A 72089-nucleotide genomic window follows, 5' to 3' on the forward strand; every position below is an offset into this window, starting at 1 on the left:
GGCGACAGAGGAAACCGCCGGAACAGGGAAACAACAGGAACAAGTGAGCACAAGGAGCAGAGGAATACGGAGAGCAAACACAGGAGAGGAGCCAGAGACGCGAAGCTTACTGTCGGACAGAGAACTACGTTCCGGCACTGGATCGTCGGCTGCGTTGGTCTTTATGCTGTCGAACCTCATTAGATCCAGGTGTGCTGATTTCAGATTGCCCACAGCCGTGTAGGCGCGTGGCCGCGGTCTGAGCGGGACGCGCAGGGGCATGTCCGGCTGGAGGGAATGACGGTATGCGCATGCGCCGTAAGAAGTAGGAATACATTATAATACAACAGCAATCGAAAGAGTATAATGTACCGAATATACAGTACAGCAAATATCTTCCAACAAAATAAAGCACACCTGGGCTTCCGAACAGTGCAGGTAGCGTATGAATAAAACAGCTATTACTAAGCGCTGCTTTAGATAAAATCAATGATTGTATATTCACTCGTCAGACCATGCCGGTGTCGTCGCGATCAGATCAAGCCTTATTATTAGTCTCTTCCTTTCATTCCCCACAGTTGGACTATTGTAAAGCACCTCTCATCAGGATTCCCTTGAAAAAGCCTACAGAGGCTCCATCACATCACATACTCTGCAGCAAAGATCCTGATGAGAGTGCACACACATTACTTCCATCCCTCACTCACTCCATTGGCTTCCCGTTTCAACCAGGTTTGAGTACAAGCTTTCCCTCTTCACTCACTAAAGGATTAATGGACATGCTCCATACCTCTAAGAACTTCTCAACGCTTAAAGGGCCCCTGTGAAGCTAACAAAATTGGCTCTTATTTCACAGTTATAGACCTAAAAATTATGTTGATAGTAAAATCCCCCTAAAGAGAAGAAGGTCGAAAAAAGTTGTTTATGCTCTATCAATGAAAATAGTTTATTTATTTATATTTGTTAATAACGGTCATAACTAATTAACAGCAATAAACCAGAAACGACTGTATATGGTTTTTCTTTTTCTTTGCCATAAAACTGCTTGTTTTTATCCATTTTTCAAAATATTTTTCGGTAACACTTTAGTATGGGGAACATATTCTAAGTAACAAAGACATAATTGAGAGTTATTTGGACACTAGGGGAACATATTCTAAGTAACAAAGACTTAATTTAGAGTTATTTGGTTAGGGTTAGAGGGTTAGGGTTAGGGTTGGGGTTAGGGTTGTACAATAAGGCCATGCAGAATAAGGCATTAAAGGCCTACTGAAACCCACTACTACCGACCACGCAGTCTGATAGTTTATATATCAATGATGAAATCTTAACATTATAACACATGCCAATACGGCCGGGTTAACTTATAAAGTGACATTTTAAATTTGCCGCTAAACTTCCGGTTCGAAACGCCTCTGAGGATGACGTATGCGCGTGACGTAGCCCGGCGAACACGGGTATGCCTTCCACATTGAAGCCAATACGAAAAAGCTCTGTTTTCATTTCATAATTCCACAGTATTCTGGACATCTGTGTTCGTGAATCTGTTGCAATCATGTTCATTGCATTATGGAGAAGGAAGCTGAGCAAGCAAAGAAGAAAGTTGTCGGTGCGAAATGGACGTATTTTTCAAACGTAGTCAGCAACAACAGTACACAGCCGGCGCTTCTTTGTTTACATTCCCGAAAGATGCAGTCAAGATGGAAGAACTCGGATAACAGAGACTCTAACCAGGAGGACTTTTGACTTCGATACACAGACGCCTGTAGAGAACTGGGACAACACAGACTCTTACCAGGATTACTTTGATTTGGATGACAAAGACGCAGACGTGCTACTGTGAGTATGCAGCTTTGGCTTCTAAACATTTGATCGCTTGACCGAATGTGCGCAACTTTTTTTTGCGTATGTACGTAACTTTTTTAAAATATATAAGCTTTATGAACCTTGGGTTAGGTGAACGGTCTTTTGGGCTGAGTGATTGTGTGTGTTGATCAGGTGTTTGAATTGTATTGGCGTGTTCTATGGAGCTAGGAGCTAGCATAGGAGCTAGGAGCTAGCATAACAAACACGCAGGTGTTTTTATGCAGGATTAATTTGTGGCATATTAAATATAAGCCTGGTTGTGTTGTGGCTAATAGAGTATATATATGTCTTGTGTTTATTTACTGTTGTAGTCATTCCCAGCTGAATATCAGGTACCGTGAGTATGCAGCCTTGGCTGCTAAACATTTGATAGCTTGACCGTATGTGCGCGTCACGTACGTAACTTTTTAAAAATATATAAGCTTTATGAACCTTGGGTTAGGTGAACGGTCTTTTGGGCTGAGTGATTGTGTGTGTTGATCAGGTGTTTGAATTGTATTGGCGTGTTCTATGGAGCTAGGAGCTAGCAGAGGAGCTAGGAGCTAGCGTAACAAACACGCAGGTGTTTTTATGCAGGATTAATTTGTGGCATATTAAATATAAGCCTGGTTGTGTTGTGGCTAATAGAGTATATATATGTCTTGTGTTTATTTACTGTTGTAGTCATTCCCAGCTGAATATCAGGTCACCCCCGGCTCTCACAGCATCTTCCCTATCTGAATAGCTTCAACTCCCCACTAGTCCTTCACTTGCACTTTACTCATCCACAAATCTTTCATCCTCGCTCAAATTAATGGGGAAATTGTCGCTTTCTCGGTCCGAATCTCTCTCACTTCATGCGGCCATCATTGTAAACAGTAGGGAACTTTGCGTATATGTTCAACTGACTACGTCACGCTACTTCCGGTAGGGGCAAGCCTTTGTTTTATCAGATACCAAAAGTTGCAATCTTTATCGTCGTTGTTCTATACTAAATCCTTTCAGCAAAAATATGGCAATATCGCGAAATGATCAAGTATGACACATAGAATAGATCTGCTATCCCCGTTTAAATTAAAAAAAATCATTTCAGTAGGCCTTTAATAAGTACTTAATAATGACTAATTAAGAGCCAATATGTTACTAATTTGCATGTTAATAGGCAACTAATTAATGGTGAATATGTTCCCCATACTAAAGTGTTACCTATTTTTCTACTCTGTGGCCTTGAGATCTACTGATAAAAAGGACCATAGAAATAAACTGTATTTTTTGTATTATTATTATTACAAGGTATTGTTGTTTTCTTTTTATTTCTTCAAACAAATCATGTATATATATATATATATATATATATATATATATATATATATATATATATATATATATATATATATATATATATATATATATATATATATATATATATATATATACATATATATCCATCCATCCATCCCTCCATTTATCCATCCATGGATGGACATACACATGTATGAATGGAGATAAATATTTGCTTTCTTAGAAGCACGCGGTTGTCACTGTAACTCGTGCAGACTACTGGTAACCACATCTCCAGTATGCACGCCATTCCTCACTGCTTTTATGTCTTAAAACAAACTCCCACTCAACAGTTCTCACGGAGGGGAAAGAGGCTGGTTTCACAACTTGACCATGGAGGAGACGGAAGAGGAACACACTAAATATTTCTCAAACAGCACACACATCACATTGTTATTTCCTCTGCAATCATGACAACCTCGGGGGGAACTTTTGGCTTCTTCAGTCAGTAATAAGAGCTAAAATCCACCTCTACTGTATTTTGTGTCACTGCAGTTTAACCCAATTCCTTGTTTGTGTTTTGCAGCCGTGCTACTTGCTATCCTCTGGCTTCCAAAACATTCAGCAGACCCAGTTCATCTGAGAGCTCCAAGGATCATAAATGCAGAGTACGGAGGATCTGTGGCTGTGTCGTGTCAGTACGACCCACAGTACAGAGGCTACACAAAGTACTGGTGCAGGGGGCCAGTATATGAGCTGTGTAAGATTGTTGTTAAAACGCCAAAGAAACGCCACAGTGACAGATGCTCCATCGTTGATGACCGGGAGGCAGGATTCTTCAATGTTACTATGTCGTCCATTAGACGAAGTGATGGGGACATGTACTGGTGCGTTGTTGCCCGGCCTGGAAGGAACATTTTCACTGGCGTCAAGCTTGTCGTCTCCAACAAAGGTACACTCATTTTTTAAGAACAATAGAATAAAATACCCCCACGTTTTTACTATGGATAGGGATGCTCCGATCAGGGTGTTGTGCTGCCAATTCCGATAACGATCATCCATGAGTGAGATCAGCCGATACCAATACTGATACCAATCACGTTAATTAACTTTTTTTAATGTATTTCTATTGAGTGTTATTGGAAGTTTAACAAAAACAACAAAATATTTAAACTAATTAATTGTCCTTTTTTATTACATACAATTGTTTGATCAAACAAAGTCAATAGTACACAATAACTAAACAAAAGCAAAAACTACTATTTAATAGTAGTTATACTACTCATTTAAATCTGTTTTTCCCCTCAAAATACCTCAACCTACAAGCTCAATTGGTTCTGTGACAGAGCCCTTAATTCAAATCACTTGTATCTCAAATCTACGCAGCCCCTAAAGGGACATGGATGTTTTGCGAGATCTCGCTATACTTTTTTCGTAGAATTTGTTTTTTAACACTTTAATGAGTAGGACCCTTTTGGATCCCTAATAATTTTAGTGTGATTTGTTTTTAAGTGTCAATGCTCAAAAAATAATAATGAATTATCATTATTATATAATCAATGGTGTTATGAGTTATTGACCTTTTTAAGACTCCAATTATTATATAATCTCAAATCTTCCACATAAAAATGTTATTGGGTGAAAATATTGCAGATATAGGGTGAGAAGCTCTGCCATCCGGGGGGAGCTCAAAGTAAAGCCGCTGCTCTCCCACATCGAGAGGAGCCAGATGAGGTGGTTCGGGCATCTGGTCAGGATGCCGCCCGAACACCTCCCTAGGGAGGTGTTTAGGGCACGTCCGACCAGTAGGAGGCCACGGGGAAGACCCAGGACACGTTGGGAAGACTATGTCTCCCGGCTGGCCTGGGAACGCCTCGGGATCCCCCGGGAAGAGCTGGACGAAGTAGCTGGGGAGAGGGAAGTCTGGGCTTCTCTGCTTAGGCTGCTGCCCCCGCAACCTGACCTCGGTTAAGCGGAAGAAGATGAATGGAAAATATTGCATATTTTGTGTTTTTTCCATTAAAAAAACGTTGTTTTCTTTGACAAAAAGAGCATACAACTTAAATCTTTGAAAAAGTTATATTGTGAGATAGACATAATGTTGATCTAGAGATGTAAAACTTGAATAATAATAAAAATAATAATACATATATAAATATATATATACACACATATATATATATATATATATATATATATATATATATATATATATATATATATATATATATATATATATATATATATATATATATATATATATAATATATATATACATTAGGTCAGATTTCCCTGATTTTAAAATGCCCTGACGAGCATAGAAACCTTGCAAAACAGGCTTGTAGGGATGATATAGCCGCTGTGTTTTTTCTGACCTAACGTATATTCTGCTCTTCCCCGGTATTGACTACTGTATAACGGACAAACTACAGAAACCTTGACTATATATATATATTTATATATATATATATATATATATATATATATATATATATATATATATATATATATATATGACGAGCATAGAAACCTTGCAAAACAGGCTTGTAGGGATGATATAGCCGCTGTGTTTTTTCTGACCTAACCTATATTCTGCTCTTCCCCGGTATTGACTACTGTATAACGGACAAACTACAGAAACCTTGACTATATATATATATTTATATATTTATTTTTTTTATTTTTATTTTTATATATATATATATATATACATATATGTGTGTGTGTATCTATATATATATATATATATATATATATATATATATATATATATATATATATATATATATATATATATATATATATATATATATGTATTTTCAAACAAATCGTGTATATGTATATATATACATACATATATAACACTAAGAAATGCAGTTTATTTTGCCGTAATGGAGGTGATTATTATTAACTCAGAGGAGCAGCTCCACAGACATTTCCATGAATTCTACTATTTGTTTTTTGTACAACTCGGAGGCCTTTTGGAACAAATGAAAAGCAGCGTATCACTTTTCACTGACTTCCTTTATCTCAGGTGATACATTCAATGAAGCAAATGCAAGATAATTTGTGTCTTCAAAATCCCTAGTCATGTCGTCACTTTGACTAATTTAATTGTTTTTATTGTTTGTGTCATTGTTTTGGATATTGTAATGTTTTATTGTCCGTCTGTGTTGTTGTTATGTGTGAATTAGTGAAGTGAATTATATTTATATAGCGCTTTTTCTCTAGTGACTCAATGCGCTTTACATAGTGAAACCCAATATCTAAATTACATTTAAACCAGTGTGGGTGGCACTGGGAGCAGGTGGGTAAAGTGTCTTGCCCAAGGACACAACAGCAGTGACTAGGCTGGCGGAAGCGGGGATCGAACCTGGAACCCTCAAGTTATAAATGATAAATGGGTTGTACTTGTATAGCGCTTTTCTACCTTCAAGGTACTCAAAGCGCTTTGACAGTATTTCCACATTCACCCATTCACACACACGTTCACACACTGATGGCGGGAGCTGCCATGCAAGGCGCTAACCAGCAGCCATCAGGGGCAAAGGGTGAAGTGTCTTGCCCAAGGACACAACAGACGTAACTAGGATGGTAGAAGGCGGGGATTGAACCCCAGTAGCCAGCAACCCTCCTGATTGCTGGCACGGCCACTCTACCAACCGAGCTATACCGCCCCATGTGTTGGGACTACAGATGCAAATTAGCAAATATGCTATAATCTGGCTCATTTACAATCTGTATATCAGATTGTTCATCAATGTGCATTGTCCTGAATAAACAACTCTCTCTCAAATAGTAATATGACAACATATTGTTTTTCCCTCTGCACAGTGATGGCACCAACCTGCACAACGCCAAAAAATGATTCAGAGCAAAACAACGTATGGTGAGGAAATTGTATTTACAAGAAGCCAGTTTATTTATTAAGGGTGTAAAAAAAATCTTTCTTATTTGTAACAATTCTTAAACGGTTAAAAAAAACTAACAAAAAAAGATTTTTAACAAAAAAATCTGGATACTTTTCTTGTTGCCTTTTGTGTATTTGACTTTATTAAATGTTTGGGAAGCATTTTACTAAGCAAAGCCCATTTTCTTTTAAGTAAAATAGAATTTTTTTTCTATTTTATGGAGGAATGTACTCAATCATAGAACTGGCAACCAGTTTTATTTAAAAAGTATTGATTTTGAATCGAGAATCGATTCTGAATCGAATCGTTACCTCCAGAATCAAATCGAATAGTGTGGTGCCCAAAGATTCACAGGCCTACAATTTATATAACTGTTAAAATAGTTAATGGGACTTGTATGTAAATGTAAATCAAAGGTAATAACTATTTGTTTTAATTTTCACAATATGTTATTGTTTATTAATGGTGACGTTTTTCTCTTTACTTCAGCATAATTTTAGTACAATATACAGCCACACTGTTCAACATATTTTACTAAACTAATAGTCCTGAAATTTAGAATAATTATCTGTGCAAGTGTGGGTTTTGAAAAAATATGCTAGGAATATTTCCAATTTGAACAGGGCTCTCCAACAGGTAGCTTTTGTTCCTTACCAGATTTTAAGTAGGTCATTGAAGGGTCAAAGACGTTTTGCAAAAACTATTTTATTTTTTATAGCTATTCAATTCACACATTATGCCTTTATTTAAAGATGAATTAACAGTAAAATATGGCTGCACTGTTTGAGTGGAGATCTAATATACATGTCCATGTGCACGTGTACCTGTTGTTGTGTACAATGAGTCCATATGCTTCAGTTCAAAATAAATATTATCTGTTTTACTCCTAACCCAGGTGGTGGAAGCCTCTTCGATGGATCATCTTTTCTATAATGGTGTTTAGTTTAATATCAACTCATATAGCTGTGTGGAGGATAAAGAGAGCACACAGTATATGTCACAACAGTGTTCCTCAACAAAATTCCAGTATTCATGGGTGAAAGACCATTAAAGAACAAGTGTGGATTATTAACAAATATTTCATTACCAAAATCCTTCAGTAGTCCACCAATGTGGGGATGAAATCCTCCATGCTGTGAAAAATACTTCGAACTTTGGTTTTAAGTCCTGTGCAAAATATTGTATGTGCAATGTAATGCATGTCAACACCTATTTGTAAAAGTGAACATTGTCCCTGTGTTGACTGAAAAGCTATTTCTTAAAGGTGGACGACACGCAGAAATACTGACATAATACATTTTCACTGAGCATGCATTGTGTATATGAGACAAACAATAAAATGAACACATTAAAGGCCTACTGAAACCCAATACTACCGACCACGCAGTCTGATAGTTTATATATCAATGATGAAATCTTAACATTGCAACACATGCCAATACGGCCGGGTTAACTTATAAAGTGCAATTTTAAATTTCCCGCTAAACTTCCGGTTGAAAACGTCTATGTATGATGACGTATGCGCGTGACGTCAATCGTTGAAACGGAAGTATTCGGACCCATTGGATCCAATACAAAAAGCTCTGTTTTCATCTCAAAATACCACAGTATTCTGGATATCTGTGTTGGTGAATCTTTTGCAATTTGTTTAATAAACAATGAAGACTGCAAAGAAGAAAGTTGTAGGTGAGATCAGTGTATTAGCGGAAGGCTGCAGCAACACAACCAGGAGGACTTTGAGTTGGATAGCAGAGGCGCTAGCCGCCGACCTCACCTTGACTTCCTCCGTCTCCGGGCCGCCGACCGCATCTATGATTGTCGCTCCGTCAATCGCTGGAACGCAGGTGAGCACGGGTGTTGATGAGCAGATGAGGGCTGGTGTAGGTGGATAGCTAATGTTTTTAGCATAGCTCTGTGAGGTCCCGTTGCTAAGTTAGCTTCAATGGCGTCGTTAGCAACAGCATTGTTAAGCTTCACCAGCCTGGAAGGCATTAACCGTGTATTTACAGGTCCATGGTTTAATAGTATTGTTGATTTTCTGTCTATCCTTACAGTCAGGAGTTTATTTTTTTTGTTTCTATCTGCATTTAAGCCCGATGTGCTATAACGTTAGCTCCGTAGCTAAAGAGCTTCGCCGATGTATTGTCGTGGAGATAAAAGTCACTGTGAATGTCCATTTTGCGTTCTCGACTCTCATTTTCAAGAGGATATAGTATCCGAGGTGGTTTAAAATACAAATCCGTGATCCACAATAGAAAAAGGAGAAAGTGTGGAATCCAATGAACCCTTGTACCTAAGTTACGGTCAGTGCGAAAAAAGATACGTCCTGCACTGCACTCTAGTCCTTCACTCTCACGTTCCTCATCCACAAATCTTTCATCCTCGCTCAAAATAATGGGGTAATCGTCGCTTTCTCGGTCCGAATCGCTCTCGCTGCATTGTAAACAATGGGGAAATGTGAGGAGCCTTTCAACCTTTGACGTCACGCTACTTCCGGTACAGGCAATGCTTTTTTTATCAGCGACCAAAAGTTGCGAACTTTATCGTCGATGTTCTCTACTAAATCCTTTCAGCAAAAATATGGCAATATCGCGAAATGATCAAGTATGACACATGGAATGGATCGGCTATCCCCGTTTACATAAAAAAAATCAATTTCAGTAGGCCTTTAATACATTTATGATAATGATAATCCATCCATCCACCCAAACAACCGTTCACACTCATATTCACACCTATAAATAATTTAGCGTCTCCACTTACCTGACATGCATGTTTTTGGGAAGAGGGAGGGACCCAGAGAAAACCAATGCACACATGGGGAGAACATGCAAACTCCACACAGATGCCCAGGCAAAGATTCAAACCCTCAATCACCTGACTGTGAGGCCAGTATGCTTCCCTCTTGCTAACAACAACCAGAACTTGTTTATTATGGCAAGTATAAAAATGATTTATATTATTATTAGATATTGCATCTATTATTGCAGGGGTGTCCAATGTGCGGCCCTCAGCTAATTGTTTACCGGCCCGCCACACATTCTGGAAATGCTATTGCAAAAATTAAATAAAACAATTAAAAAAAATGGAATGAGGTGAAATCTAACTCGGAAAAGTTGCAATGTTGACACAAAGCTGCCATGCAGGCTGTTTTTATTTTGTGTATCTTTATTTTTATTTTTTTGCCATTGCTCCAAAAAAAAAAAAATCTATGTTAGAATGAATTATTGACCTATTCAAGGCTCCAATTATTTCAAATATTTAACTTTTAAATGTTTTATGTGGAAAATATTGCATATATTGTGTGGTTGCCATACAAAAACTTCAACGTTTTCTTTGACAAAAGAGCATAAAACAAACTAAATAATAGTTCAAACGTAAAATCGACAGATATATCTGAAGGTGATCTCGTAACTTAAGTGTTGAAAGTAAAAAAAAAAACGTAATGAAAATGTATCACTTTATGAGTGGGGGACCTTTTGGATCCCAAATACGTTTAATGGGATTTGATTTATCTTTTCACTGTGATTACTCAAAAATATAAATGAATTAAAATCAATGGTGTTCTGCATTATTGATATTTTATGGCTCCAATTACTTCACATCAAACATTGCTTTCTGAATGTTTTGGGCAGTGGGGGGAAATACTGCATATTTCAGTTTTATTACAAAAAATAAAGTTGTCTTTGACAAAAAAGGCATAAAACCTTTTTTTTTTTTTTTTTTAACTTTATATCTGTTATGTACGTGAGGGTTGGAAGGAGACGACACCACGAAGAGCTTAAGGTTACCAGGTTTATTGTAACCTTTGATGATTGTGTGGGATGTGTATGCTACTCTAAGTGTTGGTTGCAGGATTAAGTGTAGAATTAACCATGTAAATAATTCAAGAGGATGTTGTACATGCGTGATGGATGAAAAGTTTGTCTGACCAAGAGGGTAGGCACAAGGGAGATCCGGGGACAGGCAGGTGGTCGAAGGCAGGCGGAAAGCAACAATGTCCAAGTCCAAAACGAGTGATCGAGGATTGAGAGAGGCAACTGCAAGGAGAACAAGGGACATAAGTCAACAAGACAAAAAGGGGCAAAAGACAAAAGCAAGGCGAGGACAACGAGAGGGAAGCCAGAGACGTAATGCTTACTACAAGAGTTAACGACGTTCCGGCGTAGGTCCCAAGGAGTGATTGGTTCTTATGCTGTCCTCCTGATTACTGCCAGGTGTGCTGATGACTAACCGCCTGCAGCTGCGGCGAAGAGAGGGCGTGATGCAATCGGTGGGGGCGTGTCCTGACATGCTGCCAGACAGGGAGTGTGATCTTGCTGAGGGAAAATCATGGGTTCGAATCCGCGCTGCAACAATATCAACCTGAAGTTGATATACTGTAGAGATTTACTGTAAGCGTTAAATAAATAACTAAAATAATAATTTGACTTGTTTTTAACAGTTTAATGACTTACACCCTTTATGGTCCCCAGGAACATAAAGGACCATAAAAAAAATTTAAAAATCCATATATTTTGTTATGGTTTGAAAATGAAAAATATCAAAATGGCCCCCACAAGCTTTAATTTTTTCGTGTGCCATCCTCAGTGGAAAAAGTTTGGACACCCCTGTATTATTGTTCTATTGATAATGATGATTATAATTTTAAAAAATTATTATCGTCATTTATTTCAGACCCAGGGGGATCCATATCACAGAAGAAAAACATAATACAACAATAAAAACAAATAAAAGAAATACAAGCAGAACAAAATCAAATAAAAGAAATACAAATTGTAAAAAAATAAAAATAAAATAAACATTCTACAATATTCAATGTCCAGCATACAGGCTTGCTCGCCAATGGTTCCACAGACTGGATGAAAATCTGACAGAACTGTGAGTCGGGTTGGTGAGACAATTAATGACATTGTTGTCTGACTCAGCTGCCCTACACATGAATCTGTACATGAGATTACGAAAAGTGGCTGAGCAGGTGGGGACCCCAATACTGACAAACATTTGGCTTGTTCAGTTGCCTTGTAGTTAGAGTGTCCGCCCTGAGATCGATAGGTCGTGATTTTCAAACCCCGGCCAAGTCATACCAAAGACTATAAAAATGGGACCCATTACCTCCCATCAAGGGTTGGAATTGGGGGTTAAATCACCAAAATGATTCCTGAGCGCGGCCACCGCTGCTGCTCACTGCTCCCCTCACCTCCCAGGGGGTGGAACAAGGGGATGGGTCAAATGCAGAGAGTAATTTCACCACACCTAGTGTGTGTGACAATCAGTGGTACTTTAACTTTAACTTTGCACTGCAGCGCCTTGAAGCTCTAAGAAACAGTCTCATGTTGTCATTGTAAGCCCCTATGAGCTTCTTAACACTGGCTTGTTTAAACCGGTGGGCAGTATACAGTGCTGCGCAATATGCTTTAAAAAGTGATCTTCACAAAAACTGAGCAATTACTGAACTTTTGACAGAGCATTTTTGCTTGAGCATACAACTTCCGTCGCTGTCCGTAAAGATCTTTGCTCATCAGACAGGTCATTGTTAATAATATGTCCCAGGTATTTCATATCACTGCGCACACTAAATGCAGAACCAGATGGAGAGAAGTCAGGAAAGACTCTCTACTTCTAACTATCATGTTCTTGCTCTTTTTTAGCATTGTATATGATGTTAAAATCAGTACCATTCATACTGTGTGCATATTTTCAGAAGCTGTTGAAGACCAGCACTATATGGGCTAAAAATGACCAAATCATCTGCCTACATTGATGACTAAGTCACCAATCCTACAACCAGTACCAGGTGCATTTAACATTAAAGACAAATCATTCATATAAACATTAAAAAGCAACGGTGACAAAATTCTGCCTTGGCACACACCATTGCTCACATGGAAAGACTCTGATAACATATTCCGCCATCTTACTCCCATTGTCTGATGAGAATACCAATACCCAAAACACAGCCACACCACTTTTAGACAATTTAGAAAATAACTTTTCATGATTAACTCTATCGAGTGCTTTAGAACAGGGTTGTCGAACTAATTTTAGATCGGGGGCCACATGGAGAAAAATCTACTCCCAAGTGGGCCGGACTGCTAAAATCACGGCACGATAAGTTAAAAATAAAGACAACTTTAGATTATTTTCTTTGTTTAAAAATAGAACAAGCACATTCTGAAATTGTACAAATCATTATTTTTTTATTTTTTTTTACACTTACATGTTGCGGTTAATAGCATTCTATCTTTATTTGTCGTTATTTATATGTTTTGAATAAATTATTTGATAAGATAATGTTCATCAGTCAACTGATTGGTGTTAACTTCCAATACATCATGACAAAAAAATGGTATCAAAATCAAATTACAGGATGTTATTCATGTAGTTTGATCATTTTCTTCGACTGATGTGCTGACATCATGTGGTTTATTTTGTACATATGCAGCATCATCTACAAAGATACAAAGAATTGCTATTGCGACATCCTGTGGACACATTTAGAACAGCAGTTTCTTTCATTCAAAACTTTCAGGTTAATTTTTATACTTAGCAAACTCATCCCGCGCGCCGGATAAAACCTGTTCGTCGTCCTGATCCAGCTCTCGGGCCGTACGTTTGACACCCCTGCTTTAGAAGCATCAATAAAGCATATCAACATTGTGGAATAATGTCTGTTATATTTATCTAAAATCTCCTTTTGTGCAAAAATACATAAGTCAGTGCCATACTTACATTTAAAACCAAATTGGTTGTCAGTGGTTAAAATGTAATTATCCAGTCTACTCAGCAGGACTGACTCTAACACTTTGGACAGGATACTTGCCAGGGCTACTGGCCTATAATTATCTGAGCTGTTTAGCTTTCTCACTTTATCTTTGATCACAGGTACTAGCACAACAGTTAGCATAGCATCGGGTAAAACTCCATGGACGAGAAAACCTGTATAGCACATAGCCAAAAGAGGGTACACTTTCTTCACTAAAGTTGGTCCTAGTGTGAGAATGTGAGTGTGAATATGAATGTTGTCTGTCTATCTGTGTTGGCCCTGCGATGAGGTGGCGACTTGTCCAGGGTGTACACCACCTTCCGCCCGAATGCAGCTGAGATAGGCTCTAGCACCCCCCCCCCCCCCCCTGCGACCCCGAAAGGGACAAGCGGTAGTAAATGGATGGATGGATGGATGGATGTTTAATATGTTCAGCTGCAATGTTATCCAGACCACAGGCATTATTATCTCTCAACTTCATTATTGCTTCATGTATTTCAGTCAACGTGACAGTTACGTCATCATTAAACTCCACTTTCTCCACTGCAAATACATTACTTTTTATGCAGCTTAACAACAGTTCACTATATTGTTTCTGCCACAACTAATAATAGTTATTATAATACTAATTATCATTACACTATTACAATGATGATGAGGATGATTATTATTATTACTAAATTTTTTAAAATGATATTATCTATTTACATGTTTTATTGAGGGGACATTTGATGCTCATAATTGTTTTTATTTTTATTTTTTATTGAACAACAAACATACATTTATAATTCACACAAAAGTCAAGGCACTTTCAACATCAAGGAAAGAAAACAAAAACAAATACAGATAGAGTAATAATACTAAAAAAGAGGACAAAAAAAAGGACGAAAGGACAAAAAGGGCTACCTAAATGACTTCAAATGTTTTAACAAGGATATAAATTTAAGGGCTTTTGTACTCTTAATAATTCTCCAAGATTTGATTGATAAATGTAACCCATTAAGCCAATTAGAAAATGTAGGCCTTAATTTCATTAATCGACATCTACGTAGAAAAATGTTTGCCTGCAGCATAATAATGTTGACAAACATTTCTATGTTACAGTCGTTTACAAAAATACCAAATCTTATCAGTACACTATTATAATGATGATGAGGATGATTATTATTATTACTAAACTTTTTAAAATGATATTATCTATTTACATTTTTCATTGAGGGGACATTTAAGGCTCATAGTTTTTTTGTTTGTCTTTTATTTTATTGAACAACAAACATAATTCACACAAAAGTCAAGGCACTTTCAACATCAAGGAAAGAAAACAAAAGCAAATACAGATAGAGTAATAATACAAAAAAATAATAAAAATAATACATAATAAAAAGGACAAAAAGGGCTACCTAAATCACTTTAAATGTTTTTAACAAGGATATAAATTTAAGGGGGCAGCACGGTGGTACAGGGGTTAGTGCATGTGCTTCACAATACGAAGGTCCCGAGTAGTCCTGAGTTCAATCCCGGGCTCAGGATCTTTCTGTGTGGAGTTTGCATGTTCTCCCTGTGACTGCGTGGGTTCCCTCCGGATACTCCGGCTTCCTCCCACCTCCAAAGACACGCACCTGGGGATAGGTTGATTGACAACACTAAATTGGCCCTAGTGTGTGAATGTGAGTGTGAATGTTGTCTGTCTATCTGTTGGCCCTGCGATGAGGTGGCGACTTGTCCAGGGTGTACCCCGCTTACCGCCCGAATGTAGCTGAGATAGACTCCAGCACCCCCCGCGACCCCAAAAAAGGGACAAGCTGTAGAAAATGGATGGATGGATAAATTTACGGGCTTTTGTACTCTTAATCATTCTCTAAGATATGATTGATAATTGTAACCCAATTAGAAAATGTAGGCTTTACTTTCATAAATTGACATTTATGTAGAAACATTTTTGCCTGGAGCATAATAATGTTGACAAACATTTCTATGTTACCAAATTTGATCTCTTCTATAGAGGATGGGGACATCTCCACACCCTTGTCTCTCAGCCAGTCTCTGATCTCCTCCCAAAACACATGTACACTCTCACATTCCACAAACAGATGATTGACATCCTCTACAGCTCCACATATATAACAGCCATCAACCCCCATGTTAAATTTAAGTTTCCAAAAATCATTTGAAGGGTATATTCTATTAATCATTTTAAATTGTAATTTGAGGCTCATAAAACTCAGTTGAGAATGCCAGGTTCTGAACCTCAGGAGATGACGTATTACTTCCGCCATCCGAGCCTACTCCGTAATCGCGTAGATAACAGGAAGTACATAAACCGTTTCTTCAAAGTAAGTAGCAGCAAAAAGACAGCGAGTTCGTTCATTTAATCACGACGTTAAAGTACACCACAAAAAAACATTCAACATTTACTAACACATAATTATGTGGTTTGAGTATGTTTTTCTTTTTTGTTTTATATGTATTTTCTACTTTACTTTTGATATCCGGTTAGTGTATTTCTTAGTTTAACAGGAAGTACTGGTGGGGACAAGTTACTGTGCCAACGCCCGGTTGCATCAAAGCCAGCGTAAGCTAGTAGACGTTCCGAGGGACATAGGTATGTTATACCAACATTTTAACAATATATATCCATTGTTATATTCGTGGTAACAACTAAACAAAAACAAAAATGATTCTGTTCTTATTAGTCGTAACGCAGCCACCGAAACGTCAAGTCAATGCTAGTTAGCTTTCTGCTGTGGCCGGCGTCTTGCTAAGCTAGCAAACCAAACAGCTTTGATAGCGTTGCCTTAGTATGTGTGTACTTTTCAATGTGGTTTAGGTCATTATTAACGTAATTGTCGCTTCTTTTGATCAGCAATATTCCAGATGTTACGGGTGTGACGTACTGTTGAAGGCTAGTGCATGTTCTACTCTGCCTCTTTCTGCAAGTCAGTTCAAAGCCGAGTGTGAATGTTGTCTGTCTGTGTTGGCCCCGCGATGAGCTGGCGACTTGTCCAGGGTGTACCCCGCCTTCCGCCCGAGTGCAGCTGGGATAGGCTCCAGCACACCACCCGCGACCCCGAGAGGGGACATGCGGTATAAAATGGGTGGATGGATGGACACAGCCGGTTAATAATAAACAAAACAACAGGGGCCTTGACTACAAACCAATGTTAAATGTTCCAAGATCTCTTAGTTATCAGGCGTAACCTAGCCTAACACTGAAGCGGTGCTTCAAAAAACGCACTAAAAGAACACCTCCAGGCAACTTCAACCCTTGACTAACACCCTCCCCCCTCCACATCCCACTTCCCCGTATTGTAAATAATCAAATGTAAATAATCAAATGTATATACTTGTTCATATGCTTTCTGAACTCACTATGTTCATAACCTACCAAGTCAGACCTACACTGTTTCAATGTCCATTTCTTACTGATGATGCAATTGTTGATGACTGAAGTGCTGATATCAACCTAAACTAACTTCCCCCCCCTCCACATCCTAACCCCCGGATTGTAGATAATGTAAATAATTCAATGTATATACTCTGATGATTAACTTGTGTGATGACTGTATTATGCTGATAGTATATTTGTACCATGAATTGATTTACGTGGACCCCGACTTAAACAAGTTGAAAAACGTATTCGGGTGTTACCATTTAGTGGTCAATTGTACGGAATATGTACTGAACTGTGCAATCTACTAATAAAAGTTTCAATCAATCAATCAATGCTACGACGCAGAATAACAAGCTGATATGTCAAGTTAGAATTGTCAATCTTGTGATGAGCGCGCCATATACAATGGGTCAGCAGGAGATAACCAATCACAAACCTGAACAAAGTACTGACAATTCTGCACTAATACTTACATTTACTGCATTATTGCAAAAAATACTTGATGAATGACTTAGACTTAGACAAACTTTATTGAGCCACAAGGGAAATTGTTCCACACAGTAGCTCAGTTTCAAAGGATGGAAAGGTTAAGGATGGAAAGGATAATGCAGGTATTAAGTAGACTAAAAATGTACCATAGTAGTAGGGCTTGCTGATATATCGAGTTTGTAAGATATATCGACATATTTTTAAACAAGATATAAATTAGGAAAATATCGTAATATCGATATACTTTATTTCACGTTAAAATGACCAAACGCCGCTTATTTGTTGTGTTCCTTGTTCTCCCCCGCTTCTCTCTTGATTGTAAATAATTCAATGTATATACTCTGATTAACTTGTGTGATGACTGTATTATGCTGATAGTATATAATTGTACCATGAATTGCTTAACGTGGACCCCGACTTAAACAAGTTGAAAAACGTATTCGGGTGTTACCATTTAGTGGTCAATTGTACGGGATATGTACTGTACTGTGCAATCTACTAATACACGTTTCAATCAATCAATCAAAACCCTGCTCCCCCTACATGGGCTACTAAACCCCTCCCCTTCCTCCTGCTTCCTTTACTATAATGAGTCATGATTGGTTAGGGACAGGCCAATCAGAGGCACGATAGGGCGGGTCATCGAACCAGGAAGGGAAATCACAAAGTGCCTGCCTGCAAATATATTTTTGTATCTGAGTTTGATACATTTTGTATTAGTTGCACAGCTATGTTATTTATTTTACATATAAATAATATGTTTCTATTTTATTTATGTTATGTAATTCTGTACTACTTAAACAGTTTATTTTGTGAGCTGTTAATACCCATCTTGACTAGCTGAGTTAATACAAGCGTCACTGAGTGTTTACAGTACAGTTGGCATTCACTTCAATTTCACTGAATATCGCTCAAAAATTCATATCTTTATATGTTTACTTTCACCAAAAAAAATATCGAGATATATATCGAATATCGACTTTAAGTAAAAATATATTGAGATATACTTTTTCATCCATATCGCCCAGCCCTACATAGTAGCAATATAAAATATAACATATATGTAATATTTTATGTAATATACTATATTTTTGTATAATATATATACAATATATAACACATCCCAATTACCATGTGCAATATTACAGTATATGTAACAGCTGCAGCAAAAAATAAAAATAAGGGCAGCATAAAATAGAGAGTGGATCCAGCAGAAAATATACATTAACAAAGAGAGGTAGCTAACATAGAAGCGGTCAGGTAATAGACACAATGACATAACATAGTTACTTTATTTTAATGGTGTAGTTGGCCATTTATATTTTATTCTTTCAGTTGCAAGCAGGTTGCTGTTTTGAAATTCTTGTTTGTTCCGATTGTCTTGGCAAATAAAAATGACATATAAAAATAATATTTGAAGCAGCCAGTGGTGTCATACTAGTGTGACGCGTTAAGTGTGTCACATCATTACATTAAAACACATTTAAATGGCATGGACATTATTGTACTTCAGGGGGAAAAAATAGGAGTTAAATGCAATAATGAGGCAACAAATGGAAGAAAATGAATTTCACTTTTATTCATAGGAAGAAACTGAACAGATCATGAATATGTAGAATAGAATAAAACACTTAAAATGTAAAAAAAATGGACACTGTAAATGCTTTTTATTGTGTATCCTTGTTAACATATTTCTTCAACAACAATCTACAACTTTCCTCATTAAAATAATTGAGATTAAAAGTAGGCATGAGCGATATGGCCTAAAATCTATGCATCCATCCCGGGGGATCCAGAGGCGTTCCCAGGCCAGCCGGGAGACATAGTCTTCCCAACGTGTCCTGGGTCTCCTCCGTGGCCTCTTACCGGTCGGATGTGCCTTAAACACCTCCCTAGGAAGGCATTCGGGTGGCATTCCAACCAGATGCCCGAACCACCTCAAAAAACACCTAAAATCTATAACGCAATAAATATAAATGATATTGTTGTGAATCTTTGGGCACCGCACGATTAGATTCAATCCTGAGGGCTAACAATTTGATTCAGAATCGACTCGCGATTCAAAATCTATACTTTTTAATAACATTGGGTGCCAGTTCTATGATTAACTACATTCCTCGATAAAAACTTGACATTAACGAGTGCCGTATTGCTGTGATAGTGATGCTAATTAGAAAAAGGATACGTTTAGTTTTTGCAGTTGATTTACTGGTACAAATATTTCGCTGTCATTTACAATTCATGTCTGCAGTTGTTTTAACAGTGTGAAAGTCATATTCTGTCTCATTGTTTAGCTAGAGTTTCCTATTTAACAATGTTTGGTTTCCAACGCTATTTAGAGATATCAAGACTCAGTATGTGTTGATCCTACGAGAGATTTATTAATCTAGTGCAGGGGTGTCAAAGTCAAATGGACGGAGGGCCAAATAAAAAATTTAGCTACAAGCCGAGGGCCGGACTGTTCGAATGTTCATTGAAAATTTTTTAAATGACGCATATAGTCTAGTGAACCTAATTGAACCTACTGAAAACCTAACAAATATATTCCAATATGATCAGATAAATAAAGCAATATTTTCTTATGGCTCTGTCAGTAATCTTTAATTTTCAACAGACACAAAAGACAAATTTCCTTTATATAAAAATCCCCATAACATGAACATTAAATGAAAGAAACCGGTATTCAAGGCACCATCAGTAGCCTATATTTTCTATTTTAGCAAAAGTGGGCTAAATTTACTTCAAAGAAAAAAACAATAATAGCAATTTTCTATCATCCACTCAACTGAAATATTTTTAAAATATAATTAAATTGAAATACAATAAAATAAAGTGCAAAAATCTATAAATCAAAAACAACACTTTGTTTAAGGAGAAGTAACATGCAGTGAAAACAAATATTAAACTTTAACTTTTAAACTTGAATTGAGTAAAAACTCTAAATATGTGATTGCACAGTAATGTTCACATTAAACCCCCCTCCTCCCTCCGTGGGAGGGAGGCGAGTTGGGTGCCCGAAACCCCCCGCTGGTTTCGGCCCGCCCCTTGGCGCGCGTGGCACGGCGGGCTCCGCGACCCGACGGCTGGCCCTCGTGGCTTGACGGCGGGCGCGTCCCGACGGGCCGCGCGTAGGGGTCAAACGCAGAAGTCTCAGGGCCTCGTGGTGAGGGGGTGGCCTGCGGGTTTCGGCCCGCTTGACCCCCCCGCTCCGCTTGGCGCGCGCGGCACATGACGGGTTCCGCCACCGACGCTCGGGCTGCAGCCCGACGGTGGTGCGGGCCCGGCGGTGACGCGCGGTTTGGGGAAACAAAGCAGAAGTCTCAGGGCCTCGGGGCCGGGTTTCGGCCCGCCCCCTTGGCGCGCGTGGCACGGCGGGCTCCGCGACTGACGGCCGGGCTGCAGCCCTTCGGCCGGCAGGCGCGTCCCGGCGGGCCGCTCGCCCCCTTTCGGAACCTTGGACCGGCATCCGCTTGGTGCGTGTAAAAGATCTGCGGTCTAAAAAAAAAATTAAAAAAAAAAAATAAAAATAAAAAAAAAAAAAGATCTGCGGTCTGCGGGCCGGTTCTAATAATAAATCAAGATCATCCCAAGGGCCGTAAAAAACCTTCTCGCGGGCCGGATATGGCCCGCGGGCCTTGACTCTGACATATGTGATCTAGTGTATTAATATTATGAAGGATATTTTCCTGATGTTAATGAATAGCACCAAAAATACGCTAAAGCGTGGTCATCCACGTCAAATAAAGCACTTGGCTTTCCTGCGTAATAACAACTAAACGTTTAGTTTCTGCATTGAAAATTGACAACTATAATTTGGTAGTTTGAATCAACAATCTCAATATTTTTTATTAGGACTTAACATTACGTTAATTTATTCCCACAAAAAGAGGTTATTATAGTTATATTTCGGCATTGCAACCATATCATAACTTATAAGAACACAAACTAATGCAATCTCTTGACCTTAGTTTGTTTAGTTCTGCTCTCATACACTACCTATAAGTAAATAATAAACTCGCTTGCATCACAGAAAGTTTCTCAAACAAAACAAATGTTCAAACAAAACTTTTACGAAATGATTGCTGCAGACACTAGGATGGTCCGACTGTACTCCACAATGAAAGTGACATGTTTGAGACCTTTTCCCTCAACGCGCTTTTGTAACTTCCCTGGCTTTATTTCCAAAATGAACCTTCTTTTTGGACTTAAAACAAGCTCTTCCCTATCGCTTAATTTGAATGTGTGGAACGGCAAAGCAAAGCAGCATTTTCAACTCAAACTTTTCACTTATTAACATTCCGCTTGATTTATCGCTATGCTCAAGCTTGTTTTCCCTCCATGTGCATTATATACACCACGACAAAGGTAAGCGGATATGTCATATGCAACCCAGCAACACTGAACTATACTTGGTATCGTTACTGTCGATATTTGTATCGATTCGCCCATCTTTGTTTACATTCAAGAGCTCTAGCATTTCTTCCTACGGTGTGTAGTGTAGCATGTTTTGCTCTTCCTTGTCCTCCAGGGATGATACTTGTAAAAAGTAAGTTTATTTGCCGCCTTGGAGGAGAAAATTACTGATATAGAAATGGGTTTGCACTGTGGAGGAAGGAGAGGTTAGCCGCTAGCGAGAATGCTACTTACGTAGAGGACGCCTTCATTCGCTTGTCAATGTCAGATTTGCGGGACATCACTGGAATGTGTCATCAACATTCATTATCATGATACAACGATAGTTTTAAAATCTTTATCATTGGCCATATTTATATAATTGTATAAATTCTCTATCACGCAACCCTAATCAAAAGGTTTTGCCAGATTGTGGTAAATCCTTTCCTTTAATTCTTTCAGTACTGCAATTATTTTTCTCCAAAGCCAAACCTGCTCCTGATCAGGTCAGAGCCGGCGCATGAGTTATCTTTGCGATGAATCTCGCTCAGATGTTATCCAGCTTTGTAGTACCGCATGTCTGGACTTTAGAGATGTCTGATATTATCGGCCGATAAGTGCTTTAAAATGTAATATCGGAAATTATCGGTATCATTTTTTATTAGAGGGGGAGGGGGGGGGGGGTTACCCACATATGCGGTCCTCTCCAAGGTTTCTCATAGTCATTCACATTGACGTCCCACTGGGGTGAGTTTTCCTTGCCCGTATGTGGGCTCTGTACCGAGGATGTCGTTGTGGCTTGTGCAGCCCTTTGAGACACTTGTGATTTAGGGCTATATAAATAAACATTGATTGATTGATTAAATCAACATAAAAAACACACCAACCCAAAAAACCTCCCTCCCCCATTCACACTCATTCACACAAAAGGGTTGTTTCTTTCTGTTATTAATATTCTGGTTCCTACAATATATATCAATATATATCAATACAGTCTGCAAGGGATACAGTCCGTAGGCACACATGATTGTGCACTGCTGGTCCACTAATAGTACTAACCTTTAACAGTTAATTTTACTCATTTTCATTAATTACTAGTTTCTATGTAATGTATGTGCAAATTCTAAGCTGCTGTTTTGAGGCATGTTAAAAAAAAATAATGCACTTCGTGACTTCAATAATAAATATGGCAGTGCCATGTTGGGACTTTTTTACCATAACTTGCATTGAAGTTGTTCTCTTATTTTGGTAAACCTTGTTACATTGTTTAATGCATCCAGCGGGGCATCACAACAAAATTCGGCATAATAATGTGTTAATTCCACGATTGTATATATCGGTATCGGTTGATATCGGAATCGGTAATTAAGAGTTGGACAATATCGGACATCTCTACTGGACTTAATCCTAAAACATATCATGGATAAGCAAAAAATCCTGAATTGTAGTACAGGCTCCTGGTATAGTAAGAAGGATTTCACATATTTATAATGTTGGCTATAGCCTTTTGTTGGTGTTATAATAATTATTTTGTAAAGCAAATATACTGTTTTTCATTTTTTAGCACTGCTACCAGCCCTATCACACGGAAGGAAGATGCAGACCATCAAATGTGTTGTGGTGGGAGATGGAGCAGTGGGAAAAACATGTCTACTGATTTCATACACCACCAACAAATTCCCATCTGAATATGTACCAACTGTAAGTATTTCAATGTGCGATGACGTAAAAAGAGAAACACTCTGTCATGCGTTATTTTCTCTCAGGTGTTTGACAACTATGCAGTAACTGTTATGATTGGTGGAGAACCGTACACCCTTGGTTTATTTGATACAGCAGGTACGTTTTCTTTCCTCCCATAATTCAATCTAGCATTCTAGAATGTAAATGGGTTTACTTCACCGTTGGTCTCCTCACAGGTCAGGAAGATTATGACCGGTTACGACCACTAAGCTATCCACAGACGGATGTCTTCCTAGTCTGCTTCTCAGTTGTTTCGCCATCATCATTTGAAAATGTCAAAGAAAAGGTAAGTGGCTTGCACACCTACCAAACAATTGTGTATGTGTTATATTGAAAGTTCATACAGCTATTTTTCCTCCTGTAGTGGGTTCCTGAAATCACTCACCACTGTCCCAAGACCCCGTTCCTTTTGGTAGGCACTCAGATCGACCTGCGTGACGACCCCTCCACTGTGGAGAAGTTAGCCAAGAACAAACAGAAGCCAATCACCCCGGAGACAGCGGAGAAGCTGGCCCGGGACCTTAAGGCGGTCAAATACGTGGAGTGCTCAGCCCTCACGCAGGTAAGACTTCTGCTGTAACAACGCTTAGAACGCTCTTGGGCAAAGCATGCCATTTCCTAACAAGGGTGCAAAAGCTTTTGCTAACAACTGCCTTCATAACTCAAATTTAACCGTGTTTGCCTGTCTTTCCTCCTTGTTTTCCTTCTTTCTTTAGCGGGGACTGAAGAACGTATTTGATGAGGCTATCCTAGCCGCTTTAGAGCCCCCCGAAACTCAAAGAAAGAGAAAATGCTGTCTGTTCTGATGTCTTCTTGACTCTTGCTTTGCCTCTCAATTGTCTGCTGCTTACTCATTGTAAAGAAATGTCTGTTATCAAGCTAACTACAGTACTCTTAAAGTTACAAAAGGAAGTATTCATGGACATTTCTGTTCATGTGCACTTTGGTTTCAACTCGGCCTAATCACAATGATCACACAGGCTGCCTGATACGACAAGAGTGCCAAACTTAAGTTGTACTTTCCTGCTCGCATGTCTGCCACAGGGCATGATGTTGTTTTTGTTTACCAATATTTTTCTGTTCATATCTCAGTAGTGCCCTATGAAGCATTTACCCTACAGTCTGTCAATCAGACAGTGAGAACACGTTCTTTTTCTACGTCAAATTTGTTTTGCAATCCCTGGCCTTTTCTTTGCGAACTTGATAAGGGGGGATTAATCGGGGAAGTCTTGTATTATGTTATTTGAATAAAGGAAAATCTGGATTTCCTCGTCGTCTCTCCACTCCGCTTCCTTTTTGCTGTTAGAAGGCCAGCAGATGTTGCATTGTCTTTGTGTCATAGCTTTATTTTGAATGTGAATGCTTTGTTTCCACAGAAAGGATTAAAGAATGTGTTTGATGAGGCAATACTGGCTGCCCTGGAGCCCCCTGAACCTAAGAAAAGGCGTAAATGCGTTCTGCTCTAAGTTTGGTCTCAGCCTTCTCAGCACCACTTGCTAGGTTAGCAGTACTCTTAAGGTTTGCTTCACGACCACATTTCACTCACAAGTCCAAATATCATGAAATATTTGCCATCTGCCTGAATTAGCCTAAATACATATTTAGAGTTTTGAAGATGTTTAACAATTGATGCTGTTTTGTGATGAGTTCATACTTATGATTTGTTCAGCTCCAAGACCGTTAGTCTGCAGAATGGCTCCTTCATCGAATGGAATTCTAACGGTTAGACAATGAGTTGAGGATTTATCTGAATCTATTAATATATAATACATTAAAGCCACACAGCTTATATCAGCCTAAGGAGTGAACTGAAGTGTATTTTCCAGACTTAGCCGTCTTGCGGACTTGTTGGCAGTTAATATTAACTTGTAGTGTGAACACTCCTCACAAAGTTATCAGATCTTATTAAAGGTATATTTGTCTTGAATTGTTTAACACAGATGACAATATTTCACTTGTAGGTGCAGTATTTCAGTGCAGACTGAGGCCAGTGTACACTTTAAGATGAAAGTACTCACTGGCCCACACAGCATCGTTACATCAGATAGCGACGCAGTGTGACACTCAATGATTCCATATCCTGTGAACATTTCTTAAATGCCAGAAAGTGTTGTCTTCTCCTATATTCATTCCTAGATGTGGGCTTGATTAATCTGTAAATATAGTGAGAAATTACTCATAACTTATTGACTAAATGTGCATTTCTGAAGCAGAAAGTTGAAAGTTCAGATGATGCTGAGAGAAAACAAAGAATTGATTCTGATTTCTTTTTGTTCAATTTGACATCAAGCTGTACTGTATTTTCCGTGTGATAAAACATCACAATAAACCAGTATTATGAATAGACCTGAAATGCAATGTGTTTTCTTCTTTAAAGGTTCAATGTTTACTGCAGCACATTCCTGTAACACATTCATTACATATATACTGTATAGAGTAGTGCAGAATGATAAACACAACCTGGAAAAAATTGATTTGGGAGAGTTGGTCATTTATGACTTTGCGTGATAACATTTTTAATTAAGTACAAAGTACATAATTGCTGGTAGCAAAATAACCATTGCACATTCTATAGGTTTCCCTTCAGTGGGTAAACACAGAACTCATTTAAAGCCGCAATGGCCAAATACAATCAAGCCAACATCTCAATGTAAAAAAGAGTGATTACATACCCTTTAATGACTTCAAAGGTCTCTAAAAATGTATTGAAGTTAAGTATTTGCATCGTTCCACTCAGTTAATGCCGTTTTATTGTTTTCAATTACATTACTGTAGTATAGTGCTAAGCCTACACTAAAGCTCTGTAACACATTGAAATCTCCTTTCTAAGAGAGCAAAATGAAGCACACCACGTTTGAAGCAGTTAGTTGTAGTAACACAATTTGACACAAGGAAAGTGGAAAAGTACCACAATTGGAGATTGCAAAATTGAGTGCAAGTGTGTCATGCAAGGACCTTGATATTTATAGTGTAACATGCCAAATCTACTAGACACGTACATAACCATAACTCAGTCCACATCAATTATGGCTGCTTGTGACAGTCAATACATATGTACATACATGTATAATTACCTTATGATTATTGATTCTTTATTACACATTTGCATATGCATTTGATTATATATTGCTTGCTTGGCAATCCCAAGTCAAGGTGAAAAGCAGATATTTAAATATGTACTGGTATTTTTGATAACCCCCCAAAAAAAGCTTGGAATACTGTGTTGCATGATCAGATAATAGGAAAGTATAGAAGACATGCAATTGCATGTAGTACATCATTCTCAAAAGTGATTTAAAAAAAAAAAATATATATATATATATATATATATACACACACACATATATATATATATATATACACATATGTACACTTATATATACACATATATATATTATATATAATATATATATATAAATTATAATATATATAAATATAATATATATATATATATACACACACACATACATATACACTTACAGGGTGATTCAAAATCATCACACATTTATTCAGTTCTGAATCATTGTAATAGACTGAATCAAGGGTCATTTGATACAGGAGTTATCCAAGTTTTAATGGGTTACAATTTCACCGTTGTGGTCACGTAATCCTTTGGGCGCGGTTCAATTGTAGGAAGACAACGTGTTCATTTACCCTCAAAATGGCGAATAACAGCAGCACTCAACACGGTGGATCGCAACATCCTGCGGCGCGTTTGGGAATAATTCTCATATCGTATTGATGTTGTCCGTGCTGCTGGTGGTGGCCATATTGAGCACTTGTAAAGCATGAAATAAATACTCCAAGTCTTTTTGAATCACCCTGTAAAATAAATTAAAAAATATATATATATATGACTGATGGTGTCACTTGATGACAGACAAAATAACGGCTGGTTTCCTGGTAATGTCTGTTGTCAAATGGATGTAATGTTTCCAAACAAGATCCTTCCAAGAGGACAATGACAATAGATTTTTTTGATTTTGTGATGTGTGATGAAAATAGTGCAATACTTCATTAGGCAAAGGGAGGAACCAGGAGATAGTGGACTCCCGTTGAGCTACGTGTCCACTGCAGGGCATATCTCGACGCAACTGTCTGTAAGGCGAATTCCATACCAGCCAGCCCAAAACTGCGTGTCCTTGCCTCCATGGATAAAGCGGATGTACCGAACTCCTGGACCATAGTCTTGAAAGACGTGTGTTATCTGGAAAAAATATCAAACCATTTGTAAATGATCAAACTGTCATTTAGTGGGACTATCTTTCCTCATACCTGATTCCATTTAGGATCGCTCCATTGCTCAAAATAAATCTCCTCAGGGGAAAAAGTCTGAATCGGCTTCTTTTTTTGATTCAGTAGCTCCACGTGAATCTTGAATAGACAGCCACAGTCCCAGCGTGGTGCATACCTAACACAACACAAGAATGTGTAGGATGCTTATTTAAGCTATGTGGTACCAAATTAAAGGCACTTTAATTTGAAACGCAAACAGCCATAATATTGAGGTTATTAAATGTGGATTGTGTAAATTTACCAATTTAGGAACTAGAAATGAACAATCAATAACCCACTTTTCCACCAAATGAACTTTTCAGGAAGCTTTAATACCGTGGGATCTACCACTGCATTTCTACTAAAAATGATCAAGGTTGAAAAAAAATATCCCAGAGCTTAAAAAAGTTCCCCCTGGCTACCAGGATTTTTTTCTCTGAGGCCTAAGAACTTTAAAGGGGTGGTCTCTGCTGAAGAGAGCTGATGTTGGAACACAATTGTACTGTTTCTACTCATCTGCCGTGTTTGTGCGAGTGTACAGCTGCAAACTCGACAACCACAAAAATCAGCTCAAATTAAACATTTGTCTTTTGTAAGACATTAAATAAAGAAACAGATATTTTCGGCAAATGTTGAGCCATCCTTGTTCTTTTACTCAAAAATACTTGAGGCGGCGGCAGCAGTTAATGCTTGCATCTTTCATGTGTATCCTTCTCACCAATCTGATATTTTGATGTCTGGCTGGAAGTGATCCATAAATGATGCATTATAACCTTCCGTCCCCAAATCAATCAGCTGGGACTTCCTGCACATGCTGAAGACATCACAAAATGTTTTGTAAAGTAGCACGTTATTGACACAGGGTATACTTTCACAACCACAAGTGCAAAGTACTTACTTATAAGATGTCACAAAGTTTTTCTCGACCGTTTCATTGGGATGCGGAACAAGGACATCCTCTACTTTCCATCTGTCGCCGCTGTTCTCCAATATCTGCCAACCACTCATTTTATCTGAAAAGAGAGAGGTTCAAACTGTGATCAAAGCGTCAAACACAGCAGAGAAACACTTCCCTTACTTTCTGCTCTTGGGTTCCTGAGAAGATTCCGCCTTTTCCTGCACAAGAAGTAAAATAGCCTCCAGTCTTTGGGTACTTTAGAAACGTCACGGAGGTGAAGGCCTTCTCTCTTGCATCTGACTCTCCATAGAGACTGGCTGTCAGCAATGTCCTTCCATTGACGACACACTAACCGACAACTTTGGACCACTTGGCCAGGGGGGAGATTAATGAAGATCTCCTCCAGGACTTCTAGGGGGATAGGGAACTGACAAAAACACAACAGTGACAAGATAACCCTAAATGCCATCAACATACACAAATCTTAAAACCTTCAACAACTTCACTCTGTTCCTTTAAAACTAGGGCTGTCAGAAATAACGAGTTCATTGTGATTAATCACAAAAAATGATCACATTAACCTTGTATTTTTTTTCATATATCTTAATCATTATTAATTATGTATATCTGCAGATTAGTCACGCCATCTATTTTGACCGCACGTGCTCCTTTACCTTAAAAGGAGTAGTTGTAAGATAAATGATCAGGTCATTGCAAAGATGAGTGTGGAGACTGACTGGTGCACTAGCTGGCAAACTAAGCCGCAGCAATTTTTTAATGGCCTATGAAACATTAAAAATACTATTACCAAGAAACACATAAAAAGTCTAATAAATGAGCAAATAGGTGTAAAGTAACCAGTAAAAGTTTAAATGTTGAAGCTAAAAACGAGGGATGCATGTTTTGTTTTCAAGCTAATACCAGTTGACTTATTCATATTTATTGTTGGCAACACTAAAATGGCCCTAGTGTGTGAATATGAGTGTGAATGTTGTCTATTTATCTGTGTTGGCCCTGCGATGAGGTGGTGACTTGTCCAGGGTGTACCCCGCCTACAGCCTGAATGCAGCTGAGATAGGCTCCAGCACCCCCCGCAACCCCGAAAGGGACACACGGTATAAAATGGATGGATGTTTATAAATGTAGATATAACTAGTTTGTGCCCACCTTTCTTTTTACTGACTTTATTTTTGCATCTCTGTAGGCTTTCAAAACACTGTAGCAATTGTTGGCTTGTCAGGTGGCTGATAAGGTTTGATGTGTTTAAGTTTTTTTACCCCATGTTTTCATGTTTAGTGCAAATAGCCCACACAATGTCTTCCTCTGAAACAGTGAAGAAGCTTCACACAATTGCATGACAGAGATCTGAGGCGACATTTACAACACGAGAAAAGGAGTGCTTGATTTGCTCCCTCTAACTCACCTACAGCACAGTACGGGTCATCTCGCCTCATTGGAGCTTTTTTTTACGTTTTCGGATTTATCGGTATGTTGTCATGATTCCTCATATCAGCACAATTATTACCTGTCCAATATCATGCACCCGTAATAATAACACAAAGCTGACATGCGGGGGCTGTTTTGTATTCTTTAAAAAATATATATATATTGCAGTGATTCTCAAACTGTGGTACACGGGCTCTATAGTACGCCAAACGCTTGTTTAAAGTACTGTTAGGTTCAAACACTGATGACATCTATTAAACAAGACAAAAGGCAAGGAATCAAACAGAGACAGAATTAAATTTGGACTCAATATTGAGGAGAGACATGGCCACTGTACTTTCTGCACAGTCCTGCACCACGCTCTGACGAAGAAGCTTTTCGTCCTCTCTTTTATTTAGATGTTCAATGTTTACGCAACAACACATTTCTCAACAGGATTGGGTAGTATGTAAACAGTCCTTGTTTTCGGTCACAATAGAAGACAAAAGAAGAAGATCCCTCGGGCTTGGGCTTGTCGTAGATTCAGCTTTGGCAGGTTTTTGGAGGACAATGGATGACCCCTCCCGTCTGATTCCATCGTACACAGCGGAATCTTCCAAGCGTTTGGCTTGGTGCCGCAGAGTCAGCTTCTTGTCTGTTCATTGGGAACTCAGAATGGAAAGCTTTTTGATAATTTAAATACAATTTTTCTGAAATTTCCCTCCTGTTTATCAAATAACTTCTCCATTATCTTCTTATCCCCAATAACTTCTTCTTGCAATTTTCAGTTAATGCTTAAATTTTCCTACGACAAAGTTATGTTTACACTCAGAATTTAACATCAATTTTTTCCTCATAATTATGACATTTCTGGAAATAAATCAGGAACACCATTCTGGTAGGTACTCTCGTCTTCAGATTCATCTTCCTTGTCATCCACCAGGAAGTACATCTGGGGCCGTACTTATCAAGCTTCTTAGAGTGCCATTTTACACTTAAGTCCTGAGAATTTGCGAAATTTAGTCCTACTCTCAAACTTAAGAATAAAAGCTTTTTATCAACGTTCTTAAGTCTAAGAATCACTCCTACTCTCCACGATATTTAAGAGACCTTCAGAGGTGTCTTAAGTGGTTAGGAGTTCCCGGCAGGGGATGGCACTGAGGCGAGAGAGACGTGCGCGAACGTTCAGGGAACGGAACAATGTTTTTTGTTTTTTTGATGACGAGCAGCTGATCAAACGGTATCGTTTAGACAGAGCGGATATTATTGTTGTCACAGATTTAATACGTTTCGATTCCTTGTTGATTTCTGCATGTGTCTGCAGTGGGCTAGTATATATAGAGCCACCCACACCAGTTTCAAATTAGTTGCCTAATTAATGAATTGGAAATAAAATGTTATGACAGTAGCGTATGTGTGTGGCCGTGAGGTGAGTGACGTCAGTGAGTGTGTGGGCGATAGAAGAGAGGGAGCGGTAGCGTGAGTGCCGGCGGGGACTAGTTTGTTTTGTATTATTTTGTAGTTTATTGTCAAAATATACACTCCCATTGTCCACTTAAATATTTCCAAGATATTTCTTTATTCTTAGACAACGGATTCCCTTCCGTGATTGGTCATTTCTATGGACACAGAAATGACGTCACCTAAAATTCCGTTTACGGCACATAGTAATGTCGTAATTCAGCTCTGAGTGTGACACTTAAGATTCAGTCCTACACTTCACTGAAAGTGTGAGTAAGACGCTTGATAACTAACTTTTAAGTGCAGCTTTCAGCGAAGAATTTATTTACTCTTAAGTCAACTCTTAGCAGACTTCTTAGGAGTAATTCTAAGAAGCTTGATAAGTACGGCCCCTGAACAGCTTTATCATCTGCTGGGCCAATCGCTGTGGTAATCAGACGGTTAAACAGAGAACAGACAGAGAAAACAACAACATCCACACAACGTCAGTATTGCTGAACACGGCCATAGTTACCAGATACCAAAGACTTGTATTTGCCAAACACGTCCATCCACCCCTCCTACATAGATGTATCTATGCCTGAATGCTCTTTCAGTTTACCGTTAAGGGCGTGCAGGCCTTCCAGTGCTTTGGTCAGGCTACTTTCTGCATCAGTGCAGTTTGGTCAACACTGTTCACCAAATATTGCGCACACGCCCTTTTCCGCCATGTTTAGCGTCATACGGTTTTGAAAAGCCATAAGGAAGGCGGCGGCGAGTTGATTAGCGACGGCCTCAAGTCTTGGCCTGTGTAATTTTCCAATCTCTGTACGTTGTAGTGGACGTAGTTTATTCTGTCAACATTCTTGTTAATCGTACACCACCAGTAGACGTATGATTCAAATCCAGCTGCAACTTGATTTACCAATTTATAGTCGTCAGATATACTTCTTTGGACACCCATTAATATAGGTTGGATCTACAACACTTTGCCAGTTTACATCATGTCTAGTTATTTTCCAATGTTCAGATATCAAACTGTTCAGGCGTGTTAACAATTATTGTACAAATATTGATACATTTACTATGTGTATGCAGTTATCTGATGATACGTTTCCTAACTGTTGTACAGAGCCTTGCATGTTAATGCAGGTATATTAGCTTTTTTCACGTATTTATCAAATATTGGTTTCTGCTTTGTCTCTTTAGCTACAAGGTCAATTTTGTTTTGCTCATTACTTCAATTCAACTTTTTTGACTCATTTTGAGTAATTTTCTGGGCTTATACATACAACACAATCAGTTTTTGTAGCCTTTTCCACTTGCTCCGCCATAAGGAACAAATTAATTACCAAAACAGGAACCAATTATTATCAAACTTTGACACACCATCAAATGGTATGCTTACAACTTGTCACAGTGGAATTTGTAGTGTGCTAGTTAACATGTCCTTTTGATAACACAACTACAACCCCAAATACTTTTTTCATTATATGACATTTTTACAATGTAAATACAATCCCAAATACTTTTCCCATTATATGACCTTTTTACCATGTGCTAAGTGGACTCAGCTTGGTCTTTCCACTATCTTTACTGCTTTTTAAGTTATTTACAATCTCTCCCCCCTTGGAGAATGCTCATGTTTCCTTTTCATTGATTTTTCAAAATTTTGGTAGCTGATAAGGTCTTTCAAATATTATTTCAAATGGTCTGAGTCTTGTTGTACTCGTAATGTTCATGTACTGTACATTTTTACTAAATCTATACATTGTTCATGGACGTTTTGTTTTTTCCATACATTTCTTTAATCTGTTTTTATTTTATTCCCGTTTGTCCTTTTCACTAATCCTGCGCTTTGTGGATGATAAGCACAGTGATTTTTTTTATATCAATGTGGAATAATGATTCTATATTCTTGATCAATTGATTCACAAAATAAGGTCCATTGTCACTGTATAGATTTAGCTATACCATATCTTGGTATTATCTCTTTGCATAATGCTTTTGCTACTGTTAGTGCATCTGCTTTTCCTTTAGGAAATATTTCTACCCATTTTGAAAATGCATCTACTATGACCAGACAATAATGTTCTCCTTCACTCTTATTTAGTTTAATTAAAATCTATGCCTAGATGTCATATACAAAAATTTTTTTTATACGAATTAAACTATAGGAAGTATAGTACTTCTATAGTACTTCTGTATGACGATATTCATATCCCTCCTGTTGAGCCATGAGTTCAACCTTGGCCCAATATTGCTGCTCACTTATACCGATTTTTCTTTGCAAGATTGGTTTATTGTCTGGACATACATAGATGTCTTCTTTGTTCATCATCATCCTCATCATTTATTTTTATTCCTTTCATAAAAATGCATATATACAAGCCATATACAATTGACACTTTCATTGTTTTGTTTTTTTATACATTTCCATGATCAGAAAGGAATAGATGGAAGAATACTATTCTTATATTTATCTGACCCTTTTTTAACACAAATTATTTTAGATAACTTTATCACTGTTACCTCTACCAACACCCTAACTCCAAAATACTTTTAATTTTCGTTTAAGCATTTTCCAAATGCACGTCCAATCACAATCAAAATCAGTTTGATATAATTACAGTTGTCTTTCTGTGCAACTCTCCCTAAATTCAAAAATATTCTTGCAGCTTTTTAAGTCTTTGTCTAGAGAATTATATGCTTTCACAGCAGCAACAGACAAGCACATTTGCTTCATATGTGTTGGCACTCTTATTTAGTTTAAAATCATACGGCCTTCTGTGGTTCTCATCTTCAGATGTGAACACAAGGAACTTTTGTAAGTCCTTCGGAAGAACTTTATTTCTAGCTTTGAACATCACTAATAGAGTATGCTATTCTACATTGTCTTTTAGTTTTAATAATCCTGACCTAATAAAGAGTAGATTTGTGTGGTCTCTATATCCTACCGTAAAATTTATACGAATTGCTCTTTTCTGCGAAATAAATAAAGGCATTATGTTGCTGTGATATGTATTTCCCCATATTTCTACACAATTGAAATAAGATAGAATAATTGAGCAATATTACGTTCTCATTGTATTATTTAACCTTGTTCAAAATAAATAAGCTTTTAGATACCTTATTTTTCATATGCAATATATGAGCTTTCCATGTCAACTTTTCATCTAAAATTACCCCAAGAAATCTGATTTCAGACAACTTCTCAATTTTCACATTGTTTATGGATAAACTAACTTCTATCTTTCTTTTATTACTGAATACTATAAATTTAGTATTTTCCAAGTTTAAAGATAATTCATTTACATCAAACCATAATTTTAGTTTAACCATTTCCTCTTCAATATTATCGGCTAAGATTTTCAAGTCATCTCACTAAGAAACATTGACTGCATAACCCTATTTTCCCTTTTCCAGACATCCCCTGATTGATCATTAGCTCTTGGTATTTTGTTTGCTAAGCTAGGTCCTACATTTACAAAGAATTGATTTAATTAATTGACAATTTCATCTTTGTTTTCAATTAACATATTATCTTTAAATATCTAGGTAATTCTGTTCGGCTTGTCCTATTCCCTATTGCTTTATTCAAAATATTCCATGTAGCCTTTATGTTATTTTTATTTTTATGCAACATTCGTTCGTAATATTCCCTTTTTGCTTGTCTCAATATATTGGTCAACTTGTTTTTGTAGTTCTTATAGCGTTTTTCAGCATTCTCTGTTCTTGATTTGATAAACTCCTTATAAAGTCTATTTTTCTTTTTACATGCACTTTTTCAAACTGTTTATCATCCAAGATGCATTATTTTGCCTTTGTTTAGATGTGCATGGAACCTCAGGACAATGCTTGTTTTGCTGTTTTGTCAGCAAACACATTTCCTATTGATACTGTGTCTGTTCCTTTGGTGTGTGCTGCACATTTGCATATTGCTATTTTAGCTGTTAGCTGTACTGCTTCCATTCTTCCTTTTTCTCTTTCTTTTTTATACGAATTTAACTTTATCATTCCTATATTTTGGCTATATTTACATATATTGTGACCTTTTGATTTTTCATTACTTTACATGCTTCTATTAATGCTTCTAGTTCTGCTGCTTGCATTCATTCGGGGGTGCGACTTATACTTAGGAGCGACTTATGTGTGAAATTATTAACACATTATTAAAATATCAAATAATATTATTTAGCTCATTCACGTAAGACTAGACATACGTATAACATTTCATGGGATTTAGCGATCAGGAGTGACAGATTGTCTGGTAAACGTATAGCATGTTCTATATGTTATAGTTATTTGAATGACTCTTACCATAATATGGTACGTTAACATACCAGGCACGTTCTCAGTTGGTTATTTATGCGTCATATAACGTACACTTATTCAGCCTGTTGTTCACTATTCTTTATTTATTTTAAATTGCCTTTCAAATGTCTATTCTTGGTGTTGGGTTTTATCAAATAAATTTCCCCAAAAAATGTGACTTATACTCCAGTGCGACTTATATATGTTTTTTTCCTTCTTTATTATGCATTTTCGGCCGGTGCGACTTATACTCCGGAGCGACTTATACTCCGAAAAATACGGTACTTGTTATATAAAACCTCTGCATTGTTTTTAATGAATACATATGTCTACTATGATACTGTATTTTAATGTTGGTCAATGTGGTGGTACTTGGAGAGCCAAGTTTTTACTCAGGTGGTACTTGGTTAAAAAAGTTTGGGAAGCACTGATCTATTGTATTGGCTTAAAAATGAAATAGATCAAAATGCGCCCCCATTCCTTATTGTTTTCAGTGTGCAGGCGGCAGGCCTTATTGTAAAAAGTGCTGCTGCAGACAAAACAAGGTTTAAGCAAATAAATTAGGTGCATTCAATTAAAAAAAAGTCAAAAAATGCTCCTCTATGACATTCTGACAATAAAATTGCCTTTGTGTCCAGACACTAGGATCTTAACATAATTGAAATCATGCAAGCAAATAACAACCTGTGATTATCATGAATCCAAATTCAAAAGTGTGATTAATCTGATTTTTTAAAATCTAATCAATTGACAACACTACTTATAACACTAACTGAAAATAATTGTGGATGTTGATGCTTTTAATGTTATCTTTCCAGAACCCAGTAGTGCATTCACTAATCAAATCTCAATCAATCAATCAATTCCTTTATCTAACCAGGTAAAGACTCATTGAGATTAGAATCTCTTTTTCAAGAGCGACCCGACAAAGAAGACAATACAACAGAACAACAGCAATCATACCACAACAGGTCAAAAATAATTTAAAACGATTAAGTAATAATTACATTTTAAAGCAAGTACATTTCCCAAGAGAACTGGTAAGACTAACGTAAGACTAGACATGCGTATAAGATTTCATGGGATTTAGCGATCAGGAGTGACAGATTGTCTGGTAAACGTATAGCATGTTCTATATGTTATAGTTATTTGAATGACTCTTACCATAATATGGTACGTTAACATACCAGGCACGTTCTCAGTTGGTTATTTATGCGTCATATAACGTACACTTATTCAGCCTGTTGTTCACTATTCTTTATTTATTTAAAATTGCCTTTCAAATGTCTATTCTTGGTGTTGGGTTTTATCAAATAAATTTCCCCCAAAAATGTGACTTATACTCCAGTGCGACTTATATATGTTTTTTTCCTTCTTTATTATGCATTTTCGGCCGGTGCGACTTATACTACGGAGCGACTTATACTCCGAAAAATACGGTACTTGTTATATAAAACCTCTGCATTGTTTTTAATGAATACATATGTCTACTATGATACTGTATTTTAATGTTGGTCAATGTGGTGGTACTTGGAGAGCCAAGTTTTTACTCAGGTGGTACTTGGTTAAAAAAGTTTGGGAAGCACTGATCTATTGTATTGGCTTAAAAATGAAATAGATCAAAATGCGCCCCCATTCCTTATTGTTTTCAGTGTGCAGGCGGCAGGCCTTATTGTAAAAAGTGCTGCTGCAGACAAAACAAGGTTTAAGCAAATAAATTAGGTGCATTCAATAAAAAAAAAGTCAAAAAATGCTCCTCTATGACATTCTGACAATAAAATTGCCTTTGTGTCCAGACACTAGGATCTTAACATAATTGAAATCATGCAAGCAAATAACAACCTGTGATTATCATGAATCCAAATTCAAAAGTGTGATTAATCTGATTTTTTAAAATCTAATCAATTGACAACACTACTTATAACACTAACTGAAAATAATTGTGGATGTTGATGCTTTTAATGTTATCTTTCCAGAACCCAGTAGTGCATTCACTAATCAAATCTCAATCAATCAATCAATTCCTTTATCTAACCAGGTAAAGACTCATTGAGATTAGAATCTCTTTTTCAAGAGCGACCCGACAAAGAAGACAATACAACAGAACAACAGCAATCATACCACAACAGGTCAAAAATAATTTAAAACGATTAAGTAATAATTACATTTTAAAGCAAGTACATTTCCCAAGAGAACTGGTTTCTCAATCTTTTAAAATGTACTTAAACTTCCCCAAAGTGATCAATTCTGGTAACCTCAGATCTTTCTGGATGTCATTCCATGACCAGGGAGCAGCATAACTGAATGTTTTTTTTTTCCAAGTTCTGTGTTGGCTCTAAGCACCAAGATATGGAGGACATCCTGTGAGTGTAGGCTGTAATGACTGGAGTCTCTACACACAAAGGAAAACAGGTAGGTGGGGACAAGTCCAAGAAGACATTTATATATAAAAACTATCCATCAAGAAAGTCTTCGGGCAGTTAAAATGGACAGTTTGCCTTTGCATAAAAAGTGCAGTGGTGGACAAGATTTCCACAACCAGTAATAAAACGTAAGGCACAGTGATATACAGTGTCTAGTTTTTTCAAGTAAGTGCCAGGTGCATTCATAAAAAGCAAGTCTCCATGCCTAACCTACTCAGTGGCGTAGTGGTTAGAGTGTCCGCCCTGTGATTGGTAGGTTGTGAGTTCAAACCCCGGCCGAGTTATACCAAAGGCTATAAAAAAATGGGACTCATTACCTCCCTGCTTGACACTCAGCATCAAGGGTTGGAATTGGGGGTTAAATCACCAAAAATTATTCCGGGCACGGCACCGCTGTTGCCCACTGCTCCCCTCACCTCCCAGGGGGTGATCAAGGGGATGGGTCAAATGCAGAGGACAAATTTCACCACACCTAGTGGGTGTGTGACAATCATTGGTACTTTAACTATAATCAAGTAAAGGAATAAAGGTGGATGAGATCTGATGTTTCCTAACTTTTAGGGAAAAACAAGACTTATTTCTAAAAAAGAAACCCAATTTAATTTTAAGCTTAAAGACAAGCTTTTCTATGTTTGCTTTAAAAGACCATCTCTCATCAATAATAATTCCTAAATACTTATATGTAGTGACCAACTCAAGCTCGAGTAGTAAATATTTTAGGGATGTTCAATGGCAGCCGTTTGCCATTTGAGAATAACATCACCTTAGATTTGTCTGCATTTAGCACTAGCCTAAGTTGGGTCAGTTGGGCATACTTGCCAACCCTCACGATTTTCCAGAGAGACTCCCGAATTTCAGTGCCCCTCCCGGAAATCTCCCGGGGCACCCATTCTCCCGATTTCCACCCGGACAACAATATTGGGGGCGTGCCTTAAAGGCACTGCCTTTAGCGTCCTCTACAACCTGTCGTCACGCCCGCCTTTTCTCCATACAAACAGCGTGTCGGCCCTGTCACATAATATATGCGGCTTTTACACACACACAAGTGAATGCAAGGCATGCTTGATCAACAGTCATACAGGTCACACTGAGGGTGGCCGTATAAACAACTTTAACACTGTTACAAATATGCACCACACTGTGAACCCACACCAAACAAGAATTACAAACACATTTCGGGAGAACATCCGCACCGTAACACAACATAAACACAACAGAACAAATACCCAGAATCCCTTGCAGCACTAACTCTTCCGGTACGCTACAATATACACCCCCCCCCGCTACCCTCCATCTCCCGAATTCCGAGGTCTCAAGGTTGGCAAGTATGCAGTTGGGACCGAACAACATCAAAAGCAGACTGCAAAGAGTTCAAGGATTTGCATTGCAGAGGGGGATAAACAATATATGACCGCATCATCTGATATTTTATCACAAAGATTGTTCACGTAAATGGAGAACAGCGGTCCTAATATTGAACCCTGTGGTACGCCCTTTAACACTGGGAGGAAAGATGAAGAAGACCCAGCAAACTGGACACATTGTGTTCTATCGCAACAGTAACTGGAAAACCAGTTAACAGCATACCCAGATATGCCAATCCTGTGCAATCTATCTGCTAAAATCGTATGGTTGACCGTGTCAAACGCCTTTGACAGGTCAAATCTATATCTTACAACATCTAGAAAAAGAAACAATCACGTTTCATGGCAACACATAGCATCTGCCTCACCTCAAATATGTAATTAAATTAGGAATTGTTCTTTTTGTGTGACGTTTATGTATAAAACCCCAACATTTACCTTAAGCGAGCTGGACATGACAGGACCTGAAGACAGACTTGGTTTCGAGGCGGCCATGTCGGAGCTCTGAGTCGCACCCATGATGTGTCCTTTTCATTCCTTATACAGAAGAAACAAGTAAGACTACAATGGCGTCTTTACAAGCAAAATAAGTCTAGTCTGTCCCTTTTAAAAACTACAGTGGCGCCTTCACAACCAAAGCGCGTCTAGTCAGTAGCTAGAAGCTTAGTTAGTAGCTAGCAGTCTAGTTAGTAGCTAGAAGTCTACTTAGTAGCTAGAAGTCTAGTTAGTAGCTAAAAGTCTAGTTAATAGCTAGAAGAGCTACCAGGAGATGTACATCTCACTCGATGCGGAAGTTCAGCTCGAAGTAAGCTAGTCATGAGTTGTGGGTAATGTAGCTACACTATGCTAATACATGACCAAAACTACTTTAAAAAAAAACAAACTTTGGGTAAATAATCGTCGCGTAGTAAAAAGGAAAATGACTTATTTTTCTACCCAGAAGACGTTCATTTCATTCCTGTTGCTGTCAGTCATTTTACTTTGGCTTTCAGTACCCGGGAAGCGCGGAACTGAGATGGGCGAATCTGCTGTGCAGCTAACTCCGCCCGTCCGGTGCACACTGTGATTACTTTTTGCAAACCTTAATCTTTTTTTTGCCGTTACGTCATCGAGTGGGCGTTTCTTCCGGTAATCGGTATTGGAAACCACGCGTGCCTTATGGTTATAATGCAGAAAGGTTGTCAACAAAATATCTGTCGCTTCATCCTGGACAATATTCATGACACATTTGTGCTTTGTTTTACAGATGTGCTATTTGGATTTACACTGTTATGAATTTTTTTTTGAAAATGAACCTCAGAAAGGGACAAGCGGTAGAAAATGGATGAATGGATGGAATTTTACTTTTGCAACCTCATTATACTATTGGCTAAGTTTTATATTCATAAATGTAAGTTTCTCAATACCCGACCTGTTTTTTGTGCCTTTAAAAAAGAATTAGAACTGTACTTTAAAACGCGTTCTACCTCTAACAACCAAAAAGCTGTGAAAACTATGATACTGTGTTCCAAATTTGGATTATTTACGGAACTTGTGTGAGCCTGTGGCTTTATATTTTGTTACATATATGTTGCATTCTATTTTAGTTACTTTATTGACTTTACAACCCCCTGGTGCTGTTTTGTACTGTTTTTGATTATTATTTCTTGATTGTATGTAAATGTTGCATATTATAAATAAAGGTTTATAAAAAAATAAAAATAGGTTGTCAACAAAATATGTGGTTTATTTGATGTTAGACAATTATTAAATTGAACATAATATTGTGGGATTGTTGAGGATGTTGGAAGTAATTAGAGGCACTATAAATGCTGCAGGAAATGTATATTAAGGCAAATGAGTGTATATTACCATTCAATAATCAGGCTTATGTACAGTACACACAAGTTTTGTATGGGGTAACTTCACTGCAAGAACACCAACTAAACTCAATTTATAACAGCACATAAACAGTTAATAAAACACTGACTACTACTACATGGGGTAACAATGACAATCTGTTATCAATGAACATGTAATTAACCACAACTATACACAACAAAGCATGATGGTAAATGGAAAGTACTCCCTTAGAGAGCTTTCTGTTTATACAGTAGCTCAAAAACATTTAACAGATTAGAGGGACATACAAATGAGTCAAAAATACAGTATTAAAATAAGCTGCTTTAGCAGCATTTTTGTTTCGAGGGTGGAAGTATTGGCAAAACTCAAATATGAATTTAGTTTTTAAGCTGGAAACTGAGGAACTGTTATTGTACTCAGCCAACATTTAAAGTACTGACCACAGGTTTACAGTAGTCACATCATCATGCACACTCTAAAAACAAATATCAGACAAGAAAAATACACTTAAAATGAGGGAGACAGATTTTTATTATAATGGCAAACAGGTGCATTCATGATTTAAATCACATAGGCACTGCAATTTGCGTACAATTCGGTACACACAACTGTATCATAAAAGACAAGCCTGAGCAAAAATAAAGGTACCCCGCAGAGGTTTAACAAAAATATGGTAGTCATTGATTTTGGTGTCACATTTCATTTCAATGAGGCCCAACCCTGTCAGTGGATACTGTCCTTTCATACTTTCTTCGACTCTGCATATTTGACTGAATAATGTAACGTCCAAAGATAAATGCAATTCTTTTGAGTGACAAACACTTTTATCCCTGTTTTGTCTAAAACAAAAGTTAATCCATTCTTCTAACAGCTGAGAGATGTATCTTTTTGGTCAGTAGAGGAACCTCTATGTGTCAGTGTCAATCCTGTGAGCTGCAAAAAGGACAGAGGACAGACAGGTTAAACATGGGGGCTGTGTAGATTTGCATAGCATGTTCAATAATTCATTGCATCAAACAAAGTTGTCAGTCACCTGCTCATGTGTAACATGGGATATGTTTGTTAGAGTAGGAAAGTGTTTGTTTTCACCTGTGCAGTAGAGATTGGTGCATTTGGTACAGTGCGTAGTTGTTTGCATTTCGATTGTCCCAGAGTTGACTGGGATAACAAAATAAGTATACTACCGCCTTTTGGCACTTCTAAAACAAATGTTATCTGCTTTTTGCAACACTCACATGCAGTCTATTGTTGCTTTTTGCTTATTGTGTTGCATTTTTCTTTGTTTAATGAATTGGTTGATTACACTATAATCACACTGGTATGATGTCACACTACTTAAGCTGGGTACACGCAAAGATTTTCAAAATCTAGTTGCCTAGTACTACTAACATTTAACTAAACATTAAACTATCAAAACAAATCTGGCACGGTGCAAAGACTTGGGAGGCTTAGGCTTTCCCCACAGACATTAAGAGTTTTGGTTGTAGATATTGAACAAGGTCAATACTTATGATTGTCTGCCGTGATCTCTTTTGAAACAAATTATTGGGACAAATTCACTTTTCACACAGCTCAGACCATAGGAACAATCTTGTAAGACATTGTCTTCATGTGTGCTCTAGTTACAGGGTTTACTGTTCCAATCTCTGTCAAGGTAAACTAAAGCAGTTTAAACTTGTTGGAGGAACTTACATTGCTTTGGTATCCTGAGTGGTTCTGCATCTCCTGATAGGACTTGATGCATGACGCCGCGGAACTGATACAGCACCTTTAGACTTTTCTCCTCTCCCACGCAGGGGTCGTAGAAGCCCGGGAGTCCTGACTACAATTTAGAAACACACAAATAAACAGAAAACTAAAAACACAGTAACAATATACAGATTTTAGATACCCAATTATGTCCATTTTTGGATAATGTAGTCTTATACCTTTGTGGCCTCTGTCAGGATTAGTTTGGAGTCTTTAACAAGACACTGCAGCGGCACAGTCACATCAATAACCTTTGCCCTCTCATGCTTTTGGCTGTTGTCAGTCACAAATTTGCCATACCAGGCATTGAGGATGATGAGACCTGGTTTAAAAGGCAGGAGTAAACAATAGTGTGAAATAAATGCATTCCTTTTATTTTATAAAGAGCTGCAGACAGCATGGAACTCAATTCCTAGAATCCAAAAGCTTTCCAACAACATTTCCGTTCTACGGTGCAGGAAATATTTTTTTAATTCCAAAAGTGCCTAACAAAACACCAGTATATCAATCTCTAACATAAGATCATTGGTAAAATGAAACATCTTAAAAAGTGCAAAATCTGCTGGGCCACTCTTGACTGTAAAACCTAAATTTTACATTTGCTGGAAATGAAATTGTCAGACTTCTACTTGGGGGAATGAACTAGTGTGCTTAAAGTATTTTACAAGTGTGTTATCAAAGCCTGGCATAAAAGTGGTAGTTATTGCCAGTCAAAAAAGAGGCTTGAGGCTGATTAAAAGGAACAATTATTCCGCTTAAAAATGTCCACCTTGTTTACGATGCCGTCCATATTGCCACAAAAACTTCTAAAACTGCATGAAAAACTGCTTTGTCAAATAATTTAGCACATTCGATTGTAATTAAATAATATTTAATGTCACAAGTTAAAAAGAGGGACCAAACCTTGAACAGGCCATCAACATATTTAACTTTGAATGTTTGGATTTTTGATAGTCAAGTGTTTCAAAACCTTTTGAAAACAACAACAACTTGACACTGCGAATTAGCTGATCTTTTAAACATCACTAATCGTACCCATTCGAGATTCCTCAGCTTCAATAATCCTTCGCACAGACTCCTGCATGAGCAAGACCTTGAGAGATGAAAAAAAGAAAAGCGAGAGAGAGAAACAAAATTGAGATTAAATCATTTCATCATATGCATCATGAAGCCACTAAGACTTTTAATCTCATTACATATTTGTATCAATGACATCACTTTCTGAGTGTTGTAAGGCTTCCGACATTTGCTCTCTGTCGAACACATCTCAAATGAAGCCATGAAGTACTCACCGCAGCCTCTGCCTCCTGTTTCTTTTTGGCTATGTTAGAGGCTGAGCTCTCACGCTGCTTCTCCAAGTCGCTGTTAAAAGATAGATAGGAGGAATTCAAGGAAAAGAAACTGCTTGCATGGCTTCCTTTAACAACTCCTCTTCCATAAAATAATTCCAAGTGGGGATTTCTTACTGTTCTTTCTGAGCTCGCACATACGGCCGAATAATGAGTTGCTGCATGGCGAGGTAGACAATCAGCGGTCCAACTGTGGCGTAAAATACAGCACTTGGCAGAAGTTGGTCGGTCAGGTGAATGGGGAAGAAATAAGTCTGGCTCGCTCGGTTTAGTCTGCAGAGAGGCGGTCAGTTGTATTATTTATTGCCAAGCAACTTTTGCCTAGGTGCTTTACTGTGTGACATTCAGTTGTGTGGGAACACACCGTAGAATATTGCCTGCCAAATGTGGGTGTACAACCAAGGTTATTGTTATGAAAATACACCTTGTGCTGCTATCTGCATATTTGTGTCAATACGTGCTGGAAAGCGGGTGATTGATTGTTGGTGTTTAGATTTTCCAAATAGACCAGGTTCATATTTAAAGAAACAATAATATTGCACAAATCACTGCTTCTCAAAATAAGGGCAAAATATTGGCAATTCCCGGGGAAACCCAGAGTGTGTGTTGAACATGTATCAACTGATTATTGATAATGAAGTTAGGTAATATATTGTATTAAACCAATCATTTTATACAGTTTAGTTAGGGGGAACTGCACTTTTTTGGAATTTTGCATCATTTATATTCCCAATGTGAGAGAAGAACACGTCTTTCTTTTTTCATGCATTCTAACTTGTAAACAAAAGATAGCAATAGGTGGCTAACAATGCAAGTAATGAGGATTCGATCTATTTTGCCTATAAGGCGTTCTAAAAAACTTCCATCAATGTTTTATAAAAATGCTGCAAGTAAACAGTATATGCAATGTGATAACAGGCATGTTCATAATAACATGTAATATTTATGTATTTTGGTAATTTTAAGCATTACGAAGGCGCATTGATTTCATAGAACGCATCACAACATTAACTATTTCCTTAGAACAACAATTAGTAATCATGATAGACTTTATGAAAGCCAACGACGACTACTTTGGGACAAATGATGATCCAGAACCTTATATTTTTGAGCCCAAATATAGAGAGGCTGAGCTACAAGTTTTAGAAGCTGAGTGATAAGCAGATCCAGCTCTAATGAAACACTAAGCATCATGTAACAGTATTGCTAAGTGCTGAGCAAGTAATAAAAAACTACACAGAAAATAAAACAATCACTTACTGTACAACGTCTGCTCTCACTGGGATGCTGACTGATGGGATGTTTATATCTTTCAGCACAGATATTTTATCTTGGATATATAATCATCTATATTGGCAGACACATTAATTCATTTATTTTAATTTTATTCCAAGCAGTAATTTTTTTTTTATATCTGAGAAAAAGACACACACTGGCTTCATGTATTACAAATGTCGACAATGTGGCAACTTGTCCAGGGTGTACCCCGCCTTCCGCCTGACAGCAGCTGGGATAGGCTCCAACATCCTGCAAGCCCAAGAGGGACAAGCGGTAGAAAATGGATGGATGTTGGTTATTAAGTTGTTTGGAAAAAAACATTGGCTTCCGCTGGTTAAACATTATAGAGACATGCGTCTGCTATTTCAATCGCCCCCACTTCCAGTCAGGCGAGTCAGAGTACTGCTTTGGGACAGCAGAACCTAAGCCTCCAGCTTCTCTTTTCTCCATTTTAGAATTTGATTATCAAGATTAATGACGCCACACTTACATTAATACAATAAACAGACTGTAGATTCTAGAGCAGGCCTGGGCAATTATTTTGCCTTGGGGGGCCAAATTTAGAGAAAAAAATGTGTCTGTGGGCCGGTATATCTATTTTTAGGAACACGTAATACAAAACCTCACAATAATGTCTGATTGAATGCTAAAAAAGTTATGACAGACCGCCTTAAAAAACAGAATGGAATTTTAATTTTTTTTACTGAATGAGACACCCAGAATGTACATGAAAATAAAGAATGAACAATATTAACTATGTACGATAAAACACTGAATATTGACAACATATGAACGTCACACCCCCCTCTCGATCGACATATTTTACAATCAAGCGAAACGCAACAAAAATGCAACAAACACAGCGAAACATGAACACGAAGGGTAAAAAATAAACCCACCTACAATCTGATATATCACTAAGCTTTAGAACTTTGTTGTAAAAATCTCCTTCCGCGTCTGTCCCTGACACCCGCATTTCAGGCTGGCCGCTCTGAAAACACTCTGTGGAAACGCTCCCCACCCACACTGCTTGGTGCCTCGTCTGAGCTGCTGTGACGTAGATTACCATAGTAACTAATATATCATGCAAAAGCGCAGATTCCATGATGTTTTTGAGGGCTTTATCGGTGTAATAATTTAGCACAGCTAAATAAGTTACACACAGGCAAGGCCGCGGGTCCTGACGGTGTGAGCCCCAGAGTACTCAAAGCCTGCGCTCCACAGCTGTCTGGTGTGCTCCAGCACATCTTCAACATGAGCCTTAGGCTGCAGAAAGTCCCCACACTGTGGAAAACCTCATGCGTGGTCCCCATCCCCAAGTGCACGCGACCCAGCATGTCGAAGGACTACAGGCCGGTGGCTCTAACCTCCCATATCATGAAGACCATGGAGAGGTTGGTCCTGGAACAACTCCGCCCTACAGTCAAGCCCCACCTGGACCCACTCCAATTCGCCTACCAGCCCCGACTGGGAGTGGAGGACGCAGTCATCTACCTGCTGAAGCGAGCTCACAGCCACCTAGACAAGCCTGCGAGCAGTGTGAGGGTCAAGTTTTTTTACTTCTCCAGTGCTTTCAATACCATACGGCCTGGGCTACTGGGTGTGAAGTTGGAGAAGATGCAGGTGGAGGCCCCCTTGGTGTCCTGGGTTGTTGATTACCTGACTGACAGACCACAGTACATGCGACTGCAGGACTGTGTGTCTGACAGGCTGGTCAGCAACACCGGGGCCCCGCAGGGCACAGTCCTCTCCCCCTTCCTCTTCACCATCTACACCACCGATTTCCACTATCAGTCAAGAGTCCTGCCACCTTCAGAAGTTTTCTGATGACTCTGCGATAGTGGGGTGTATTGAGGATGGTGATGATGAGGAATACAGGGCACTGGTGGGAGGACTTTGTCACATGGTGTGGAAAGAACCACCTCCAGCTTAATGTGATGAAGACCAAGGAGCTGGTTGTGGACCTGGGAAGCAGAAGGAGTACTCCGGCGACCCCTGTTTCCATCAGGGGGGTCGATGTGGACATGGTTGAGGATTATAAATACCTGGGAGTAAACATCGACAACAAGCTGAATGGGTCAAAACACGCTGAGGCACTCTACAAGAAGGGACAGAGCCGCCTCTACTTCCTCACGAGGCTAGGATCCTTCAACATCTGTACAAAGATGTTGAAGATGTTCTACTAATCGGTGGTGGCGGGCGCCTTCTTGTACGCCGTGGCTTGCTGGGGCAGCGGGCTGAGAGCGAGGGACGTAAACAGACTGGACAAGTTGGTAGAGAAGGCCAGTAACGTGGTGGGAGTGGAGCTAGACTCTCTGGCGGTGGTGTCAGAGAGGAGAAGTCTAGCAAAACTCCTAGCCATTATGGACAACACCTCCCACCCACTACACTCGGACTTTGCGGGGAGAATGTGCACGTTCAGTGGAAGGCTCAGACTCCCAAAATGCAACACGGAACGACACAGGAGGTTCTTCCTACCGACAGCCATCAGACTGTATAATGCATATGTTCCTTCTTGACTGCACTTAAATGTAGAGTATATGTAGAATATATTTATATTATTTATACATTATATATATAATATATTATATTATTTATTATTATTATTGTCTATTGTGAGCGAACTGTGGTGCTGAATTTCCCCCAGGGATCAATAAAGTACTTTCTATTCTATTCTAATAAATGACTGCCATTAGCTTCAATGTTAACAGTCTAGAACGCGTCGTCTATTACAAATTAAAATGCATGAAAAAATGTAAAATGTGTTCTTGTCTCACATTGAACAAGTGAATGATAGGAAAAATGTCCCTTAAAAAATGCAGTTACCTTTTAACAATAACTCTTAAAACTACTAAACTAAATATTGGTTGAAATATTGTGACCTACAAAAAGTGACAAACTTTTCTATACGGCCCAACTTTAAATGAATAAAAGCATCACTTACTTGACCTTAAGCGATACACCTTGGGGCACCCCTACACTGACGGTGGCCCCCAAAACGCTATGTCGACTGATTTTCCTCTCAGCACCATATTCTACCACGGTTCCAAAGAAACCAGACCTGCAACACAGATACAACTCAGAATCAGAATAACCACTGACATTGTTCTTTATTACACTCTCAAAAATCTGAAAACGATACTTCGAGCACATACTTTATTGAGCCCTTAATTTTCGTCTGGTCTTCATCCTGGAACTTAAACTGGTAGCTCATCATCATGAAAGTGTGTGGAATGCCAAGCTGCATAGTGTAGGAGAACATTGGGGCTCATTGTGGGCAGGCAACTGTAGATGAAATGCGCACGCACGCACACACACACACGCAATTACACGCGCACACCGAACCTGCACTGCGAATGTAAAATGGCTGCTCTTGGTGTCTCTGACTACGCTGGTGTTCATGGACGACTGGATCCCCCAACGCCATTGTAGGTAGCCCATTGTGTTCTTGTCGAGGTGACGAGCCAGCACTGTGGTGATGCCAGGACGCACACCTCGGGATGAAAACTGGAGCCCGCATTGCCCTGTCACAAAGCTGAGGTGGAGCAGAACAAAACAACTTACAAAGTTGTCAATTTTTTGAGTTTTCAGTGCACATATTTTTCTAACAATTCGGACATACCACCGAGGTGTCAAATTGCGGAACACCTTCATTCCAAGCAGAGGTCCATGTGTGTCCCCGGCACCAAACTCTATCTATATACACAGGAAATATATAATCACTTTACGATGGCTGTCATCAGACAGTCAGTCAAGGAATGTGTAAAATTGCCTTTATACTTAATAAAGAGCAGCGTACCTCCCCCCAACCCTGAGCTGAGGTGACTTTCCTCAGGGCCAGGTTAATAGTCCCGCCTCCGTTTCCATTGTGTGTGGACAAGGAACCGGATAAGATGGCTGTGTCATTTGTGGTAAGAGGGGCCTGCAGAAGAATACACAGGACAGCTAAACCTGCTTAAGCTGTCACATGTACTTCTGTGGCAGAAGTAATATTGTAAAGACAAGTACACAGATCTCAAGAGTGCAATCTGGCACCAAATTTCACCTCTATGGATTGTGATATGTGCATCTTGTTGATTTCCACATGTGGGATGCCTCCTTCATCCATTTCCCCATAGTCCTCTTCATAACGATCAAAGAGGTCCGTGGCATCAATGCCCACACTAATAATTCCCTTTGAATAAATACATGGGTGAGAGAAAGTGTTAAAGTTGATACTGGTGGAGTGTGGACTGTAAAAAAGAAGCATTTTGAAAAGGATAGATTCAATACGAGCAATTTAGGGTCAAATGTCAATCAAAATCAACTAAAGCTCTTAGGTAGATATAGAGTACAACATTTTAGTGATGGGTCAAATGTTACAGAAGCATCAATGCCTTATGAAACACAGGAAGAGATACTGTGTCCCTCGACGTGTTACTTGAAGAAAAAAAAAATATGTGACCAATTAAGCTGCTTTGTCTTTTGACTGAAGTGCCCTACTGTGTTTATCAAGAAGCGCTTATTTTAGCTCACAAGTGACAGCTGGTGCTAAAAGAAGACACAGGTTTTCATCTCCATCATTGATCTAAAGGGAACTAAGAAAAATTCTGATGTGTGCCGTCATTTTTGATCTAAGAGCGCCAAATAAAGTAATTATTAATCTCTTTAGTTTACTATTTGGCTCACTGACCAGAAATGCGCATTTGACTTAATTTCTTTATAGCAGCTATTTGTCAAAAAAGAAAAGAAAATAAATTATATTTGCTAAATATTAATTTTATTTCCAGGTGAAATCTATTTCTTTTTTTTTAATCAATCTTATGGCGGACGACCATTATGAAACACAAACTCGATATCAGTGCAGTGTCAATATAGGTAGTGAGTGTGCAGTACACTCACTGAGGCCTCATTTACCCATCACTACAATATGCACAAGAAAGCTCTATAAAAGGGTCAAGATAAGTTGAGTTGGCAACCGTTGGCTATATACCTTTGGGTTGGTCCTTTGCTGCAGTCTTCGTTCCTCTCGCTCTATCTGAAGCCGCTCATACTCCTCTCTGATCTCTGCGGGAGTTCTTTTCCTCTCCACCACCTGGTAGAACAGCATGTGCCTTTTTATTCTCAAATACATAATGTATTTGTTATTGTTACTATACAGATAATGCAGCGATTTAATAGTTTGAGTTGGCTCAGCAATACACAAAATTTAAATAAGTATTTTACTCTGAGGTTTTCCATAAAAGCCAACCCTTTATTACCCGGGATTTCCACTGGATGCCTAACGGCTGTGGAACGGTGCCGCCACAGCGACTGACTTTTTCAGTTTCCATTTAGGTTAATGTGTTGATTTCCACCGCCGCCAATACCCTTGTGCACGGACGGTGGCGCCATGCCAGTGCCGTACCGCATCCCTGTGCTAAATATACGCAAAGATTCCATATTTGCCAAACGGCACAACACGGCAGATCAATGTAGCTTAAATCTGCTTGTGTGGCACAGAAAGTCATGCACTAACACAAAATAAGTCATCCGAATTACTTCCACAAATAAATACTGTTCAAGTCAGAATGTATTTTACACTTTGAAACGTCCTAATGGGCGAGGACGGCCATGAAGTCAACTTGTAGGTTTTCAGACACAATTTCAACTTGTAGACCCAAATGGATGAGGATATGCTGATTCTGGAGGTCCAAAATTAAATAATCATATTACAGGCATAACCTGGACAGCTATTTCGGGGCTGATACGGGGAGTGTGAGTGTGTACAGCGCTCGCGATGGATGAATGGATAGATGGATGGATGGATGTAGATATAGATAAAATGTTATCTGTTCCAACAGAGAAGGAAATTCCCCTTTGACAAGGGTCGAATAGTAAATACAACTTACATTGAAAACAAAGCGCAGCGTATTGAAAGAAGACTGTTAAAAACAAATAGATTCTAAAAAACTGTACCGGTAGTCGTTGCTGGCAACAACAACAAAAAAAAAGTTGCCGTTTTGCAAGACAAAACTGTCGTCTTTTCCACGTGTCAAGTCAAGTCAGTGCCTGTGGGTATTATTGGACAGCAAAGCTTGAGACATTCCGCGGTGTTGCCATTCAGCAGCCGTTATCTATCTTGAATGACAGGACAGAGTTTATTTGATTCTGCTCCTTTATAAGGACAGAAAAAAATGTTTGTGATTTGCTTTACTACAACTCCCCAAATTCGCAAAATCTTGGAGAAGTCTGAGTTACTTCGCTGCACAGCGAAGCCGCAACAACAATGCAAAGGGGATTGCCCTATGGCTGACACGTTACGTGGTGGTGCCGTTCAGTAATCGTTACGCATCCAGTGGAAATTAAGGGTATTTATTGTGAATTGTCTACTTAAGAAATGTATTACACAAATTACGTGGCATGCTTGAAAATTAAAGATATGATCAGGGCAGGGCGATTTGAACCACAACTGATATCCCGGTATTTTTTAGGTTGTATTCCGGTATACGATATATAACGGTATTTTAAACAAAATGTGCAAAGTGTTTAGTTTAAATGGTAAATGGGTCATACTTGTATAGCGCTTTTCTACCTCTTTAAAGGAACTCAAAGCGCTTTGACACTATTTTCCACATTCACCCATTCACACACACACATTCACACACTGATTAAGATCAACACCACATGACTGTTACTACCAATGTTCTGAAAATTACTTTAAAAAGTAATTATTATAGTTACTCCTTACTTAAAGAAAAAAGTAATTTAATTCTAATGAAATTACTGTTTAATAAATGTAATTAAGTACTAGGGAAAGTAATTAATATGTTACTTGGAAAAAAAACTACTTTAAATATATGTCCTATGCAGTTGAGAGAAGTTTAAGAGTAATAAAGTGTACGTACGTGTGTGTGCCTGTAAAAGGCAGTGTCTGTTACCGAGCTACTTCTGCGAGAGTTTCAGCGAAACTGTTGTTGTTAGCTTTAGCAGTTAGCAGTGGATGTTTTTGTCAACTGACAGCTGTTCTGTTGAATCTTTTCACCGGCTTGTGTTACCTACGGTCAATAAAGAGGAGCCACCGCCTTCACCCGCCAGTCGCCCGAGCTACGGTGCCTGCTGTGCATCCCCCCCGGCCACCATCAAAAGATACCGGTATGGTCTCAAATATACGTGTCTTTCGAAAATATACTGGTAATAACTGTGATACCAGTATACCGCCCAGCCCTAGATTTAAAAGTTAAAAAAGTTAAAGTACGAATGATTGTCACACACACACTTGGTGTGGTGAAATTAACCTCTGCATTTGACCCATCCCCTTGTTCACCCCCTGGGAGGTGAGGGGAGCAGTGAGCAGCAGTGCTGGCCGCGCCCGGGAATCCTTTTGGTGATTTAACCCCCATCTCCAACCCTTGATGCTGAGTGCCAAGCAGGGAGGTAATGGGTCCCATTTTTATAGTCTTTGGTATGACTCGGACGGGGTTTGAACTCATGAACTACTGATCTCAGGGCAGACACTCTAACCACAAGGCCACTGTGCAGGCTTTTTTTGATGAATAAATAGATTTACCTCCCATCCTTCCACATCCAGTCCACGCTTGCCATACACGTCATAGATTGCTCGCGCCTGTGGCTCACTGAGCACTAGGAAAACATACAACAGTAAAGTCAAGAAGGTCAATTATGCATTAACTTTGGTGTTGCTTGAGGTATGTACCTACCCCTCAACATGTCAGTTGATGGACTCACATTAAGGTACTGAAAAGACTTACCTTCATAAGCTTCATGTACAAGATTAAAGAGCTGCTCTGCTTGTCGCTTTAGTTCTGGATCCCGATGTTTGTCTGGGTGATACAGCATACATAGACGCCTGTACGCAGCTTTCAGTTCATCCTGCGTTGCCTGAAGCGCAACATTAAAGACAATGAGTAATTAGCAAATTTAAAATGACGTATTATGAAAATTACTCAGAAATCCATCCATCCATTTATTTTCTACCGCTTGTCCCTTTTGGGGTCGCGGGGGTGCTGGAGCCTATCTCAGCTGCATTCGGGCGGAAGGCGGGGTACACCCTGGACAAGTCGCCACCTCATCACAGGGCCAACACAGATAGACAGACAACATTCACACTCACATTCACAATTGTTTCAAATAAAGGAATCAAAAATCCCAACAATTCTTTTTTCCCCCAAATAGGACCTGTCTAAACAGATTGATTGATTGATTGATTGGTTGAAACTTGTATTAGTAGATTGTACAGTACATATTCCGTACAATTGACCACTAAATGGTAACACCCGAATAAGTTGATTCAACTTGTTTAAGTCGGGGTCCACTTAAATCAATTCATGGTAACAGTTCACAATGAATGTACCTGATACAAACATTACTTTTACTAATGTTTAATGACAGCATCAAATCCATGGTATACCCGTGTTAATAAAACAGTAAAAGAAAGACAAATGTAAGGCACTCGATCTCGACATGAAAGTCTAATCTAAGTTGTAAATCCAGGTGTAATCAATCATGGTAGCATTAGCCATGTGCACACTTCACGAAACAACTTGTAAACTACAATTTGAGACTTGTGACACCCACTAAACCAGTGTAGCAAATACTGTTTTACGTGGGGTTGTTGATCGATTTATTTCTCTGAGTAAAATGATCCCCCATAAACTTGAGTTTATGGACCCTAGACATCAATGTCGAGGGTCACCAGCTAGCCGTCGAGCTAACGTTCAACTACATTGCACGTGTAAGCATGGACTACTAATATTTGGTGGCGGCAGACAGAATATCTTGGACATGCTTCCACACTATAGCACCACACAATACACATGTACAATGTACCTCTCGCCGGACATTTAGAAGAGAATAGTAATCATCACTTGATATCTCATCATCGTCCAAGGCAGACGCCATGTTTACGCCCGGTCATTTCTTCTTCGACTCATCCATTGAGTTACTCAACGGCGTTCCATAGGACTCTATCGCCTCCCTGTGCTTTGGAAGTGTAACTGCAGCATCGTTCATATGCGTGTACTATATTTTTGCTCTACGGCTTCAGCTTGTGCATTTAATAAAATTAAACCTTTATTTTTTAACTTTGGATATGATGTTTATTATTATGGTTATTTTACATTATGTATTTGAATGTATTAATGGAAAACCCCTTGAGATGCAGCATCTTGTTTTCAAGGGGCATTTCAAATTAACACAATACAGTACAACACAGGACAAGTTACACAACAAACAATTACAGACAATCATTCGTGGAGAGGGGGGCGGGGCACAGATTAGGTGACCACAGCTGTTCAAAGTCGGGACCCGGGATGGATCACTCATCTGTGCATCAGTTGAGGACGTCTCTGCGCTGCTGACTTGTCTCCACCCAAGATGATCTTCGGCTGGCCCCACTGTGGACTGGACTCTCACACTATGAACTAAATCCACTCGACGTCCATTACACTGGTCGCCCGGGGGTCTGCTCCAAGGGTTCTCATTGTAATCCCATTGGGTTTAGTTTTTTCTTGCCCTGATGTGGGATCTGAGCCGAGGATGTCGTTGTGGCTTGTGCAGCCCTTTGAGACACTCGTTATTTAGGGCTATATGACTGCGTGGGTTCCCTCCCGGTACTCCGGCTTCCTCCCACCTCCACAGATTGATTGGCAACACCAAAAGTGGCCCTAGTGCAGACGTGCGCAAATTAAGGCCCGGGGGCCGCATGCGGCCCGTTAAGCTTTTCAATCTGGCCCGCCCGACATTCCCAAATATTTTTTTTTCATCTTTAAGATGGAAACTGTAGCTGCCTTTATGATGAGCAGTGATGATTTCAAATGACCGTAAGTCCTAAACGATACAAATGATTAATGATAAATGGGTTGTACTTGTATAGCGCTTTTCTACCTTCAAGGTACTCAAAGCGCTTTGACAGTATTTCCACATTCACCCATTCACACACACATTCACACACTGATGGCGGGAGCTGCCATGCAAGGCGCTAACCAGCACCCATCAGGAGCAAGGGTGAAGTGTCTTGCCCAAGGACACAACGGACGTGACTAGGATGGTAGAAGGTGGGGATTGAACCCCAGTAACCAGCAACCCTCCGATTGCCGGCACGGCCACTCTACCAACTTTGCCACGCCGCCCCAAATACCACGCCCCCCCAAATAAAAAGTATTTCAATGGTTGGAATCTGTGCTTTTGCATGATATACTAGTTACTATGCTAATATAATTAGTTACTATGGTAATCTACGTCACAGCAGCTCAGACGAGGCACCAAGCAGTGTGGGTGGGGAGCGTTTCCACAGAGTGTTTTCAGAGCGGCCAGCCTGAAATGCGGGTGTCAGGGACAGACGCGGAAGGAGATTTTTACAACAAAGTTCTAAAGCTTAGTGATACATCAGATTGTAGGTGGGTTTATTTTTTACCCTTCGTGTTTATGTTTCGCTGTGTTTGTTGCATTTTTGTTGCGTTTCGCTTGTTGTAAAATATGTCGATCGTGAGGGGGGTGTGACGTTCATATGTTATCAATATTCAGTGTTTTATCATACATAGTTAATATTGTTCATTCTTTATTTTCATGTCTCATTCAGTAAAAAAAATTAAAATTCCATTCCGTTTTTTAAGGCGGTCTGTCATAACTTTTTTAGCATTCAATCAGACATTATTGTGAGATTTTGTATTAAGTGTTCCTAAAAATAGATGTACCGGCCCCCAGACACATTTTTTTCTCTAAATTTGGCCCCCCAAGGCAAAATAATTGCCCAGGCCTGCCCTAGTGTGTGAATGAGAGTGTGAATGTTGTCTGTCTATCTGTGTTGGCCCTGCGATGAGGTGGCGACTTGTCCATGGTGTACACCGCCTTCCGCCCGAATGCAGCTGAGATATGCAGAACCCCCGTGACCCCGAAAGGGACAAGCGGTAGAAAATAGATGGATGGATGGATGAATAAACTTTGATTGATTGATTGATTGATCGATCATTAATTTTGCTCAGATACCTCTCAGCCCACACAACTCTCTCAGAATTTACAATATTTACAATAGAATAACATATAATGCAGTAAAATAAATATAATATTATTAAATTAAATTCCAACCAAGGACATACTATACAGTGGCGTTCAGTTTTAAGATAAACAAAAAGAGACATTTTGAAGGGAACAATGGTTGATAAAGACCTCAGAGAGGCAGGCAGATGATTCCAGTCAAAGGGGGCTCTAAAAGAAAAGGACCTCCGGGCCAGCTCTTTGCGCACAGTAGGGACAGTAGATGTCGGATATTGAGAGTGTCTTAGAGAGTAGGATGATGTAAAGGGCACAAGAAAACATTTCAAATATGCTGGTAGATTAAAATAAATAGAAACCAGCGGTACAGCCGTCGCTTGTCAGGATGGAGCCAGTTGAGCTGGGTGTATAAATGACAGTGATGAGTTCTGTATGGACAACTTAAAATACATCTACCCAGGGTGTTAAACAAAACATTAAGATGTTTAAGGTGTATATCATAGGTATTAAAATAAACAATGTCCGCACAGTCATAGTATTTGGCAATTCTTCAGTGCATAATGTTGATAATGGCAGCACAGCCCAGCGGCAAAACAAAAACATAATTTCAACACCCAAATACACCACTGTGGCCTTTCCAGAAACAGACCCAACAAAGCAACCAAGTGAGCCGGCTCCGTTCTCTAACTGGACATTGGCCGACAGCGAATGAGAGAGAATCCGTTCAGGGAGCCCTAAGTGTCCGATACATACTCATTCAGCCAGGGCTCCATGATGCTCGGCCATCCTGAGGCTCATAGCTAGTGTAGCTCGGCAGCGCCGTCTCCTCCTCCACATCTCCCCCGGTCTCTCCATGCGGACTCTGGTGTGGCAAAGAGCCAGCAGTTTGTCTCTAGTGCAAACATGGCCAAAAGGCTGCCCCGAGGTGGATCCAAAAGTTCCCAAAAAAGCACCAAAAAGCAGCGCAGAAGTCACAAAACTGCCACCCCTTGTTGCACGGTCCCAAAAGGGCCCCGAACCAAGATGCAAAAAAACACATGAAAACAAGACAGAGATCAAGAACACAAACGGGGACACACAAGAGCACAGAGCTCCTTCAACCAGCAGCTATTACAGCGGCACCATAATTGCCATCTTGCCATTCACTAACATGGTAAATATAATAAAACTTTTTATTCATCCCTTAATTCCAATGTGCTTCATACAGTTTACTGATCAATGAGACAACGGGATGTATCAAATGTTACAAACTGAACATGATCTGCATTACATTTGGAACATATGAGAAGGAGATATACCCAGAAGAGAGCTAGAGGAGGAGAGAAAATAATTCACATGATTACTTTAGGTCTTGCATGAGTTTCCTACTCATATTTTTTCTTCTTCTTCAAGAGCAGAGCCTTTTTTGACTGTGCAAGGCCAGCAGGCAACAAAAAAGCTGTCCTTTCAGCACCACCCACTCCACCATTTCACAACCGATGGCCCACAGCCTGTTAATGTAGGATGAAGGCTGTCCTTAAGTGCTGCAGTTGACAAGCGTGCCAACAGCAACGTGTATCAAGCTCAATGATCTGTAATTAGATCGCTTGTAGTTATTAATGCCGCCACACTATTGTCAAGCCGAGCTGTGCCACATTAATAGAAGGGGTACCTTGAAGGCATTAAGCTATATAGATGGCATTTATTTACATTGTGCCTTCCAACTTTTAAAGTGCTTTTCACACATCTTTCAATTCACAAAATGATTAACGATGTTAAAGGACTACTGAAACCCACTACTACCGACCACGCAGTCTGATAGTTTATATATCAATGATGAAATCTTAACATTGCAACACATGCCAATACGGCCGGGTTAACTTATAAAGTGCAATTCTAAATTTCCCGCTAAACTTCCGGTTGGAAACGTCTATGTATGATGACGTATGCGCGTGACGTCACGACGGCAATGGAAGTATTCGTACCCAATGTGTCACCATACAAACTGCTCTGTTTTCATCGAACAATTCCACAGTATTCTGGACATCTGTGTTGGTGAATCTTTTGCAATTTGTTTAATGGACAATGGAGACTGCAAATAAGAAAGTTGTAGGTGCGATCGGTGTATTAGCAGCGGACTACAGCAACACAATCAGGAGGTTGTGTTGTGTTTGAGCTGGATACAAGACGCACTACCGTGAGTACAGCTTTGGCTTCCAAACATTTGATCGCTTGCCCGTACGTGCGTGTCACGTACGTAACTTTGGGGAAATATATGTTTCTTGCCGACTCTGATGGCGGCCGGGGTGTCGTCGAAAGCTACAACGCCCGCCGCCACCGCCGCTCCGTAGTTAGCTTCAATTGTTAAGCTTCGCCAAGCTGGAAATTATTAACCGTGTATTTACATGTTCATGGTTTAATAGTATTGTTGATCTTCTGTCTATCCTTCCAGTCAGGGTTTTTTAAATTTTGTTTCTATCTGCATTTGAGCCTGATGCTATCACGTTAGCTCCGTAGCTAAGTTAGTTAGCTTCAATTGTTAAGCTTCGCCAAGCTGGAAATTATTAACCGTGTATTTACATGTTCATGGTTTAATAGTATTGTTGATCTTCTGTCTATCCTTCCAGCCAGGGTTTTTTAAAATGTTGTTTCTATCTGCATTTGAGCCCGATGCTATCACGCTAGCTCCGTAGCTAAAGTGCGTCAACGATGTATTGTCGTGGAGATAAAAGTCACTGTGAATGTCCATTTCGCGTTCTCGACTCTCATTTTCAAGAGGATATAGTATCCGAGGTGGTTTAAAATACAAATCCGTGATCCACAATAGAAAAAGGAGAGTGTGTGGAATCCAATGAGACCTTGTACCTAAGTTATGGTCAGAGCGAAAAAAGATTCACCCTGCACTGCCTCTCTAGTCCTTCACTCTAATGTTCCTCATCCACGAATCTTTCATCCTCGCTCAAATTAATGGGATAATCGTCGCTTTCTCGGTCCGAATCTCTCTCGCTCCGAATCTCTCTCGCTCCATTGTAAACAACGGGGAATTGTGAGGAATCCTTCCTCCTGTGACGTCACGCTACTTCCGGTATAGGCAAGGCTTTTTTTTTATCAGCGACCAAAAGTTGCGAACTTTATCGTCGTTGTTCTATACTAAATCCTTTCAGCAAAAATATGGCAATATCGCGAAATGATCAAGTATGACACATAGAATGGATCTGCTATCCCCGTTTAAATAAAAAAAAATAATTTCAGTAGGCCTTTAACATACCCATGGAAGGAAAGTTAGCATCTCATTTATACAGTGATGAGAGACACAACATCAGAATATACAATACAATACAATACAAATGTTTAATTTTCCTGAGGGAACTCTCCTGAAGGAATCAATAAAGTACTATCTATCTATCTAAACAATAATTTGACAGGTCAGAGTTTGCACTGGAAATTGAATTCCTAAACTTCTATTTTAAAGATGACCCCTGTATCACACGAACCAGCAAATTACCTGGCATGACTGCTCATGTGGCCATTAGTAGCGTGGTGGTGGTCCGCAATTGTTCTTGTGATATGGATATGAATACGTAATAATCAATAAATTGATTTATCAGATTTCTGTTTTGTGATTTTAAAGTGTTCATTCGTCCATTGTCTATACCACATGTCCTACAGTATTCAGGGTCATATAGGGCTCATTGGCTAGCACTGCTTGAATAACTCTCAATCCGTGTAGATTTGTGGACTCTTCTTTGGGCCCAGCATGTGCCGGGCTGGACTGTGCAGAATGACCACTGCTGCATCTGCACACGATTCAGTTATCGACTCTGCTTACCTTTATTTGGATATGATTTACTGCTTTAAACCAAAACACACAAAACCATTGCATTGAATAAAGATGAGACAAAGAGAATAATTACTTAAACAACTAACAATGAATGCTTCTCAGCATTTAGCAGGAAAGAAGAAAACTGTATTCAAAAGAGACTATTGTAGTAAATAAACAAGCACAGCAGGATAAGCTCATGTCAGCATGTGTGGTTGTGTCTTTAATGTATCCTCAAAAGTCACAATGACCCAGTGATGATGAATTTGCTCGACCAATGACCAACTCACAGGGGTTTACGGTTTCGCTTAGTACATGTGGAACCGTGGTGATAGTGGACCATATACAGTGGTACCGCAACTTAACAGTGGCCCAATTTAAGAGAGTTTTGAGATAAAAGCAGTCTCTCTGCTAATTGTTATGCTTTAAGTTGCAAGCAAAAATTTGAGTTACAAGCATCCTGCCAGTTGGTCTAACAAATGTCACAGTGAACGCTGTAAGATCCGCTCAAAACATCTGGTCTTACTTAAAAGATTACAGTTGGTACAAAATGCGGCTGCTAGACTTTTGACAAGAACAAGAAAAATCATATTACGCCTGTACTGGCTCACCTGCACTGGCTTCCTGTGCACTTAAGATGTGACTTTAAGGTTTTACTACTAACGTATAAAATACTACACGGTCTAGCTCCAGCCTATCTTGCCGATTGTATTGTACCATATGTCCCGGCAAGAAATCTGCGTTCAAAGAACTCCGGCTTATTAGTGATTCCCAGAGCCCCAAAAAAGTCTGCGGGCTATAGAGCATTTTCTATTCGGGCTCCAGTACTATGGAATGCCCTCCCGGTAACAGTTAGAGATGCTACCTCAGTAGAAGCATTTAAGTCCCATCTTAAAACTAATGTGTATACTTTAGCCTTTAAATAGACCCCCTTTTTAGACTACTGATCTGCCGTTTCTTTTCTTTTCTCCTCTGCCCCCCTCTCTCTTGTGGAGGAGGGGGGGACACACAGGTCCGGTGGCAATGGATGAAGTGCGGCTGTCCAGAGTCGGGACCCGGGGTGGACCGCTCGCCTGTGCATCAGTTGGGGACATCTCTGCACTGCTGACCCTTCTCCGTTCGGGATGGTTTCCTGCTGGCCCCACTATAGACTGGACTCTCACTATTATGTTAGATCCACTATGGACTGTACTTTCACAATACGGGACAATAGGGACGGCGTGGCAAAGTTGGTAGAGTGGCCGTGCCAGCAATCGGAGGGTTGCTGGCTACTGGGGTTCAATCCCCACCTTCTACCATCCTAGTCACGTCCGTTGTGTCCTTGGGCAAGACACTTCACCCTTGCTCCTGATGGGTGCTGGTTAGCGCCTTGCATGGCAGCTCCCTCCATCAGTGTGTGAATGTGTGTGTGAATGGGTGAATGTGGAAATACTGTCAGAGTGCTTTGAGTACCTTGAAGGTAGAAAAGCGCTATACAAGTATAACCCATTTATCATTCATTTATAATACTATGTCAGACCCACTCGACATCCATTGCTTTCGGTCTCTCCTAGGGGGGGGGGGGGGGGTTACCCACATATGCTCCAAGGTTTCTCATAGTCATTCACATCAACGTCCCACTGGGGTGAGTTTTCCTTGCCCTTATGTGGGCTCTGTACCGAGGATGTCGTTGTGGCTTGTGCAGCCCTTTGAGACACTTGTGATTTAGGGCTATATAAATAAACATTGATTGATTGATTGATCACTCGCTAACATTAGCTTAAAGCTAGAGATCGACATTACTCCTTCTCTTGGTTGGAAAACAAAGTTAATTGAGTTGAGGAACGCTTCAGTTATGCAAATCACAAGTTTGGAGCCCAGTGTTCTGTTTGCTAGTAAGGTTAAAATGTCTATGCAAGGATCTGCCAAGGTGTTTACAGTTGTCCAAGTGCCTATGTATCAGTGATTCTCAAACTGTGGTATGGGTACCACTAGTTGTACACAGGTTCTATCCAGTGGTATGCCAAAGAATCATTTAAATATATATCACGCTTGGTGATTCTCTCAAAGAGGCAAGCGGATCCGAAGATGCAAAACACAGGCAGGAGTATGAACAAAAAGAGTCTTTATTGCTCAAGACAGGGATAGCGAGCAACACTTAAGTAGATTAAAAAAAACAATGGTGCATAACAAAAGGAACAAAAGATAGCACCGCGAAAAAATACTGCAACAGGTAAAATATGATTATCAAGAACAGAGTAGCTGCCTTAGCCGGGAGGAAGACTATACAGGGCAGGAAGGCAAATGGTCTTACCCTGGAATCGAGGAGAAGAATCCAGAGCATGAACCAGAGGTCCTGTGTCCATGAGGAGTAATCAGCCAGTGCCTTCCTGCCCGTACAGGTGTGATTAAATAGGCATGTTAATTACTCACACCTACAGCAATTTTGCCCGGCTCAGGGAGGTGTTAGGTCTGTAACAAAAACAAAAGGGGCGGTAACAAAGAAAAACACAAGACACAAAGGAAAAATTCAATTAACTACTGCAGAAACTGAACACTTAAATGGTCTTACCGCCCAAAGAAAATGGTGACAAACAAGTGGATGGCAATTGGTGTCACAATAGCATGTGACAGTACTCCTCCCTTCCCAATTAACTGGCGTTCACCTGTGGTCTACCTGGTTTCTTTGGAAATCTGCGATAAAATCCGACAACAAAGACGGATCGCAAATATGACCATGCGGAACTCAAGAACGGTGCTCTGGGCCATAACCCTCCCAATCAATGAGATATTGTATCCCTTTACCCCGTCCCCTGGCATCTAAAATACATTTTTACTGAAAATACAGGATCGCCATCCAGCAACCGTAAAGGAGGGCTCAGGTCACAAGAGGCCACAGGCTTCAGGGGTGACACATGAAAAACAGGATACCTCTTGAGAGATGGCGGAAGCTTGAGTCTGAGTCTGATCATCCGCTCCACTATGAACGGTCCAATAAACCTGGGTGCCAACTTCTTGGATTCCGCTGCCAGTGAGTGGTACCGGGATAACAACCACACCTTTTGCTCTGGTTGGTAGTTGGGGCCCGGCCTGCGATGACGGTTGGCCCACTTCTGGTTGCATAGCGCCGTACGACAGAGCTGTCACGCCAGACCCGATGGACTCCCCTCAGGAGAGCAGCCACCGACGACACAGAAGACTCAGACTCTTGAGGGACATGTGGGAAGCTGGAAGCCATGAACGACATGGAATGGAGATTGTCCAGTAGATGAACACGCCAAAGTGTTGTAGGCGTACTCGACCCACGGGAGGTAGTGGGACAATGACGTAGGGTGTTGGTGACACAAGCATTGCAAGACAGCCTCCAAATCCTGGTTCGCCCTCTCAGTCTGGCTGTTGGACTGAGGATGGTACCCTGATGAAAGGCTTACAGTAGCTCCCAGAGATTTTTCAAAAAGCCCTCTAGGTCGCTGAGGAGAACTGTCCACCTCTGTCACCACTTCCAGGGGAATGCCATGCCAGACAAACAACATGCTGTACCACCAGTTTAGTAGTCTCTAAGGAGGAAGGAAGCTTGCAAAGTGGGATGAAGTGTATACATTTAGAGAATCTGTCAATGATAGTCAGAACTCTTGTGAAGTCCCTTGAGGCCGGTAGTCCAGTTACAAAGTCCATAGCTATGTGGGACCATGGACGAGATGGGATGAGAAGCGGTCCTAGTAGCCCAGCGGCTGCCTGATTGGAGGATTTGCTCCTGGCGCAAACAGTGCATGCAGCCACAAAAAGCTTAGTGTCAGCTTGAGGAGAAGACCACCAAAAACGCTGTGAAAGCAGGAATGCAGTACGCCTGGCTCCAGGATGACAATCAATTTTGGAATAGTGAGCCCATGTCAGCACTTCGGAGTGGAGACGGGGAGGGGCGAAAAGACGACCAGGGGGGCATCCGGGAGTAGCGGTTGTGTCCGTAGTGTCATCCGCTACCCGCCTCTCCACCTTCCATTGGAGAGACCCCAGAATCCGGGAATTAGGAAGAACAGTCTCTCGAGCAGATTCCTCCACCTGGGGTGCACACATTGTAGATAGGGTGTCAGGTTTCCGATTGAGTGAACCAGGACGATAAGTGAGTGTGAAGTCGAATCTTGTGAGAAAGAGAGCCCATCGTGCCTGGCGTGGATTCAGTCGTTGAGCGGAGCGGATGTAGGAGAGGTTTACATGGTCCGTGTAAATGCCAAACGGGTGAGCCGCCCCTTCCAACCAGTGCCTCCATGCCTGCAAGCGAGAAGGACTGCCAGGAGTTCCTGATTACCAATATCGTAATTGCGTTCTGCTGGCAAAAGGCGTCTTGAGAAGAATGCACATGGGTGCAACTACTTGTCCACTTCAGAGTGCTGAGAGAGTACTGTCCCCACCTCTGCGTCTGAAGCGTCCACCTCAACAAAAAAAATGGAGAGAACGATTAGTGTAAACTAGAACCGGAGCTGAGCTAAAAATTTATTTAATACGCCTAAACGCCACCTCAACAGCAGGAGTCCAAACAAACGAAACCTTGGATGATGTAAGCTTGGTTAATGGCTCTGCGACTTTACTAAAGTTATGGATGAACCGCCTATAAAAGTTGGCAAAACCCAGAAACATTTGCAATAGTTTCCTAGATGTAGGAGTGGGCAAGTACACCACCTCTTCAATCTTGGCGAAATCGGGTCTGAGTTGACCCCTCTCCACAATAAACCCCAAAAACGGTACTGTGGATGAATGACATTTACATTTTTTTTCAGCTTTAACAAATAATCGATTCGCTAACAGTCTTTGTAGGACCTATTGTACATGCTGACGGTGTGACTGGACGGACGGGGAGAAAATAAGATTGTCGTCAAGATAAACCAAAACAAACCTGTCAATCATATCATGCAACACATCGTTAATAAGACTGAAAAACAGCCGGGGCGTTGGTAAGGCCAAATGGCATGACATACTACTCAAAGTGGCCCAATGAGGTATTAAAAGCTGTTTTCCATTCGTCACCTTTACGAACCCGCACCAGGTGATAGGCATTGCGTTAGTGAAAATTACGACATTGTGAAGTAGAGTGAAGGCGGAGTCAAGAAGAGGAAGGAGGTATTTGTTTCTGACAGTAATCTTGTTAAGAGCGCGGAAATCAATACAAGTACGAAGCGAGCCATCCTTTTTCTTGACAAAAAAATCCTGTCGCTACCGGAGCGGACGGGGGCCGTATGAGCCCTGTGGCGAATGAAGATGAAATATATTCCTCGAGGGCCTTTAGTTCTGGCTGAGAGATGTTTTATAAGCGAGATGAAGGAAGAGGGGAACCAGGTAATAAATCCATGGCACAGTTGTAGCGAAAGAGACATGGCACGATCCTTACAAAAAACCTCATGAAGCGAATGATATTCTTTCGGCACGTATGATAGGTCAGGCAAAACTGGGGGAGGAGAACTAAGTTGAGTGACAGGTAACGAGGCTGATGGCAAACAGAAGAAAACAGAAGAAAAAAGTGCTCCAGTTTGTGATTTTTAGCAATGACCTATCGATAATAGAACTATGACGTTGAAGCCAGGTGAGACCAAGAACCAGCGGAGACGAAGATTACCAGCCAGAAGGAATGATCCAGCCTGCATCTAACAGGTAATATTAGCTAAGTGCCCCCCATTAAGGGAGCGAACCACGTTAGGAGAAGCTAATCGAACAGTGGGAATCTTAAAATGTCTAACAAGTTCACAGTCAATAAATTTATCGTCCGCCCCTGAGTCAATCAAGGCATTAATGGGTAACGCCTCCCCAGACCAATAAAGGGTACCTTACAGTTGGAGACGGCCGACCCCAGGAGACGCAGACAAACTCCTCAGATGGATGTCGCCCGTAGAAGAAGGACGCCGTCTTGGCCAGATGGTACAATGGGTGTCGGTGTGGTCCGGCTTGCCGCAGTAGAGACACAACTTGAGACGCAGCCTCCGAGACCTCTCCTCTGTGGAAAGGCAATTGGCTCTCAGCTGAATAGGTTCAACGTTACAGGAAAGGTCTGATGCCGCCCCCTGGACAGCGAATGGAGGCATGAGGAGTGCGAAAGAGCATCTGGTGGATGTGGACGAGACAGAAGAGGACATGAAGGTAGCGCCACCCTTTGTTGATTTCTTCTGTTACCGCAAGCATCCATCCAGTCTGATGGTCAGGGCTATCAGCTCCTCCAAAGTCTTTTTCTCATCCCGAGTAGCTAACTCTTCCTCTAGACGGGAGCTGAGACTGCCCAAAAAGCTGCAGCGCAGCGCCTTCTCGTCCCAATCACTCTGTGCTGCCAGAATGTAAAAGGTAATGGAGTGGTCCGCCACTGATGCCGCCCCTTGGCGAATGGAGAGGAGACGAAGACCGACCTTCCGTTCTCTCATCGGGTGGTCAAAAACCTTTCTCATCTCCGCGAGAAACAGGGATAAGTCCTCCCGCATAGCAGCACACTGCCATGGCCCAGCTGGCAGCGCGGCCAGAAAGGAGGCTCAGCATATATGCCCCCCGAGCAGAATCTGTGCGGTAGGTAGTGGGTTGCTAAAAACACATAGGCGAGCATTGGTGAATAAACGGTCCACAAAGTCCAAAATCTCCACCAAATCTGGCAGAAGGAGGAGGTTTGGGTTCCCGGAAGGGGACATTAGGCTGGGGAGGCATGGGCGTGGCTGCTGTTGACGCTCTTCATGAATGTGGCGAGCAAGAAGCTCTTTTAGCAGTCTGACCATCTCGTCCAATGCTGCTCATGACGAGAAATTGTTTGTCCGTGAGCCCGAAGTGCACAAAAAATTCTCCTCCTTTTTCTGTCACGCTTGGTGATTCTCTCAAAGAGGCTAGCGGATCCCAAGGTGCAAAACACAGGCAGGAGTATTAACAGAAAGAGTCTTTATTGCTCAAGACAGGTATAACGAGCAACGCTTAAGTATAAAACCCAAAACCAGTGAAGTTGGCACGTTGTGTAATTCAACAGTCCGGTGTCTCCGTTGCCGTACTTTACTCTTCATAATGCGCCACACATTTTCATTGGGAGACAGGTCTAGACTACAGGCAGGCCAGTCTAGTACCTGCACTCTTTTACTATGAAGCCACACTGTTGTAACACGTGGCTTGGCATTGTCTTGCTGAAATAAGCAGTGGTATCCATGATAACGTTGCTTGGATGGCAAAATATGTTGCTCCAAAACCATTATGTACCTTTCAGCATTAATGGTGCCTTCACAGATGTGCAAGTTACCCATGCCTTGGGCACTAATACACCCTCATACCATCACAGATGCTGGATTTTGAACTTTGCGCCTATAACAATCCGGATGGTTCTTTTCCTCTTTGTTCCGGAAGACACGACGTCCACAGTTTCCAAGAACAATTTGAAATGTGAACTCGTCAGACCACAGAACACTTTTCCACTTTGCATCAGTCCATCTTAGATGAGCTCGGACCCAGTGAAGCCGGCGGTGTTTCTGGGTGTTGTTGATAAATCGCTTTCGCTTTGCAGAGTAGAGTTTTAACTTGCACTTACAGATGTAGCAACCAACTTTAGTTACTGACAGTGGTTTTCTGAAGTGTTCCTGAGCACTTGTGGTGATATCCTTTACACACTGATGTCGGTTTTTGATGCAGTACCGCCTGAGGAATCCAAGGTCACGGGCATTCAATGTTACATCCAGGGATTTCTCCAGATTCTCTGAACCTTTTAAAGGCCTACTGAAACCCACTACTACCGACCACGCAGTCTGATAGTTTATATATCAATGATGAAATCTTAACATTGCAACACATGCCAATACGGCAGGGTTAACTTATAAAGTGCAATTTTAAATTTCCCGCTAAACTTCCGGTTGAAAAACTCCTTTGGATATGACGTATGCGCGTGACGTAGCCAGTAGAACAGAGGTATGGCTCCCCCATTGAATCCAATACTAAAAGCTCTGTTTTCATTTCATAATTCCACAGTATTCTGGGCATCTGTGTTGGTGAATCTTTTGCAATTTGTTTAATGAACAATGGAGATTGTAAAGAAGAAAGTTGTAGGTGGGATCGGTGTATTAGCGGCTGGCTGTAGCAACACAACAAGAGGACTTACTTGGATAGCAGACGCGCTAGCCGATGCTAGCCACCAACCGATGCTAGCCGCCAACCGCATCTGTGATCGGGTGAAGTCCTTCGTCGCGCCGTCGATCGCTGGAACGCAGGTGAGCACGGGTGTTGATGAGCAGATGAGGGCTGGCTGGCGTAGGTGGAGCGCTAATGTTTTTATCATAACTCTGTGAGGTCCGGTTGCTAAGTTGCTAAGTTAGCTTCAGCGTCCTTAGCAACAGCATTGTTAAGCTTTGCCAGGCTGAGAATTATTAACCGTGTAGTTACATGTACATGGTTTAATAGTATTGTTGATCTTCTGTCTATCCTTCCAGTCAGGGATTTATTTATTTTGTTTCTATCTGAATTTGAGCCAGATGCTATCACGTTAGCTCAGTAGCTAAAGAGCTCCGCCGATGTATTGTCGTAGAGATAAAAGTCACTGTGAATGTCCATTTCGCGTTCTCGACTCTCATTTTCAAGAGGATATAGTATCCGAGGTGGTTTAAAATACAAATCCGTGATCCACAATAGAAAAAGGAGAGAGTGTGGAATCCAATGAGCCAGCTTGTACCTAAGTTACGGTCAGAGCGAAAAAAGAGATGTCTTTCACTGCATTCTAGTCTGTCACTCTAACGTTCCTCATCCACAAATCTTTCATCCTCGCTCAAATTAATGGGGTAATCGTCGCTTTCTCGGTCCGAATCGCTCTAGCTGCGTTGAAAACAATAGGAAAATATGAGGAAGTGAACAACTGACTACGTCACGCTACTTCCGGTAGGGGCAAGGCTTTTTTTATCAGAGACCAAAAGTTGCGAACTTTATCGTCGTTGTTCTATACTAAATCCTTTCAGCAAAAATATGGCAATATCGCGAAATGATCAAGTATGACATAGAATGGATCTGCTATCCCCGTTTGAATAAAAAAAATTCATATTAGTAGGCCTTTAATGATATTACACACCTTAGATCAGGGGTGTCCAAACTTTTTCCACTGAGGGCCGCACACGGAAAAATTAAAGCATGTGGGGGCCATTTTGATATTTTTCATTTTCGAACCATAACAAAATTTATGCATTTTTTAATTTATTTTACCTTTAGGGGTCCCGGGGACCATAAAGGGTCTCAGTCATTAAAATTTTAAAAATAAGTCAGATTATTATTTTTTTTTAATTATTTAACGCTTACAGTAAATCTCTATATCAACTTCAAGTTGATATAAAGTAATACCAATTTTAAAAAATGTTTTATGGCTTTTCTGTCAAAAACAACGTAGTTTTTTTTTATAGTAAAACTGAAATATGCAGTTTTTAGTCATTAGAGCCCTAAAAGATCAATAATGCAGGACACCATTGATTTTAATTATTTCATTTTTTTGACTAATCACAGTGAAAAGATAAATAAAAAATCACTAAATATATTTGGGATCCAAAAGGTGCCCCACTCATAAAGTGATACATTTTTATTAGGTTTTTCTTTTACTTTCAACACTTAAGTTATGAGATCAACTTCAGATATATCTGTCGATTTTATGCTGGAACTATTATTTTGTTTGTTTTATGCGCTTTTGTCAAAGAAAACTTTGATGTTTTTATATGGCTACTACACAATATAAGCAATATTTACCACATAAACATTTTAAAGTGAAATATTTGAAGTAATTGGAGCCCTGAAAATAATTCATTTTAACATGGAATTTTTGTCATAATTTTTTTTTTGAGCAATGGCAAAAAAAGAAAAATGAAGAAAGACAAAAGAAAAAAAAACAGCCTGCATGGCAGCTTTTGTGTCAACATTGCAACTTTTTCTCGTTAGATTTCACCTCATTCCACTTTTTTTATTGTTCTTTTTTATTTTTCCAATAGTATTTCCAGAATGTGTGGCGGGCCGGTAAACAATTAGCTGCGGGCCGCAAATGGCCCCCGGGCCGCACTTTGGACACCCCTGCCTAAGATGGTGAAATCCCTGAATTCCTTGCAATAGCTCGTTGAGAAATGTTGTTCTTAAACTGTTTGACAATTTGCTCACGCATTTGTTGACAAAGTGGTGACCCTCGCCCCATCCTTGTTTGTGAATGACTGAGCATTTCATGGAAGCTGCTTTTATACCCAATCATGGCACCCACCTGTTCCCAATTAGCCTGTTCACCTGTGGGATTTTCCAAATATGTGTTTGATGAGCATTCCTCAACTTTCTCACTCTTTTTTGCCACTTGTGCCAGCTTTTTTGAAACATGTTGCAGGCATCAAATTTCAAATGAGCTAATATTCGCAAAAAATAACACAGTTCTTCAGTTCGAACGTTAAGTATCTTGTCTTTGCAGTCGATTCAACTGAATATAGGTTGAAAAGGATTTGCAAATCATTGTATTCTGTATTCAAATAAAGTGTTACTGTTCAAACTGTGTGTAATGTTACAATATACTTCAAAACTTCTTCCTTGTTTTAATGAATACTTATGCTCAGTACGCTACTGTATTTTGATGTTGGTCATTATGGTGGTACTTGTACCAATGTACCATGTGTTTTCTGAGATGGTACTTGGGGGGAAAAGTTTGAGAACCACATGCTATACAACAGCAGCCCGCTAGTGTTTTTTGGAATTTCCTGCAAAAAAGTTTGCCTCCCAAGTTCTTAACTGAACTCAGCGGCCGGTATGGTGTTGTTCCCTGGCAAGGTTTGGAGCCCAGTTGAATAGCCCTGGTTCAAGCTACACTATATTGAGGGGGGACACGTGGCGTGGAGCGCTACCTGGACACAAGTCGAGGGACTGATCACCCTCGGCTGGGTCGCCCGGGAGAGGGTGTTTGATTAAGACCCGAAACACCCTATGACCCCGGGAGAATCACTGATGATGTGTCCAGGTTGCACCGTTAGGTGTATTATGAAACCGATCCAGTATGGCATCGCCATTGACTTCCAGGAAGAGGCTGGATGACAACCTCGAAAGAGTGGTGACAACTGGAGAGACAGTTGACAGCCCGGAAAGACGGCAACCGGGGCAGGGAGGGGTAGCATCCCAAGCTGCAGCTCCTGCAAGGGAGCACCCATATAACGCTGCGAAAAACCCTGAAGACACATAAGATCAAGATAGGC

At 39.9% G+C, this 72089-nt stretch overlaps 4 protein-coding genes across 10 annotated transcripts; 2 read left to right on the forward strand and 2 right to left on the reverse strand.

Annotated features, from left to right (window-relative positions):
• Window positions 1-3502: 3502 nt before the first annotated feature.
• LOC133653038 (CMRF35-like molecule 7) lies at window positions 3503-8503 on the forward strand. Of its 2 annotated transcripts, XM_062052039.1 has the most exons (5): window positions 3503-3609; window positions 3692-3865; window positions 3969-4057; window positions 6940-6994; window positions 7912-8000. In XM_062052039.1, the coding sequence occupies exons 1-4, from the start codon at window positions 3576-3578 to the stop codon at window positions 6940-6942; spliced, it is 300 nt and encodes a 99-aa protein (XP_061908023.1). In that variant the 5' UTR covers window positions 3503-3575; the 3' UTR covers window positions 6943-6994; window positions 7912-8000. The 2 variants fall into 2 exon arrangements, with proteins under 2 accessions (XP_061908023.1, XP_061908022.1); XM_062052038.1 differs by having other exon boundaries at window positions 3692-4057; window positions 7912-8503.
• A 7664-nt stretch (window positions 8504-16167) lies between these two features.
• LOC133653715 (cell division control protein 42 homolog) lies at window positions 16168-26160 on the forward strand. Of its 3 annotated transcripts, XM_062053300.1 has the most exons (7): window positions 16177-16384; window positions 23619-23755; window positions 23821-23893; window positions 23974-24083; window positions 24162-24359; window positions 25174-25297; window positions 25759-26160. In XM_062053300.1, exons 2-6 carry the CDS (start codon window positions 23651-23653, stop codon window positions 25261-25263), a joined length of 576 nt encoding a protein of 191 aa, XP_061909284.1. In that variant the 5' UTR covers window positions 16177-16384; window positions 23619-23650; the 3' UTR covers window positions 25264-25297; window positions 25759-26160. The 3 variants fall into 3 exon arrangements, with proteins under 3 accessions (XP_061909283.1, XP_061909284.1, XP_061909281.1); XM_062053299.1 differs by lacking the exons at window positions 25174-25297; window positions 25759-26160 and adding an exon at window positions 24514-25167 and having other exon boundaries at window positions 16168-16384; XM_062053297.1 differs by having other exon boundaries at window positions 16182-16384; window positions 25174-26160.
• Window positions 26161-27227: 1067 nt separating this feature from the next.
• LOC133653713 (F-box only protein 6-like) lies at window positions 27228-41006 on the reverse strand. 4 transcript variants are annotated; one of them, XM_062053293.1, is made up of 7 exons: window positions 40873-41006; window positions 40375-40473; window positions 29151-29397; window positions 28971-29085; window positions 28791-28886; window positions 28073-28208; window positions 27228-28004 (listed from the first exon to the last, which is right to left on the reverse strand). In XM_062053293.1, the coding sequence occupies exons 2-7, from the start codon at window positions 40453-40455 to the stop codon at window positions 27858-27860; spliced, it is 822 nt and encodes a 273-aa protein (XP_061909277.1). In that variant the 5' UTR covers window positions 40456-40473; window positions 40873-41006; the 3' UTR covers window positions 27228-27857. The 4 variants fall into 4 exon arrangements, with proteins under 4 accessions (XP_061909277.1, XP_061909280.1, XP_061909279.1 ...); XM_062053296.1 differs by having other exon boundaries at window positions 40932-40991; XM_062053295.1 differs by lacking the exon at window positions 40873-41006 and adding an exon at window positions 40700-40844.
• Window positions 41007-42291: 1285 nt separating this feature from the next.
• On the reverse strand, window positions 42292-55120 carry dnajc11a (DnaJ (Hsp40) homolog, subfamily C, member 11a). The gene is made up of 16 exons (XM_062052041.1): window positions 54963-55120; window positions 53885-54014; window positions 53683-53756; window positions 51127-51228; window positions 50200-50328; window positions 49954-50076; window positions 49777-49850; window positions 49500-49689; window positions 49310-49395; window positions 49099-49215; window positions 44994-45149; window positions 44820-44889; window positions 44563-44620; window positions 43707-43849; window positions 43471-43600; window positions 42292-42711 (listed from the first exon to the last, which is right to left on the reverse strand). Exons 1-16 carry the CDS (start codon window positions 55032-55034, stop codon window positions 42686-42688), a joined length of 1680 nt encoding a protein of 559 aa, XP_061908025.1. The 5' UTR covers window positions 55035-55120; the 3' UTR covers window positions 42292-42685.
• Window positions 55121-72089: the final 16969 nt, after the last annotated feature.

Source organism: Entelurus aequoreus, linkage group LG07 (assembly GCF_033978785.1).
Source record: "Entelurus aequoreus isolate RoL-2023_Sb linkage group LG07, RoL_Eaeq_v1.1, whole genome shotgun sequence".
In the NCBI taxonomy this organism is placed as follows: domain Eukaryota; kingdom Metazoa; phylum Chordata; class Actinopteri; order Syngnathiformes; family Syngnathidae; genus Entelurus; species Entelurus aequoreus.

Bases quoted from the DNA above. Each gene is read 5' to 3' on its own strand.
- LOC133653715 (XM_062053299.1), top strand. From the start codon at position 23,651: ATGCAGACCATCAAATGTGTTGTGGTGGGAGATGGAGCAGTGGGAAAA. The intron at 24,084-24,161 runs GTAAGTGGCTTG...TTCCTCCTGTAG, and splicing joins TTGAAAATGTCAAAGAAAAG to TGGGTTCCTGAAATCACTCA. The intron at 24,360-24,513 runs GTAAGACTTCTG...TTCTTTCTTTAG, and splicing joins AGTGCTCAGCCCTCACGCAG to CGGGGACTGAAGAACGTATT.
- dnajc11a (XM_062052041.1), bottom strand. From the start codon at position 55,034: ATGGCGTCTGCCTTGGACGATGATGAGATATCAAGTGATGATTACTAT. The intron at 49,396-49,499 runs GTTCGGTGTGCG...TACACTATGCAG, and splicing joins ATTTTACATTCGCAGTGCAG to CTTGGCATTCCACACACTTT. The intron at 43,601-43,706 runs GTATAAGACTAC...TCTAAATTGTAG, and splicing joins TCCTGACAGAGGCCACAAAG to TCAGGACTCCCGGGCTTCTA.
- LOC133653038 (XM_062052038.1), top strand. From the start codon at position 3,576: ATGACAACCTCGGGGGGAACTTTTGGCTTCTTCA. The intron at 4,058-6,939 runs GTACACTCATTT...CCCTCTGCACAG, and splicing joins GCTTGTCGTCTCCAACAAAG to TGATGGCACCAACCTGCACA. The intron at 6,995-7,911 runs GTGAGGAAATTG...CTCCTAACCCAG, and splicing joins TCAGAGCAAAACAACGTATG to GTGGTGGAAGCCTCTTCGAT.
- LOC133653713 (XM_062053293.1), bottom strand. From the start codon at position 40,455: ATGGGTGCGACTCAGAGCTCCGACATGGCCGCCTCGAAACCAAGTCTG. The intron at 29,086-29,150 runs GTAAGGGAAGTG...CTCTCTTTTCAG, and splicing joins CAGGAACCCAAGAGCAGAAA to ATAAAATGAGTGGTTGGCAG. The intron at 28,887-28,970 runs GTAAGTACTTTG...TGATGTCTTCAG, and splicing joins AACTTTGTGACATCTTATAA to CATGTGCAGGAAGTCCCAGC.